Below are 71758 nucleotides of genomic sequence, written 5' to 3'. Positions count from 1 at the left end.
CAGAGGTGGTAGAAGCTGGAAGGACCTGGAAGGGAGCATTAGTGAAAATACACAAGGCATTAAAACTGTCATGGTGACAAAATACTCAACTGAGGAAACTGAAGGGAGGAAGGCTTGACTTGGCTCACAGTTTCAGACAACAATGTTTGTCATGTCATGGAAGAATGGAGGCAGGGTCAGCTCCATCCACAGCGTTGAGCATTTCAACACAGCAAGCTCACATCTCAGGGGTTGATGTGAGCGCTCGAGGGCAGAAGCTAAACAAGGAGATAACTCTCAAAGACCCACCTCCAGGGGTCAACCTCCACCGGACTTGTCCTACAATATCCCCCAATACAACATCACCAGCTGGGAACCAGGTTTTTAACACATGAGCCCATGGGGGCACATTTCACCCCCAACTGGAGCAGACTCGCAGCCACTGTTGGCAGATACCCTACATCTTAAGAAGACTGTCTGTCAGGACTGAAGAAACACGTGAAAAGATGCTTCTGGAAACTGGAAAGAGGAAGATCTGTAATGAAGCAGCAGAAACGTTGGCAGCACACTTTCCTACAGTCACATGGGAAGTAGAAGCCACTTATAATAGACAGGGTGATGTATATATCTCCAGAAAAGGCTACAGGGAATTCTGGTGCTTCTTGCTAGTCAGGGGGCTAGTTCAAACTAGAGACTATAAATACAAAGGAAGCAGGTTTTCAGAGTTTGAAAACCTCCTGTTTTTCCAGATAGAAGCAAGATGGATGAACAAGGCTCAGAGCAAAATTAAACTTGGAGAATGATGAGAACCTGATCCAAAGATGAACTGAAGGCTATGACCATAGCATCCTTTGTTAAGACCTGGGAAGGAGCCAAGGGAAACCCTGGAGAATTGTTCATTAAAAATAAAAAGGAGAACAAGATGACATGATTTTTTCTTTCATTTGTTTGTTTGGTTTGGTTTCTTGAGACAGGGTCTCCCTGTGTCGCCCTGACTGTCCTGAAACTTACTCTGTACTCCAGGCTGGACTTGAACTCAGAGGGCAGCCTGCCTCTTCCTCCCAAGTGCTAGTATTAAAGGAGTATGTCCCCACCACCTAGCAATGACAGGACCTTTAAGAATCCTGAGCAGCAGCTGGAGCTAGAGAGATGGCTCAATGATTAAGACACCAGCTGTTCCTGTGGAGGACCTGGGGTCAATACCTAGTACCCACATAGAGGCTTACAGCAGTTTGTTACTCTAGTTCCAATAAATTTGACACTCTCTTCTGGCCTCCAAGGGTACTAGGCACATAAGTGGCACAGGTGTACAATAAGACGCTCATACACATTATATATATATATATATATATATATATATATATATATATATATATCTCCTGAGCAGGAGGAGCCCAAAGTCCAGAGTGGTTTACCAGGGAGAGAGGCATTGGTGTGACCTTTTTCTCACTGTATGAATCAAAAAATGTACAAGTTTTTGTTTATTTAATGTCTTTTCTATCACGAAGTATATGCTAAAAACATCTTCTAGCTTGTGACTGGCATATGAAAAGAGGAAGAAATGGGGAAAAGTGGGAATGTTCTAGACACTTTCTAGTGATAGTTAAATGAACAGGTTTGCTTTTAGTGAGTGGTTTGTTTACAGAGCAGTGTCACTGGGTGGCTTAGTGGTTTGGTAGCACCAGAATAAGACCGCTATTGGCTATGTCATAGATGCCTGTCCCCAGAAGGCCTCCTGCATCTGGGGTCACTACTCTCTCCCAAGGCTTAGGATCATCCCTGAGAGAGCACAAGACTAGAACCCAGCTTCCCACTGTCAGGTAAACTCCACCCTGAATGCCAGAGAGCAGGTTATGAAAGAGATAACCCAGGAGGGCTGAAAACAAGGTTTTGCCAAAATATTTGCTCATCTATTCTTTTTCTAGTCTCCCCAAGAAAGCCTCAGAATCCAGACCTAAGAATTACCAGAGATGTGCACATCCCAAACTCTTCACGATGTATAAAAAAAATAGTACAAGGTCCTGTTTGCAGATGTGCTTTAAGAGGGAGAGACTGCATCTTCTTTTTCTAGGAGGATGGAACTTGGGGAAGTAGCATAACAATGGCCTTACAGTCGCTTTGGGTGTCATCTCCAAGGTCAGTCCTATTGTTCCGGAGGCCATCATTCCATCAGTTGAATCTCATGTTTTAGAGGAGACAGAAATATTGTCACCCACCACTCTGTGAAGCGCAGGTTCTCCTGGATACTGAGAAGATGCAAGGACACACTCAGCTCTTTAAGCAATCAACACACTATTTACTGCCAAACGACAGTGACCAGAGGCCCAGCAAAGGAGGTACAGACTATTGCAGTTTGAGACTAAAATGATTCCTTCACATTTTGAGCACTGTTTCCCTGGCTGGTGAGGATGTTTTGAGAGTCTGGGGAAATTAGGAGGTGAGAGCTAGCTGCTGGAACTAAGGCGCTGGGAGCTTATCTTTGAGGGTCTGCTCTCTCAGCCAATTTCCCGTGACCCGGGATCACTGTGTTCTGGTTTCGTGGTTCACTGTGCTCTGAGGAGTCTTTACCATGCCTTCCTGTCCCTGTAAACTGAACTGCCCCACACAGTGGACCAATACCCTCTGAAACTGCAAGCCCAAACAAACCTTTTCCTTTTCAAGTTGTTCCTATCGGGTGATGGTGACACCAAAGTAAATGATAGAACAAGAAGCATGCCCAGGGTAGTGGCATCACCCAGTGAGAGGGCAGGCAGGGAGGGTTAGGTGGAAAGCCACAGGACGCCACAGAAAGCAATGGTCAGAGTAGAGGATTAGAATAAACTGTCCTCAGATCCACATGGACATGGGAAGGGAGGCACAGGTATAGAGACAGGCACCAGAAGGAGGCTGTAGTTTGGGGTTTCTGCTTCTTTATTTAATTACTTGTTTGTATTCTTTTCTCTCCCCAGAAGACATACACATTCAAGATGAAATTAAGATGTTTTTAGAACAACAATCCTACTTAGTTGTCTTTGGTCTTCACCGTGACCATGCTACTGAGCTGGAGGAACAGAAGGCTCAGGTCACTCTCTGAGGATGAAAATCCTTGTCTTCCCAGGCCACTGTGGCACCGTTTGCTTCTTTTGTTTTTGAAGAAAAAGTAGCCTGAAGGATTCCAGAAAAGTTGGACAACTGGGAAAACATTGCTGCTTACATAACACACCACTGGGTACCATTTTCCTCAACAGCCGACCTTCTCTTTGTCAAACATAGACTAAAAAGCAGCTCTCCCCTTCCTGAGATCAAAATCTAATCTATGGATAGACACACCTGGGATTTTATTAGAATAAAAGCTACTAAGCGCACTGAAATTTGAAGCAACCGAGTCTTTTTTTCATCATATTTCTAACTTTTAGCAAGAGAAGAGCGCTGGTGCTGACACCCCATCTGCTCGTCTATAGCGCCTGGAGCACCGTGAGACAGAGGAGGGAAATGCGACTGTTGTGGCTCTTGCTCCTTCTCAGTTACAAACACCGCAATTCTACAAAGGGTGTCTTGGGATATCTCACCTGGTGTTGCTGGTAGTTTACTGTCCAGATGGTGAGAGAAGCTTCACGTGGGGAAAACCGTGTCCACGGCAGTATCCTCATTTCTAAGAGCAATGGGTACGTACAGCACATTAGCAAAAAAATAAATAACGATTGTTACCATGGAGACAACAACATGGCAATAAAGTATGTGTTCTTTCTATTTCCCATGTATGTCTGTATATTCATTCATTCATTCATTCACGCAGTACGTGTACACTGAGTACCTAGCTTGCACTAGGTCCCTTACTGACCTCCAGTTATGTGGATAGAGATTGAATGGAAGTTGGCTTTAGGAATCTCTCAGCCCAGTTGGGGAGAAATCAAAAACTGATACTTAAAGCTTGATGACATAAGCAATAGAAAAAATTAACAGAGCAGACTAGGAGAAGTGCTGTATGGCAGTATTTAATAGTACTCTCTTGCCTAGAAGAAGTAAACAAGCTTATATGTAGGAGCTTCCTGGCTGCAATGACTTTTGATGAAGGGCTTAAAGATAAAATATACAGTAGGAGAGCTGTCTGGTGAGGACACAGCACGGGTAAATGGAGTCATCCCTGAAGATCCCTCTATGGGGTCGGTGTTAGGAGCGTCTATAGATACCAAGACCTGTGGGTGCTTAAATTCCTCTGTAAAACAGTGTAGTGTTTTCATAGCCCCCTAAATACATGAAGTCATCCCTAGATTGTGCATGGTACAATATGAATACTGTTGGAAATAATTGTTGTTTGCTTTGTTCTGGGTATCAAGACAAGAAAATATGTGGGGGCTGGAGCTATGGCTCGGAGGTTAAGAGTACTTGTCGCTCTTGCAGGGAATCTTGGTTCAACTCCAAGCACTCACTTGGCAGTTCACAATCATCTCTAACTCTAGTTCCAGGGGGTTCAACACCCTCTTCTGACCTCTGTGGGCACTGGCACACATGTGGTGCACAGACATACATTCAGGCAAAGTACTCATACACATAAAACATTAAATAAAAATTAAAAATAAAAAGTACATGTACATGTTCAGCACAAGCACCGTTCAGAAATATATTCTCAAGCTGCTGGTCGAAGGGGGCCCACGAGAGAGAGAGAGAGAGAGAGAGAGAGAGAGAGAGAGAGAGAGAGAGAGAATATCAAGTGCAAAGCACTGATCAGGCCTCTCTGCTGGAATTGTACCAATGACCACTGGGCAAAGGAAGTCTCGCAGACAAGAGCAGATTAAATGAGGGAGACACTATTTTATTGATGAGAAGCATATGACAGTCACATGTCAAAGGAAGCACATGTAGGGATTGGGATGAGTCTGTGGCAAACCACACAAGGGTCAGGAAGATGGTGTGGGAGAATGGTCTATATTCTGTCAATTATATTTTAAATAAACGCTGACTAGCCAGTAGCAGCAGGAAGTATAGGTGGGACAACCAGACAGGAAGTAGAGGCAGGTCAATGAGAACAGGAGAATTCTGGGAAGGAGGAAGCCCATTGCTCTTCAGTCCCGCACAGACACAGAAGAAGCAAGATGTGACTGCCTTGCTAAAAAAGGTACCAAGCCATGTGGCTAACATATACTAGAATAATGGGCTAATATAAGTTATAAGAGCTAATAAGAAGCCTGAGCTAATGGGTCAATCATTTATAGTTAATGCAGACCTTTGTGTGATTTCTTTGGGACGTAATGACTGCAGGAACCAGGCAGGACAGAAAACCTCAGTCAACATGAAGAGTGCCTGCTAATGATTGAGACAGGGATCATCTAACCCAGTGAGCAAGACCCAACCATGCATCTGACCAGAACTGCCTACTGGGGAAGCATGAAGTCAAAGGCTTAAGATCGAGGGTGAGAAAAAAATTTCAATGTTGGGCAGTAACATTAATATTTGACAAAATGTAATTTAGCTAAAAGGACAGAGAAAAAGTGAAAAGCCAGGTAATAAAAAAGAGATCCTTCAAGTTCACGAAGCAATCATGATATTGCATGTGCCTAACAACATACTTTTAATGATATTAAAAAATTGATAATTTTATACAAAATATACTGACACTTCTCTATCAGATAATCCAAACTAAACAATCTATAATATTTGAAGAAAGTATTCATAACTTTATTCATTAGACTCATAAAAACTCCTGCATGCAACGTATAAAGATTATAGAATTTTTGGCTGGGTGGTAGTGGTGTACACCTTTAATCCCAGCACTTGGGGTTAGTGAAGATCTTTTTCTATTCTGTAGGCTGTTGTTTTGTCTTGTTGACAGTGTCCTTTGCTTTACAGAAGCTTTTCAATTTCAGGAGGGCCCATTTATTAATTGTTTCTCTCAGCGTCTGTGCTGCTGGGGTTATATTTAGGAAGTGGTCTCCTGGGCCAATGCGTTCAAGTGTACTTCCCACTTTTTATTCTATGAGGTTCAGTTTGGTTGGCTTTATGTTGAGGTCTTTGATCCATTTGGACTTGAGTTTTGTGCATGGTGATAGATTTGGGTCTATTTTCATTCTTCTACATGTTGATATCCAGTTATTCCAGCACCATTTGTTAAATATGCTTTTTTTCCCATTTGATATTTTTTGCTTCCTTGTCAAAAATCAGGTGTTCGAAGAAGTGTGGATTAATATCCAGGTCTTTGATTCGGTTCCATTGGTCCTCCTGTCTGTCCCAAAGACTGAGTTCTAGAACAGCCAAGGGATCCCTGCCCAAGAAGAAATGCCTTCAGGAAGCAGTCACTTCACTTATTCTCTTCAGTGATGGCTACCGCTGCCTCATTTCCTCCCAGGATTTGGTAACGGGCACTAATCTCTTGTCCCCAGCTCCCATTCAACTGGGTTAAGAGTCACTGTGGGAGGGATGGAGAAGTCACGAAGAATTTAAAACAGGAGGCTGGCAGGACCAGATCTGCCTTTTATACAGATTGTTGGACCACAAGAGGATAGGATACAAAAGCAAAATAACAGGTAATCCTGCCCTCGAGGGCTTAAGAACCTACCTGAATGGATTCTGAATACACCCAGTAAAAATGACAAAGAAACTGCACATGTTGGCGCATGACCGATAGCCTGGGAACTCAGAGAGGCTGGAGGAGCGGTGGCCATCGTGGAAGGTGCTAGGAAGAAGGACTTGAGGGCTGGGGTTTGCCACTTTGGGACTAAAATTTCTTTATAATTAATTAGTTAATTATAATATATATTATATAGTTATATAATAATTAGTTATAATATATATCTTGGATGTGTGTGTGTGTGTTCACATGCATGCGCACACACGTTACAGCAAGTGTGGAGAACAGAGAACAAGTTTTAGGAATCTATTTTTCTACTTCCTTGAGGCAGAATCTCTCTTGCCGCCTTTGTGCCCTCCAGGCTGGCTGACCTGTGAGGTTCCAGGCGATTCTGTCTCCACTTCCCAGCTCACTGTGGCAGCTCTAGGATTAATGATGCAAACCATTGGACCCACCATTTTATGTGGATTCCTGGGTTCAAACTCAAGTAGTTGGGCTTTCAGAGCAAGAGATTTGACCTGGTGAGTCTTCATGCCCTCCTTGAACCTCAAATTTCGCATCTATAAAAGTGGGATAATGTCCACTCCTATCTCCCAAAACTTTTATAAGAATTAAATTATGTTCAAAACAAACAAACAAAACATTAGCCAGGTATGGTTGGTATACACCTTTAATCCCAGAACTTGGGAGGGAGGCAGAGGCAAGTGGATCTCTGTGAATTAGAAGCCAGCCTGATCTACAAAGTGAGTTCCAGGACAGCTAAGGGTGGGGGGTGGGAATGGGGGGAGGAGAAGGAGTGGGAACTGGGATTGGTAAGTAAAATAGACAAGGATAGTTTGTTTTCTTTTAAAAAAAATAAAAGAAATTTTAAAAAGAAAAGAATCAAAGGATGGGTCTTGTATCTGCGAAACCCAATGTTTATTTATACCAACAGTACAATGAATGACATTGGCCTCTTTGCTATTTGCCAGTGATACATTCCTCATGACCTCTTTTTAACTCAGAAAGACACACCGTGTCTTGTGGTTGGAAGGAATATAGGAATTTCTTCACACATTCTTGACGCAGACAGCTGTCTTTTCTCCAGTTGTTCATTTTCCAGGATTGTGCCATTCCTCCCTCATAATGCTGCTCATTCTTCTGGTGGGCTGCAGGATTTATCATCCGTGGGGCTGAAATCAGACTCCCTCCAACCCCTCCTCTGCTCTTAGTTTGACCTGCTGAAACCACCCAAAATGAATTCACTCTCGTTCCCATTGACGGCATTCTGGGAGTTGGTGGACAGCTGTCAGGGCTCCTCTCTGGAATCAGCCTTCACAGGGTTTGGAACCGCCCCTCTTGTGACATGATTTCTGGGACAATTCACTAATCCAGTGTTCTTCCTGGGATGCCCACTACTTTGTCAGTATCTTGTTAAAATCCGCATGCCATCTTGCCACCGCCACCTCTCAGTGGAGGAAGTTTAAATACTCAAGACAGAGGCATTTGAAACCAAGCCCGTTCGTATCATAGTGTAATACATACCTAACAAAGCCGTGTTTTCAAAGACTATATGCTGACATGGGAAATGTTCATTATCTAATGATTCATAGATTTATTTACTTATTTATTTTACAATGCAAGGGAATCAGCTCCAGGGTCTTGCATGTGCCAAGTGACCTCTCTATTCTGAGCTATACCCACAGCCCCAGTGGAAGCTTCATTAGTGCAGGATATAAATGCACAAACCTCACTTTATTTTTTTTTTATTTTTTTTTCTTTTTCTTTTTTTTGGCATTCTTTTTTTTTAATTTATTTATTTATTAAAGATTTCTGTCTCTTCCCCGCCACCGCCTCCCATTTCCCTCCCCCTCCCCCAATTAAGTCTTCTCCCCAGCCCGAAAAGCAATCAGGGTTCCCTGTCCTGTGGGAAGTCCAGGGAACCCCCACCTCCATCCAGGTCTAGTAAGTTGAGCATCCAACCTGCCTAGGCTCCCACAAAGCCAGTGCGTGCAGTAGGATCAGAAACCCATTGCCATTGTTCTTGAGTTCTCAGTAGTCCTCATTGTCCGCTATGTTCAGAGAGTCCGGTTTTATCCCAGGCTTTTCCAGACCCAGGCCAGCTGGCCTTGGTGAGTTCCCAATAGAACATCCCCATTGTTTCAGTGTGTGGGTGCACCCCTCGCGGTCCTGAGTTCCATGCTCGTGCTCTCTCTCCTTCTGCTCCTGATTTGGACCTTGAGATTTCAGTCCTGTGCTCCAATTTGGGTCTCTGTCTCTGTCTCCTTTCATCGCTTGCTGAAGGTTAATATTCAGGAGGATGCCTATATGTTTTTCTTTGGGTTCTCCTTATTTAGCTTCTCTAGGATCACTAATTATAAGCTCAATGTCCTTGGTTTACGGCTAGAAACCAAATATGAGTGAGTACATCCCATGTTCCTCTTTTTGGGTCTGGCTTACCTCACTCAGGATAGTGTTTTCTATTTCCATCCATTTGTATGCAAAATTCATGAAGTCCTTGTTTTTTATTGCTGAGTAGTACTCTAATATGTATAAATTCCATACTTTCTTCATCCATTCTTCCATTGAAGGGCATCTAGGTTGTTTCCAGGTTCTGGCTATCACAAACAATGCTGCTATGAACATTGTAGAGCATATACTTTTGTTGTATGATAAGGCCTCTCTTGGGTATATTCCCAAGAGTGGTATTGCTGGGTCCAGGGGTAAGTTGATCCCGAATTTCCTGAGAAACTGCCATACTGCCTTCCAAAGTGGTTGCACAAGTTTGCATTCCCACCAGCAATGGATGAGTGTACCCCTTTCTCCACAACCTCTCCAACAAAGGCTATCATTGGTATTTTTGATTTTAGCCATTCTGACAGGTGTAAGATGGTATCTTAAAGTTGTCTTGATTTGCATTTCCCTGATCGCTAAGGAAGTTGAGCATGACCTTAAGTGTCTTTTGGCCATTTGAAGTTCTTCTGTTGAGAATTCTCTGTTCAGCTCAATGCCCCATTTTATAATTGGGTTGATTAGCCTTTTACGGTCTAGTTTCTTGAGTTCTTTATATATTTTGGAGATCAGACCTTTGTCAGTTGCGGACAAACCTCACTTTATATAAGTCTTTCCATGTAGCTCCTTGAAGTATGAAAAAAAAAGACTTCAGAGACATATATCAAGATGAGAACAATTGCCTACGAGGTGAACGCCAAGTAACTTTTTTCTTCTTTCTACCACTCTTTCCTTTGTGATGGCGACTGTCTTTTTCTTTCATGACTAAAAAATTGACAGTGCAGGAGAAACGTGGTACCCATAACAAGCCGTGATGCTCGGGCGCCGACAAGGCCAACAATAGCCTCTGTCTCGCCGCGCTTGCTCTGAACAAATTCCTCTGAAACATGAAGGTTTGCTCATCTTTGTTTGTTTGTTTGTCCATTTGTCTCGTGTCTGTACCAAGAACTGCTCCTTTGGTCACGCCGAGCTTTTCTTAACTAAAACTCCTAAGACGTTTTCATGTTGTCTTGCTTCAGTGCTTCAGAGAACTGAGCTTTTTCAAGGTTTTCCTTTTTAACTGAAATAAAGAACCTTTGTTTCCCTCCCATTCCATCCTGCTGTGTTTCTTGTGGCTTCTTGTCGGTGAAAGCCCATCCCGCCTCTACCGCTGGCAACATCATAGTGAGTCTTCCTTGCTTTCTGTCAGTCCACGTACAAGCTGGCACACTGTGTGTGTCACTGGGCCCAAACAAGGGCTGGTGGCGTCCTGTTTGGGCCCTCTCTGAGTTAGTGCGACTCTGTCTGTTGGCTTCCTGGGCACAGTGGTTTTGTTAATCAAGCCTTCAACCAGTAGGTCCCTTGGTCTCTAGCTACCTGGTTTATAAAGTGTTTTGTCCACAGCCTTGCTGAGAGGCTCGCTAACAACAATCTTGTGAGTTTTGGATATTTTTCAAAAGAGAGAAATACGAGACCATGATAGCATGGTGTGGTTTGTCTACATGGCTTGCTCTGGCTGCTTGAGACACCACTTCCTTTTCTAAGCGATCACAATCTCTTTAATAATGCAGGTTAGAGTTTGCTGTGGATCAAAGCTGAGCTCGGCAGTGCAGTCTTTCCCTAACCTACACATTCCTTGCTTTTGACAACTCGGACAGTTGCCCATCACTAATCTTTGGCATGAATACCAAGACTTCTGCAAAATCCCTGACTGCGGCTCTGTGATTCCTTCCATCTCCAGGAATCCATCCCAGACCCAAGGTGGGTATTCATTTTCCGTGAAACTTCACACCCAGGACTGCCATTTCCTCCTCACCATGTTTATACTACCTGATCCCCTTTGAAGATTCCTTTTGGAGACAGAGATGATGGAAGCAAAGTAGGACTTGGGTAACTCTGCTGTCTGTCTGTCATCTGCTAACATTACACCATCCGCTCCAAGCATTGGCCCTGGCTCTTCCCTCTTCTTCCTGTTCCCAATACATTTGCACAAAGCAGTTTCTGCTGCTTCTGAGCAGTTTCTGTGAGTCTCAGGCTTGGTTTGAGCTTCAGCCTTGTAATGTTACAGGCCTGGAACACTTCACTCCCCCCTTCTCTTTTAGTTATGTTCCCCTCCTTCCCTTCTGAAAACCTAAGAGGGCATGCTGGAGGATTTCTCTGCTGGGTCAGGGTCTTCACTTGGCTTCCTAGTCAGGACCACCAGTGAACATATTGCCTGAATTTAATTTTGAAAATAGTGTTGCTCTAATATGGCTCCCATGTTCTTATCATTTGAAGAACACAGCGGCGAAAAGACAGACAGAAATTCTCCAGGCTTGCTTCATATCCTAGCTGTCAGTGGGACCAGATGAACAGCTGCCCAGCACTGTCCCTTTGAGGCTGAGCAAGCTAAGTTTCCCTACAAACACGTTTGACAAGTGAGTTTTTTTTTTTTTTTTTTAAAAAAACTGTTCCTTCGTTTGCTTTAAACAAGGCTGTGGAAGGAGGGCTTATTGTGCAAGGATAAAGAGGGAGAGATCAGAGATTAGAGAAAGAAGGAAACGGAAGGTGGGTTTCCCGCAGCATCGTCTTCATCTGTCTATCAGTCCTGGGAGCTCCGTCCTGATTTTAGAGAAGGGAGGGAATGAAGCACAGGTCACATGACCTTTGATAACATTGCTCACGGCACAGCAGTCAAGCCCAGGCAGTACTATTGGAGCGTTCACTCCTTCCTACAATGCAGGCCGCTACCAGGCAGCTTATTGGATCACTTGCCCAGAAATGTGAACAACTATGAACATTTAAGAATTCATATTTTGCCAGGTGGTGGTGGTGCACACCTTTAATCCCAGCACTTAAGAGGCAGAGGCAGAGGCAGACGAATCTCTGTGACTTCAAGACCAGCCTGGCCTATAAGAGCTAGTTCCAGAATAGGCAACAAAGCTATACAGAGAAACCCTGTCTTGAAAAACCTAAAACAAAATTCATATTTTACATCAAATTCTAGATTGATAACTTCTTTTGAACATTTCAGGACCCACATGTTTGCCCTGTAGGGACCATTAACATCATGCTCAATCCCTTTAGACATAGAGAGCTCATTTTAGTTGCTAATAGTCCCCAATTTTTGTTTACATTCTCTACTTGGTCTTGAGAGACATTTGAGTTTGGAGTGTTATAAACCCCCTTCCATGGATGATTCACTGCTTTTCTTGGTTTCTAAGAGAAAGTCTTCTGCCTTTTTGGAAAGAAGAAACCAAGGGAGGCAGAAATCAAATATTCAACCTCTACACCCAAGTTACTTTCTCAGGTTAGCCTCTTTATTCTTCTGGGAAAATGGCAGCCAAATAGTTTGTAATCAATATAAGCCTCTGTGTGTTTCTTTGGGACTGAACAGCAGCAGAACAGAAATGTCTGTCGACAGAAGGGGTTTTTATTTGGCTCACAGTTCTGGAGATCTCGGTCCCTGATGGGTTCTCTGTTGCTTTGGACCTGTGATGACACACCATGGAAGAACATGCAACAGAGTACAACCTCACTTCACAGCTGGGGAGCCAAAGTACATTGCTGGGGTTCCACAACCTCCCTCAAGGACTGGTGGCCCCCTGCGATCTAAATCCCTCTTCCTAGGCCACCCTTGAAGGTTCCGTCAACTCTCAGTAGTTCTCCTGCTATGACTAAATATGAAATGTCCTCTACATGTTTGTGTATTTGGACACTGGTCCTCAGCTGCTGGTGTCACAGGGATCACTGGGGACAGGCCTATTAACCTAGTAAGGTTATTAATTAACCTACGAAGGTTACTGCCATCTCTGCGTTCTCTCCGTGCACACTGAGGGGAGTTTCTGGAGTAAAAAGACACATGTTTCTAAGTGCTGAGTAGGAGCAAATCATTTCCTCTTACATCCTAGTGGCAGCCAGCCCTGGTCATAAGGATACAAAAGTCACTCTGGAAACATTTCTCCAGGAAATGCTGTCACCTGTTTACCTTTCCCAACATGGCAAGCTCCACATCCCTGATACGTGCATCCTGAGCACAGCCTGGTCTGCATTTACTGTCTCAGCTTGGTGAGTTTATTTGTTGCTGAAATCTTTAATTTAAAACTCTCTCTCTCTCTCTCTCTCTCTCTCTCTCTCTCTCTCTCTCTCTCTCTCTCTCTGTGTGTGTGTGTGTGTGTGTGTGTGTGTGTGTGTTTTGCCTGAATATCAGGCATTGGATTCCCTGGAAATGGAATTACAGATGGTTGTGAGCCACTAGGAGTGGATGCTGGGAATCAAACTTGGGTCCCCTGGAAGAGCAACAGCTGTCCCTACCACTGAGCCATCTCTTCAGCCCCCTGTAGCTGAAGTTTTTGAAAGATTTTATTATTCTTGTGTCAGAGTGTTTTCTTTTTCCAGGTCTGGGGGCAGGACTTGGGGCTCATACTGAGACAAGCACCCTGTCCCCGAGGCTCACACTGAGACAAGCACCCTGTTCCTGAGGCTCACATTGAGACAAGCACCCTGTCCCCGAGTCTCACACGGAGACAAGCACCCTGTCCCCAAGTCCCACACTGAGACAAGCACCCTGTCCCTGGGTCTCACACTGAGACAAGCACCCTGCGCCCGAGGCTCACACTGAGACCCCTGCCCCTGAGCTCCAGCTGCACCCTTCACCCACTGTGCTGAAATCTTACCATCATTCATTTCCCATGTAATGTTAATATTATAACAATGCCAGGAATCCGAGGACTCTGTTCAGAGTACTTACAGGGACTGGAGAGATGGTTCAGCTTTGAAAAACAATTGTTGTTCTTGCAGAGAACCCATGCTTGGGTCCCAGCACTTATATCCATGGTGATGTACAACCACCTGTAATTCTAGTTCCAGGAGATCAAATGGCTTCTTGACTTCTCAGGCATCATATACATACCTGGTGCATATACATACATACACACATATAAGACACTCATACACAGAAAGTAAAATTTTAAAAATTAGAAAAAAATTTTAAAGCTTACTTATCATAATTTATAACTTTATAAATATTGTGGAGGCCGTGGTACGTCTCCTTTTCTGTGCATTTATGTACTTATGCTCCCCATGATTCCTGAGAGTTATACTTAGTATAATATATGTCTTAGTAAAGGTTTCTATTGCTGTGAAGAGACACCATGACAACTCTTATAAAGGAAAGCATTTGATTGGGGTGGCTTACAGTTCAGAGGTTCAGTCCACTAGCATCATGGTGGGACATGGTGGCGTGTAGGCAGACATGGTGCTGGAGAGGCAGCTGACAGTTCTATATCTTGTAGGCAACAGGAAGTAGATGACAACACTGGGTGGTATCTTGAGCATATATGAAACTTCAAAGCCCGCCTCCACAGTGACATTCTTCCTCCAACAAGACCACACCTACTCCACAAGGCAACATCTCCCAATAGTGCTGCTCCCTTTGGCACTGAGAAGGCATTTTTCCTTATTATTAACTGTAACTAGGGGTTGGAGGTATAGCCTAGGTGCCAGAGTGCTGGCTAACGCAATCCTCAGGTTAGACCCTGGCACTATATCAAACCAGATATGATGACACATGCCTATAATTCCAGCACTAGAGGGGCAGGAGGGGGAGAAGAACACGGCCACCCTTGGCTGCATGATGAGTTTGAGGGCAGACTGATCCCATATGAGACCCTGTCTCAACTAACTAACTACCCAAATGACTAACTAAAATATCACTTACTAAATAATAATAAAAAAGTTTGGCTTTACAATCCACAGAATTCGGCTACTGTGCTGTTAAGTGGGTAAGACAGTGGTAGAGAACTTGCTTATTGTGTTCAAGGCTCAAGTTTGATGCCCAGCTCTGAGAAGCAGGTGGATGGGGGAGAAGATAGGATAGGGGCTGTTCTCTGGCCCTACAGTGAGCCCTAAACTAGGCTAACTACCAGAGAGTCTGATTCCATCCTGAACCTATTAGTACTTCTGCATATTCTGGAACTTTCCTCAGATCACTCTCATAGGGAGGACAGTGACCCAGTCTGAGATTTGTTTCCCTTGTGTACTAAAGTTGTTTTCTTGTCTTCAAATACATAGATATATGACGAGATACTGACTCTTCTTTCTAAGAACCCAAAGATAAAAAGTATAAATACTGCTGTGTGCGTTTTGTTTGTTTGTTTTTGTCTTTCAAAACAGGTTGCCCTGGCTGTCTTGGAATGCACTCTGTAGACCAGGCTGGCCTCAGTCTCAGAGATCTCCCTGCCTCTGCCTCCACATTTCTGTGTATTGATTACTGAAACACTCTGATTAAGAGGAACGTTACTGATAATGCCTTAAAATTTATGCCATGTTCCTCTGAGAATTTATTGAGTGTCATCCAGAACAGTGTTCACTAAATGAGTAGGGCCAGGGCAAGAAGGCATGTGAATCTATGAGGGTAAAATTCAATAGGGCATCAACACCCATATGCCACAAAGCACTATGACAAATTACCAGAGATGTGCATGGAACACATTAGATATGTGGGGGAGGGGATTATTGCAACTCAGGATGTCTACAAAACACTTCCTACGGGAGAATTAGAACTCAGTGTGGTCTGAGAGCTGGGCTGGGATGTGGCTGAGAGAGAGTGTTGGGGAGATAGTCCACCTCAGGGATGTAACCTTAGCAAAAGGCCCTGAGGACCATGCGCAGGACATACACATCCTGGGAGTGACATGGGGTGCAGAGGTTTGTCCACAAAGGAATAGAAGATGACTGTAATGAAACATAGAGTCTAAATTATGTGGTTCCCTAAGTGCCATAGTAAGGTACCCAGATTCTTAATTGAATGATGTTCAGGGCTGGCATGGAAGGAATTTCCCACCAACCCTGACTACCTGAGTTCACGCCCCAGACCCACGTGGTAGAAGGAAAGGGTCAACCTCCTCAAGATGCCATCTGACCTCCACACACTCACTGGGTGGCACGTGTGTACACACACACACACACACACACACACAATAAATAAACAAATGGCTATAAAATAATGGATTCTCAAAATCAAAGAGGATAGAAAAAATATTGAGAGGATGATGAGAACCAAGATAAGTGAGAAAAGTTAGTAGGGAAATGTCTGCTGACTTAGAAGCCATGAGACCTTGATGTGACCTTCAACTTCATCTGGTCCAAAAGCCCTATTTCGCAGATGGGGCCAAATTTGGGCTAAAACAAAAATCAAAAGCTGCCTGTGCGCTCGGGCTAGCGAACAGCAACGCCAGGGCTGGAAACCAGTGTGGCGTTCTTTTCACCCCCTTAATAAATTCAAATCTCCAGACTTAGACAAATCACGTCCCAGGTTGTTCAAAGAACTCTCAGAACCATTGTCAATAACCTCTGAAAAAGCATGGAGAATGGGAGCCTGTTAACAGACAAGGAAAGGACAAAGGTGTCCCCATTTTCAAAAGGGGGGAAGGGGCATATTATAAAAACTATAAGCCAGTCAGCCTGACAATTACCCCTGGCAGAATTCTAGAGCAGAATTTTAAAAAGCTATTTACTCCACAAACATTATTATAATAATAGAAACGAAGGGGAAATAACCCACAATTTTGCCACTTTTAACCCATCAACTGAACAGATTATTAAGTAGACTCTTTGTACGTCTTTAGAAAAGCAGAGATCACTCCGAGCCAACCCCAAATCTCTGAAACAAAACATGTCTTCATTTATTGCTTTTTTGATAGGGATATTAGATTGGTAGAGAGAAGAGGCATCAAAACTATCCTTGCTTTCAGCCTGGCCTTTGACAAGCTCCATCATGATTGCGGCGCGATAAGATGGGAACTGGCTGGGCGCCATGAAAACAGGCGAGGCTGCGCTGGGAATCACACCTGCAGCGCGCTGATTAGCGCGGGGGCAGCCCGAGGGAGATGGGCAGGGGCCTTGAGCTCTCTTCTCCGCTTTCGGGAGAATACTTTTTTGTCTTAGAGGGGACAGTCATCAGATTTTCTTATGACACAAAGGAGAATGGCTGACCTGAGGGCCGAGCTGATAACTAGTAGCAGTACCAAATGCGTATCAGTCACTTGCTAGGTGCTATGGATTGTGGGAAATAGACATTTAAAGTAATTATCACATAAAAGTTGTAACCCATCTACGGAGAAGGTAGCAACAGTATCTCTCTCTCCACTTTGGAGATAAGGAAATGGATGCTTGAAGAAATTAAGTCTTTGGCCCAAGATCACAAACAAGGCAGGCGTGTGAAGGAAGGAACTGACTTTTGGACCCCAGCAAGGTCGCAGACGTGGTTCTAAACAGTTCTCAGTAATGTTTACAACTTGAAACCTTGCGACAACATAAGGCTTAACGCCTGTATTCTGCTTTTCAAAGTGAATCACTGGGGCTGAAAAATAACTTAGTGGGAAAGGGCTTGCCGTGCAAGAGTGAGGCCCAGTGTGGATCCCCAGCACCCGTAGAAGCTGACGGTAGTGGCACAGGTCTGTAACCCCAGCATTTGGAGGGTGAACAGGGCGAATCTCTGGAGCTCACTGGCCAGCCCTCCTAGCACATCTGTGAACTCTGGATTTAATAAGAAACCCTGTCTCAAAAAAAAAATAAACTAGAGTACAAGAGAGGAATACACCCAGTGTTGACCTCTGACCTCCAAACACATGCACACCCATGTGTATCTGCGTGCACCACACACACACACACACTGAGGAGTTTATGTATGATAAACGGGGACAGTTCTTGTCAAGACATAACCGTATGAATGACACAGGAGGAGTTTTGGTTGACCAACAGTTCCAAAGAAAACTCAGTATGGCATAACCATGAAAGTTAACCACATTTTGCCGCCAGTCATAGAAACATGGCAACTGACATGCCGCTGTTGGCAATATGTCCGGAACATATTTTATGGCAGATCAGCCACACTTTGGCTCTATGGAAGACCATTCTAGCTCTTGGAACCATCAAACAACTCAATGGGGTGCTTGTTTCTCTGAGTCGACAGTTTCGGTATTACTGTAAGAATTTAAACAGGGGGTTGTAATGTGGCAATCTATGCAGGCAGACAGAGGGAGACTGAGGCCAGGCAAACTCCTTTCTGATGCCTGTTTTGTCCTCAGGTGTATCAGAACTTGGTTGGTAATTATATATAGTTCAAGCAGTGAACTGACCACCAAACAGCTCATCTAATAACCCCCATATGACTCCGCTGTGCATTGAAATAACTCAGTCCCTGAATCCACCCTGGCACTAAGTGGTTCGACACATTCCATATCAGAATGCAAGATTCATTACCTTTGATCAGAGTCTCTCAGGAATTCCTCCTGACCTCCTACCTGCCTCAGATTTTGACGGGTTGTTTCTGAACTTCTACCTTCATTTTTAAGGGATTTCTAGTTTTAACTAAATATCTTTACTCTTACATACACATTAGAATTATGACCTCCACCATCAAGGATAAAGCAGCATGGCCCACCAGACCTCTTTGGACACCGCCTTTACAAAAGCTGGGCTTGTCCATCCAGAAACCTGACGGGTCTTCTCTGCCTTATTGGAAAGTTTGCCGTTGTGCTTGGCCTTCACCTCCCAGCAGAAAAGCCGTTGCCTGTGTGCCAGCGCCATCTTGTGTTAAAAAGAAGCAAAATTTCCAGCCACAGAGTAAAAAAGGCTACTTCTTTCTGTACCCAGAACATGTAGATTGGAAGAAACCCCCAAATCAAATATCGAATGGGCCGAAGTTGTCTAGAAGAACTAACTATGGTCCTCCCCAAATCTGGATCGTTTTAGTCCTCAGTCTGAGTGTAAGACCAGAAAAGAGGAACTGTGAGAAACATCCTTAGGGTGAATGAAAACGAAAATGTTCCACGCGAGAGATCACAACCAATTTCCCTTCTGATTTCCTTTTAAGTTTCATTTTCTTAGAACCCCTGGCATGTTCAGACCGGCGAAAACATGTGACTAGAGGCCTTCGGGAAAGCTTAGAGGTGGCCCTGAAAGATAGGAGCTGATGCAATGACAAGATCCTAATGCATAGAGAAGGGTCTTTCTTCTCTTTCTTTCTTTCTTTCTTTCTTTCTTTCTTTCTTTCTTTCTTTCTTTCCCTGCTTTTTTCTCTCTCTCCCTCCTTCCTTCCTTTCTTTCTCTCTCCCTCCTTTCTTTCTCTCTCTCCCTTTCTTTCTCTCTCCCTCCTTTCTTTCTTCCTCCCTCCCTTCCTCCCTCCCTCCCTCCCTCCCTCCCTCTCTCTCTCTCTCTCTCTCTCTCTCTCTCTCTCTCTCTCTTTCTCTTTTCAGTACAATACTTTTAAGAACTGGTTGCCAGGTAAATCTTGTTCAATACCATACCAAACCATTCCAAATCATATTTGCTCCACTGGGGTCTGAGAAGTAGATTGTTAAATGTATTCATATTGTAGCTTCAGGCAAGTATCATCTACCAGGGAGAAATAATATACTAGAACAGGGGTTATGGCAAATTTTACATGTAGGGGGAGGTGGAGCAACTGCTAAGAGCCTTTCTTTGTGACTTGGGGTCATTCATGAAGTATGTTAATAGTGGCCGGTCCAAAGAGCCCAACAGTTGGTGGTTAAGAGTCTCTCCACAGCACTTCAGAGATCTGGCCATTTATTCCTGCAGCTTTTTTCCTTTTGTCTTGTTTGGGTGGTGTGTGCCTTTGTAAGTTGTTCGTGTAGGCAAGTTTGAGTTTCCTTCAGTCGGTGGAAAATTCCTCAAAGACAGGGACAGGATCTTTTACGCACCTGTTGGAGCCTTAGTCAGGATGCACCTGAGCCTTGCATCTGATTGTATCGTGTACAGTAAAAGTCTTTAGCCTTCTAGAGATGCCAGCAACCAGGATGACCACCAAGACCAAACCGTTCATCTTAGACAAAGACGCAGGCTCCAGAGTGGAATTCTGCTGGCTCAATATCATGCAGTGGGACAGGCCAGAAGGACGGGAGGCTCCTGACTATTTCTGTTCACTAACAAAGCACCCAATCTCCTTCCCCCACTTCCACTGAAGCGGCTAGTCACATGCAAGAAAGGGCTTCAAAGTAGATGAATGTGGCCTTCTGTGTCACAATGGACAGGTTTATTTCAACATGAAAGGTTATATATTTTTGTCTAACAAAGTGGGAACTGAAAGTGTAAGGAGATGCCCCACCCACCCCACCCCTGGCATAATGCTATGAGCCCTGGAGTTCCTACAGAGCTGTAACTGTGGGCAGAGTACCTGGGATCTGGGAACAGTGGGCAGCTTTCAGAGTGGGGCCCTGTGTGTCTGGAAGCCCTGGAAAGAAAGACAGGAACAGAGGGAGGACAAATGATTGGAGAAAAAACAAGATTCCAGCTTTTAAGAAAGTAATCTTATAGATTTATTGATGTATAATTCACTCACCATACAACATGACCATTCACAAATGCCCAGTCCACTGGTGTTCTCTGGCGTTAGTATGAAGGTGCCCAGCCTGGGGAGAAAAGGTTAAAGAGCACCGAAAGCCTGGAGCTGGGGGCAGGGCACTACAAACACCACCCCTCCATATACACACCTGGGTGGTAGGTGGTATCTTTATTCTATGGGAACAGGAAAAGACAGCTTTAAACTCAGGTCATGCTTTCTTGCCTCTGACCTGTTGGCATTATTAACTGAAGAGGCGCCCCCACCACCCTCACAGGCTGGGCCAAAGCTCCTCCCACGGACGTGTGCTTGACTTGGCAAGCAGAAGCCTTGGCCACCAAGGACTCGCTAGCAGAAAGTGTCTCCAGAGCTGAGAGCTGGGGAGAGGAACAATGGGTGGGGTAAGGGTCACAGGCATGCCACAGCAAGGGAGCAACATGGCTTTCTTTTAAGAAAAGCATATGCTTCTCTTAGGAGGATACCTAGATCCATTTGGGGTTGAGGAGTCAGAAGCGGGTGACTTAAAACCACACTGAGAAATTGAGTAAGGTAGCAATTGGGGGTTTGGGCTCTGGAGTGAAGTACCAAGGTTAAGCTGCTTGCCCTTAACCAACTTCTCTGTGCCTCAGTTTCCTTGCAAGAAGAACACATGTAAATAAGGCAGCCCTTTTATGATGTTGTTGGGCAAGTATATTTGCTTACATGCATATACACCTATAAATGCATGGATATCTCACAGATATGCATACACATGTAAAGAAAGGGCTTTTAACAGCATCAGGCAGATGCTTAGTTCCACAGAAGCATTGGTGAATTATCACAACAGGCTCTGTTCAAGTTGCAATCCTCATGCACATACTCTATTCCCAAAGCATCCCTCCTCTGCCCCCATGCAACCACGCATTGTGGCTGCTTCGAAGTTTTGCATTGACTGTCTCCTCTGCTTGGAACACTGTGTTAGGATCTCTGTTAACCGTACACTCCTATCTTCTCTGAGTTGCTCCCAAATGTTACCTTTCCCTAGACCTCTCCTGGGTACTCACAATGCTCTTTACCCTGACCTCTGTAATATACTTATCACACTGTATTGTACTTGGCTTCTGCTCAGCTGCATCTCAAGGCTTTCTGACCCCTAGTAAGTAGCACAAAGGTAGGGTTTGGTTGTTGCTGTTTTTTTTTTTTTTTGTTGTTGTTTTGTTTTTTTTTTTTTAGTTTATCAAAGGCAGCTTTATTAGGTTAACTAGTATAAATTAAATGGTTTTGGTACAGCATTTACTTCCAGGAAATACCCTGGACATTAAATGTTAAAAGCAAAACTTTAATAATTTCCCTGACAGCAAAATCTTTCCCAAACTTAAAGTTCATTTGATCACTATAGAGACTTTATTGTTCTTTTGTTCTCCGAGTTCTCATGGAATAGTGTGTGTGTGTGTGTGTGTATGTGTGTGTGTGTGCCCCTTCAGGAAAAGAAGCAACTTTATTTACCAAGGTGTTTCCAACTGTAATCTCAGTACCTAATCCACAATAAGCGTTTATTAAACTTTTTTAAAATTTATTTATTTATTAAGGATTTCTGCCTCCTCCCCGCCACCACCTCCCATTTCCCTCCCCCGATCAAGTCCCCCTCCCTCATCTGCTCGAACAGTTTACTGATCTAAGCAAGAGTGAGAAAGAGAACGAGAGAGAGACAGAGTCTGGAAAATGGAAGGCACTCTCCAAATATTTGGAGAATGAAGAATGGAGGAGTAATTCAAATTAGACCATTGGCTGCGATTTCTCAGTGTTCCTGGCTGTGCTCTTAAGGAACAAGCTGAACTCACAGATCTGGAGTGACCTAGCGTGGGCAGGCCACCTTCCACCTGCTCTTTCTGCCACTCCAAAGCTGTCTTCCCCTCACATCCTTCTCACGTGCTTTTCTAGAACTTCTCAGGCCCATATTCGTGCCAGTGAGCTTTCTTATCTCCATATCAAAGCTTCTAGCACCCTTAAAAAAAAAAACTACCTCTGGTGATGGCCAAAACCTGAACGTGGCATTCCTGGAAGGAAAGCCCCAGCTAGGAATGTGGCAGCTCCAGGGTCTTTTCAGAAGGCTGTATCCTCTAATTAGGATGGCCGCACATCTCAGCTGCTGCTTTTGCCTGCTGCTGTGAGCTGCATGCTGATGCCCATCTTTGTGCTTGGATAATTTCCCCCAGCAGCTCAAGCTAATAGTCCCTGGTATTTTCAATAGAGCCCTTCCAGTGAGTGTGGGCGAGTTACTTAGCACTTCATTTTTTTTAAAGGTCGAATTTAATTCCTTGTCATGTTTCCTAATTAAAATTTGTGGGGATTGCATTTTGATGGTTTTAAAAGAGAATTCCTTCCCAGGAATGCTTATCTCAGCTTCTGCAAACGTTTCACCTGCTTCTTTCACCTCTTAATTCCTGTTGGGGTTGTTAACTGTCAGACTTCAACAGCAGGGCAGACTCTGGGGCCCGGCCCCATTGTTGGCTCTTTCTCAGACAGAGCTGGGTCTTTACATTCAATGGGTGCAAATGTGCTTTCTCCAGCACTCCCTCGCTCTCTTTTGGCCCCTCCTCTCTCCTTCTGAGCCTCCTTCCAGGCCCCTCTTCTCCTTTCTGACACAGGAGCTTGTCCCTCATATCCTTTGCTAGTGCCCCTCAAATTCTTGCTGTGAATATGGCCTTTAGAAAAGCAACTAGAGCGAGGGGGGAGACAGGAGTAGACAAGAATGTGATCAAAGTATGTTACAGGCGTATGGTAAATCATTACAAAACCCAGTTAATATGTGGTATTGAAAATATAGTGTTAATATTGGAGAAACTAGACAGTTATATGTTGGTCCCGTGCAGCATTCTCACTAATTTTCTCTTTAATTCTATTAAATCAAAAGTATCCTGAAATTCAACAGTAAGAATGCTCACTCTGGTGGGAGGCAAAAGGCTGGACTCTGTGACTTGGATTATGAGACTACTTAGATCTTGAGACATAGAAAGAAGGGACTGAATGAAGGATGATAATGAAAGGACTGACAATTATGGCAATAACATTAAAATACTAGGTAATATTGCATCTTATATGCAATACTACTACTTGCTTGGTTTTCTTTCTCTCTCTCTCTAAGATATATTTATTTATTATGTATAGTTTTCTGCCTGCATATATGCCTATATGCCAGAAGGCACCAGATCTCATTATAGTTGAGAGCCACCATCATGTGGTTGCTGGGAATTGAATTCAGGTCCTCTGGAAGAGCAACCAGTGCTCTTAACCTCTGAGCCATCTCCCCAGCTCTTGCCTGGTTCTCTTTTCTCCTTATTGGCTTAGGATACATTTATTCCCCACCCCTATAAATTCAGTTAGACCCTGTCTTCATTCATCGCTGCACCTGACTCTTTTCAGGTCCCCCAGTGGGGCCTCTCGTTGCCTCTGATCCCTCCTTCCCCATCCTGCACTTCTTCCTATACTCCCCCTGGTATTCAAAGATCTAAAAGTCTTCCAGTCACCCAGAAACCTCCGGGCTGAGTTTAGCTTGGCTTATGACATCTCCATCAGAATCAAACACAAGAACATGAGAGACAAAATCAAATGTCTAGTCTTACTTAGAACAGAGGTGCCTGTGATCAGCACACATGGTTACCAGGGCTGGCTCTGGGCCCTAGCACAATGAAACAGAGAGGTGTTCCCCTGCGGGGTGCCATTTTACTGCAGAAGTCACACAGAGAAGGGGGTTCCTGGGAAGGCCATGAGGTTGAGCCTCAGTGATTAGCAACCCCCACCCCAGGAACCTGTGGGAGGCAGTAATGAAGCTGCTCTTCACTGAATATTTTAGAAGATCTAAGATTCATTTTATTCTTTAGTAAGAGTTAAATCATCATAACTTATGACTTCAAATACCCCCAACGAGCCTAGGCAAGCCAATTCAGTGAGATAGAAAGCCCCTTCTGAATCCAAAGGGGTCAGCATGGCTGAAGCCAGTGGTTGGCAAGTAAGAATCTCTGGCAAAGGGAAACTAGAAGTACACACAGTTTTATATAAAATTTCCCGTTTCTAAAATCATATTTTTATCACATATAATTAACATCACCTATCCTGTGAAAGCTACTAACTTGTGGCCCAGGGACTAGATATTCATTTCTTCACAATTCTTCCCCATACTCGCTCCTTAACTTCTCAAATCAAGAATAAGAAAAAGTATCTCTGAACTTGGTGTAGCTGGTTTTGGTTTTCTTCCTGTTACTTGGGGATGGGACAGCATATTTTAGAGTGTGTTTATCCCACATACATCAACATCAGTCAAGCTCCCTCCCAGCCCATCCCTCTACCAGTAGCCCTGGGAACACTAAGGTTTCAAGGAAATGAAGTTTACCCCAACCCACAAAATACTAAGAACCTTGTCCTAACTTCCCTGGTTAACTTGTTTTATAAAGACACACTACAGCTTTTTTTCCCCCCGTGTAGCCCTGGCTATCCTGGAACTCGATCTGTAGACCATGCTTGCCTCAAACTCACAGATCCACCTGCATCTGCCTCCCAAGAGCTGGGATGAAAGGCGTGCGCCACCACCATCCTGCTCCCGCTCTGACATTTAAGATGAATTCCAAAGCTGCTTCAGTTGCTACTGCTCACTTCTCAGGGGGAGAATCACCCTGACATCACAACTTGTGAAAGGCAATCAGGCTCTCTTTATGTAGCTCAAGTTGACCTCAAACTCTCCATCCCCATGCCCCCATACCCAAGTGCTGAGATTACAGTCGTGGGCATCACATTCAGTATAAATTATAATCCTAAACTAAGAAAGTCTTACAAGACTGAAACACTAGGAGAAGTAGAATTTGTTTCAGAAATGTGAGGATGGACTAGAGGTGAACAAATCTATTTATCCAAGTCATTCGTTGCACTGATGACCCAGACTGAAACAGATAAAATAATGAAATAAAAAAGTCATGGATAGCATTTAATATCTTTGCATGTAGTAAACTAGGGATAGAAGAAACTGATTTAGAAATGATTGTGTATTTAGAGTACTGAGTATCAGCTAGGGACCTGTTCTTATTTTATAACATTAAAGCTGAATGACTACTATCTATAATCTACATAATGACCATTATTTTATAATCTCTGGAAATTTTCTGAGGTTTTAGAATATTATCTTATTTGGAGATAATGTGTATAAAATATTATTGCCTATAATATTATGCATAATGATACACAATAATGTATACTATTGTGTATAAATAATAATATTACTTAAATAATATTTCACAGATTGATAAGTTACAGAACTAATAGAACATTTTCAGGGCAGTATGACAGATGACAAATCCACAAAAATCAATAGCTTTCCTAATTTTTTTTCCTACAGCAAAAAAATATTCCACTTGAAAAAAGTTATAAAATATACAAAACAAACACATAAGAACTGTGCAAATTTATATAAAAATATCTTAAATGTACTTAAAGATATCATAGAGCTAGGGACTAGAATTATACCTCAGTGGTGGGGTAGGTGTTTGGCATGTATGAGGTTCTAGGTTCAATATTTAGACCTTCCCTCAACACATAACATAAATACTGGAAGAAGTGTGTTCTGGATGAGAACTCATTATTTTAAAAAAAATTGAGAAAGAAAATTCAAAGATGTTCTTTATGAAATAGCAAGTCCACGAGGAATCTCTGTATTATAATATCATGGCACTGCATAGGAATAAGCAGATGGCTAGCAGACGGATAAGAATGCTCAGAAATATATGTATATGCATATACATGCAAATTTATCCTCCTAGCAGCAAGAAGAGAACAGATGACGCCATGCAATAAATATTCGGACAACTGGTTAACCATTTGGCAACATTTTTTGTTAATTTCCTACTAAGCACTTTCATTTCTAAGAATCAGTTCCAAAGTGGTTAAGGGATAAATGCCTGAATGACACTAAAGAGCACAGTAACTTTTGGGAGCACGGAAATCTTGTGCCTATCACAGTAGATTATTTCAGATATGTGTATAACATGTAAATTATGGAACACCATCAGTCTACTTTAATAAGATAGATTCACACATATGGGAATGGAACAATACCATATTAAAATGTAAAGAACCACGTTCTAAATCTGTGAGTATTCTTTTACCTATTTTTGAAAATGTGTGAAGAAAAATCTTTTCTTTCACTACTTCTTTGCCTTTAAGAATATTTGGCTGTGTACAATAAAAGAACTTCTGGAGGCATCACAATCCCTGACTTCAAACTCTACTACAGAGATACAGTACTGAAAACAGCCTGTATTGGCATAAGAACAGACAGGAGGACCAATGGAACCGAATAGAAGACCTGGATATCAATCCACACATCTTCGAACACCTGATCTTTGACAAGGAAGCAAAAAATATCAAATGGAAAAAAGAAAGCATATTTCACAAGTGGTACTGGCATAACTGGATATCAACATGTAGAAGAATGAAAATAGATCCATGTCAATTGCCATGCACAAAATTCAAGTCCAAATGGATCAAAGACCTCAACATAAACCGAACCACATTGAACCACACAGAAGAGAAAGTGGGAAGTTCACTTGAACACATTGGCACAGGGAACTACTTCCTAAATATAACTTCAGCAGCACAGACACTGAGAGAAACAATTAATAAATGAGACCTCCTGAAACTGAGAAGCTTCTGTAAAGGAAAGGACATGGTCAACAAGATAAAACGACAGCCTACAGAATGGGAAAAAATCTTCACTAACCCCACATCAGACAAAGGTCTGATCTCTAAAATATACAAAGAACTCAAGAAATTGGACACCAAAAGATCACATAATCCAATAAAAAAAAATGGAGTACAGACTTAAACAAAGAACTCTCAACAGAGGAAACTAAAATGGCTGAAAGACACTTTAAGAAAATGTTCAAGATCCTTAGTCATCAGAGAAATGCAAATCAAAACAACTCTGAGATCCATCTTACACCTGAAAGAATGACCAAGATAAAAAACACTGATGACAACTTATGCTGGAGAAGTTGTGGGGTAAAGGGAACACTCCTGCATTGGTTTGAATGCAAGCTGGTACAGCCCCTTTGGATATCAGTGTGGCAATTTCTCAGAAAATTAGGAAACAACCTTCCTCAAGACCCAGTAATACCACTTTTGGGTATATATTCAAAGGATGCTCAATCATGCCACAAGGACATGTGCTCAACTATGTTCATAGCAGCTTTGTTTGTCATAGCCAGAACCTGAAAACCTAAATGCCCCTCGACCAAAGAATAGATAAAGAAAATGTGGTACATTTACACAATAAAGTACTACACAGCAGAAAAAAATAACATCTTGAATTTTGCGGGAAAATTGATGGTGCTAGAAAACATTATTTTGAGTGAGGTAACCTAGACACAGAAAGACAATTATCACACGTACTCACTCATAGGTGGTTTTTAAACATAAAGCAAAGAAAGCCATCCTACAAATGACAATCCCAGAGAACTTAGACAACAACGAGGACACTAAGAAAGACTTATATAGATCTAATCTACATGGAAAGTAGAAAGCAGAAAAAGACAAGATCTCTTGAGTAAATTGGGAGCATGGGAACCTTGGGGGAGGGTTGAAGAGGGGAGGGGAGAGGCAGGGAGGAGAGTAGTGAAAAATGTAGAGCTCAATAAATATCAATTAAAAAATGGAAAAAAAATATTTGGCTGTCCTTGAACCCATTGGCACAGGAGACAACTTCCTGAATAAAACTCCAGTAGCACAGACACTGAGATAGACAATTAATAATGGGGACCTCCTGAAACTGAGAAGCTGCTGTAAGGCAAAGGACACGGTCAACAAGACAAAATGGCAGCCTACAGAATAGGAAAAGATCTTCACCAATCCCACATCTGACAGAGGTCTGATCTCCAAAATATATAAAGAACTCAAGAAACTAGTCATTCGGGGCTGGAGACATGGCTTAGAGGTTAAGAGCATTGGCTGCTTCTCCGGGGTCTTGAGTTCAATTTCCAGCAACCACATGGTAGCTCAGAACCATCTATAATGGGATATGATGCCCTCTTTGGGCATGCAGGTGTACATATAGATAGAGCACTCATCTATATAAAATACATAAATAAGTCTAAGAAACTAATCAAAAAACTAAATAATTGAATTAAAAAATGGGGTACAGATCTAAACAGAGAATTCTCAACGGAAGAATCTTAAGTGACCGAAGTAAACTTAAGGAATCCTTAGCCATCAGGGAAATGCAAATCAAAACGACTCTGATATATCATCTTATACATTTCAGAATGGCCAAGACCAAAAACACTAATGACAGCCTATGCTGGAGAGGATGTGGAGTAGGAGGAACACTCTCCACTGCTGGCAAACTTGTACAGTCAATTTAGAAATCAATATGACTGTTCCTGAGAAAATTGGGAATCAATTTACCTCAAGAACCAGCTATACCACTCTTGGGCATATACCCAAGGATGCTCAATCCTACAAAAAGGAAACTTGCTCGACTATCTTCATAGCAGCATTATTCATAATAGCCAGAACCTGGAAACAACCTAGGTGCCACTAAACTGAAGAATGGACAAAGACAATGAGGTATATTTACATAATGGAGTATTATTCAGCTGTTCAAAGCAATGATATCAGAAAATTTGCAGGCAAATGGATGGAACTAGATAAGATCATCCTGAGTGAAGTAACCAAGACCCAGAAAGACAAACACTACTCACTCATAAGTGGTTATTAGCTGTTAAAGTAAAGGATCACCATGCTACAAATCCACAGTCCTAGAGGCCAGGCAACAAGGAGGACACAAGGAGAAACATGGATCTTCCTGGGAAGGAGAAATAGAAGAGATCTCCTGGGTAGACTGGGGACACATGAGGATGGAGGATCAGGCTGAGGGGTGAATGGAGGGGGAGAGTCATTAAAGAAATGACTTGATGGGGGGCATTTTGGGATCAGGTAGAAACCCGATGCAAGAGGAAATGCACATGAATCTACAAGGATAACCCCAGCTAAGACTCCTAGCAATAGTGAGATAGTCTGAACTGGCCATCTCCTGTAATCAGATTGGTAACTACCCCAAATGGCATTGGAGAGCCTGTGTCCAGTAACTGATGAAAACAGAGGCAGAGATCCATAGCCATGAGCTCGGCTGAGCCAGGGGAGTCCTGTTGAGGAGGAAGGAGGAAGAAGTTAGAAGCCAGAAGTCAGGGTCATCACAAGGGAAAACACAAGCAATTGGCCTGCTCATGGGAGCTCATGGTCTATGGACTATGGTCCAAAGGCAAGAGAGCCTGCATGGGACCAGCCTAGGCCTCTACGTATGTCAGACTTGTAGAACTCTGGTAGTGGGAGCAAGGCCTGTTCCTCTTTGGCTGGCTTTTGGGACCCTGTTTCTAATGTTAGATTGCCTTGTCCAGCCTTAATACAAGCAGAAGAACTTAGTCCTACCTCAACTCGATATGCCATGCTTTGTTGGCATCCGTGGGAGGCCTGTTCCTTTCTGAACACAGGTGGAGAAGGGGTGGATTGGGGAGAGGGGGCAGAGGGGAAATGGAATGAGAGGAGGGGGAGGGGAAGCTTCAGTCTGGATGTAAAATAAATGAAAAAAATTAATCTGTATAAATGTAAGAAATTAGCCCCCCCCCCCCCAAATTGGCTTAGTTCTTTTCATCCATGCGATTTCAGTGTGAGTACCTATTTATGGCCCTAGCTTTCAAGACACTAGAGGTAAATGTGCTTGGAGACCTCCCTTCTTGCCAGGCTGTCTATAATTTCATGTTATACCTTCCTATATTTCCAAATTACTTTTTACTTTCTTCTCTCATTTCTAAAATCAATGAGGACAGGGACGATATATAGGTCAGTGTGTGTAGTGGCATTTCAATTGTATTTTAATAAAGAAAAACTGCCTGAAAAACTGAGAGTCAAACAGTCCCACTGGTCAGCCTTACAGACCAGGTTATGGTGGTAACACACACCTTGAATCCCAGTAACCACAACGCCACACTAGTTGCCATAGAAAGCTGATGGTGCACGCCTTTAATCCCAGCCCTAGAGAGGATTATAAAACGGGAGGAAAGAACTCTCAAAACAATCTCATTCTGAGATTCCGTGAGGCAGGACTGCCATTTCAGTCTGAGGTCAGGTAAGAGCCGGTGGCTGGCTGTTTTGCTTTTCAGATCTTCAGGATGAACCGCAATTTCTCTCTCTCAGTTTTTATTAATCATGCTTCAAGTGCTCACTTCCAAGTCCAGCGACACCTAGCCAATAACTCACATTCCCCCCACCCCCCACATCGCAAACACAAAAGTACTTGATATAAGTAAGCTTGCTACATCCTTTGGTAGAATTATCATGATGTACACTTCGTAAGAGAAGGAAACAAAGAGGCCTGAAGCTTGACACAAATGCCATTGGTTGAACGAAGCTCCTCAGGCCTAGCATTGGGTCACTAGACTCATTAGAAGGTGATCTTAGTAAACGTCGACTCTACAGGGAGGAAATACAACCTGCCAAGCCTGAGGACATGATGGCGGAAGATGGCTGGATTTAAACTCCTTTACAACCCAGGTAAAGGCCCCCGCCCGCAACGACAGGCGCGGAAATTCCGAAGGGGCGGGGCGATCTCGTGTGGTGGGCGGGGCCACCTCTGATTGGCTAGATCCAGGCGGAAGTCGGGAGGTTCGAGGGTCCGAAGACGCCAGCTTGTGACGGGGAGGGGGAGGAGGAAGGCTTTCGTAAAAGGTGCCTTTCGGTCCCTTCGCTCTCGGAGACCCTCGGAAAACGCCCACCATACCGACCCCGCGGCTAACCCCTCCCTCAGGCTCTCTCCGCTTGATTTCGCACCGTTATGTGGGAAGCGAATCCGGTGAGTAGCCGGCGGGACGGGGCGGGCCCAGTGGGCGGGGTTGCCTGAGAGGTGCGGGAGGCGTTCCTGGGAACTCGCCCCCGCGCTGCCTCGGGCTCGGGGTTTGCGTTCCGGGTCGCGGACGTCCTGGGTCTCGGGCCTCCTGAAGGCCGCGGTACCGTGGCTTTGAACGGTGGGAACGTTCCATGGCCGCTTCCACGTTTTTGCTTTTCATTTTCCGATTGTTGATTTTACTTCCGGGGGCTTCTCCGTCTTCGCTTTTTCTTTTATTACTATTATTTTTTTTTTTTTTTTTGTATTTTGATTCCTATTTGGAATTACTGGCTTTCGAACCTGCTAATTTGTTTCGGCCCCGCACCCTCATTGCTGCTTCTCTTTTTTTTGGAGCTACAGAGGTTTCAGATCCTCTTTATGCATGGAGTCTCAGTGGATGGCGTTCTAGGATGTTTTCTTTCCGTGGTTAGAACAATGATCTGGAATCCTTTGTTTGCCTTCAGTAGTTCCTATGTCTGCAGGCATTTTTATTTTTGCTACTTTGCCTTCATTCATTCATTCAAACTCCAACGCCACGCATAAGGATATGTCAAGAATATTCAGCTCTTGTTATGGGAATATAGTAGTGAGAAAACTGTACACTGACGTCAGAACTTCGCAGTTGACTGGCAGAATCGCATTTCAAGAAATCTGTGGACTTCCCATGTGAAACTACCCCAGAGGCTGGGCTAACCAACCATTAAGTTGACTTTTAATAACTCCCACTGTCTATACTTGAAATAACCCTCTTCCTGATTCTGGAATGTATCTCCAGTTATGTCTATCAGAAAATTCCCCGATGTTTTAAAGTTCGTACCTAGTAGTAATGAGCCCATTGATCGGGATTCGGGTGCATATGTGATTCCATCCCATCATGGCAGCCATCAGATGTTTTTGATTCGTACATTAGAATACTGTCATCAGTTTGGGTCAGAGGAAGGTACTTGTTTGAATATGATTTTAGCCAAACCTTGAGCATTGGGATAAAACTAGCTTATAGATGTTCATATACTCTTTTACCGTTAACTATTAACGTTTCTTCAGTTTTATATCTGTATCCATTTCTATACGTGCATATATGGATAAGGAGTCGGTTTTTATTAGTAGCCCCTTTCTATTGATTTCCCACAAATACCTGTCACTGGTATGGTTTAAGGTCACCTGCTATAAACCCTTTTAATTATCTCTTTGTGAACGTGAAATGTATATTCAACTAGAGGACAGATCCTGTTGCGTGACAAATACTTTTTGAGTTCTTGACAGTGACTGGCTCAGTAATGCAGTCTGAGGCCTCTGCCTACCCTGTTCATCTTTCCTTCTGGGTCACACTTACGTTTCCACTATTGGGCCAGTTATACTTTGGGGAGAATTACAAAGTATCATCTAGTGAATGACTCCTGTGTTTGGTTTGTTATGTCACTATTTCTTTGTAATAAAAAAGGCCTAGTTTTCTGTGGAATCATATGTAAGTCTTAAGTTTTGCCCAGCAAGTTGACTTTTGTCAATCATAATGAACATACAGCCTTGGGTTCTTTTTTTGGTCCCTCTGCCACTTACATGGCTGAGTGCTGTTGTGTTTTATTACCTGCTGGTACTGTTTTTGTTTGTTTCTTTTTGTTTTTTCCTTTTCTTGTGAACACCTGAATGTTGTCAACAGGCACAGTGTTTTATTATATGTATATGGGTGTTTTGACTTCATGTATGTTTGTGCAACACATTCATGTAATGCCCCCAGAAGAGGGTATTGGATCCCCTGGAACATGGAGTGCCCTGTGGGTGCTGGGAAGCAAACCCGGGTCCTCTGGAAGAGCATCCAGTGTCTTAACCATAGAGCCATCTTTCCAGCCCCCACCACTTAGCTTTTATTTTATTTCATTTTTATTTTAAGTAAATTTTACATTTATGGGTTCCACTGATACCCGTGAGTTTCTTGAGACAGAAGCAGTATCTGCATAGCTTGTCTAGCTTTGCCAGGGAATAAAATTATCACCCTAAGCCATGCACATCTGGGAAGATTTAAAATCCAAGTAGAAGAGGAAAACAAACCCCCAACCACAGTGTACTTAAATATCAGTGCGGATAGCATTTGCATTTCTGACCAAATTCTTTCTGAATGAGGGAAGGTTTTGTTAAATGATGGTGAACTGATTTTGTCTAGTTTCCCCTTGTTTTGATGGTCTCCATGGCCTTAAAGGTGAAGCCTGTGACCTGAAAATGATACTCCTCTTCCTCCTATGGGAAAATGGCTGCTTTGTGAAAACTGCTTCCCAAATGTTCTAGGCATCATGGAATAGTACTGCAGATTTTGCAGTATTTCCTGGACCCTAGGGGGGACAACCCAGAATGAATACCTAAGGAGAGATAAACAAGTGTTACCCCCTTTTACTCGTCTACTTTGAATACAACATAATGTCTGCATTGCTTTGTTTTGCCCTTCTGCCCAGGCAGGTCATGTTGACAGGGGCAGCAGGCAATTCTGTGAGCTCTTGGTATCATAGGAAGAAGAAGGAGTCACTTACAAAAATGGCAGCCTGAAGGAAAAGTTAGAGGGTTGCTGTCGCTGCTTTGACTCTGAACCCTGACCCTGTCCTTCCTTTCTCAGCTGTTTATCTGCGTCTTCTCTCTTTGCTGGGAACGGAGTAAATATTTCCCTGGAATTGTTAGTCAAGAGCAGGGTTCTGTCACATTGATGAAGAGGATTGAAAAGTAACACATTTGTTTGAGAGTTGTCTTAGTGAGAGTTCTGTTTCTGTCAAGAGACACCCTGACCACGGCAACTCTTGGGAAGGAAAGCATTTAATTGGGGCTGACTTTACAGAGGTTTAGTCCATCTAGTCCATAGCGGGAAGTGTGGAGGTGCACAGACAGACATATTACTGGAGAAGGAGAGTTCTAAATCCGGATGAGCAGGCAGCAGGAAGAGACAGACACACTGGGTCTGTCTTGAACATCTGAAACCTCAGAGTTCACCCCCATGACACACTTCCTCCAGCAAGGCCACACCTACTCCAACAAGACCACCGCCTAGTAGTGCTCCTCAGAATGAGCATGTTTTCATTCAGATTACTGCAAGAGTACACTGTTTATTACACTGGCAATGTCTTTATAGAAGTTGTTAAATTCTTCCAAAAGTCATTTCTGTTTATTGATTCATGTTGTCAGAATAATCTGAGTTGGCTCAGGGAGAGCAAACGGTTTTCCCAGAATGATGCCACAGTTGTCTTCAGAGCTAAGCCCTCTTTCTGTTCCATCTTGATCCCAGAACAGTGCTGGCGTTCAGATGTCAGTCCCTACTTTGTCTGCAGAGCCACCTTTTCTCTGGCACTTTTTGTTCACAACTGCTGCTCACTTCCTTGGAACTGGGATTTTTGTCTCTCTCCTGTCAGTCTGCTTGAGAGAATGACTACTTACTTGTCATTCTTAGCCATAGTCCATTCCTGCAGTCTGGCTTCGGTCAACACTGCTTTCCAGGAAGTCTCCAAGAATCTCTGAATTACCACATACAGTGGTACCCTAGGTACCTTAGGTTGATTCAGCAACTTGGATGCCAATTACAGATTTCCCTTCAAACCTTCCTTTTCATTGTTCCCGGTACTGTATCCTCACTGATTTTCTTCTATTTTCCCTTTTTATTTTCATTTCATTTATTTTTTATTTATTGTGTGAATGCATGCACACACATACCATGGTACAATAAAATATCAGAGGAGTCATTTCTCTCCCCTGACCATGTATGTGACTTCTGGGGATTGAACTCAGATTGTCAGGCATGGTGGCCTTTACTGACAGAGCCATCCTGTCCTTTTCTGAGATTTGTTTTCAGTTATAGTTCTGGGCTAAGCTGCATGCCCTCCTGAAACATCCCATCTTTGATTTTTTTTCCCTTTAGCACATCCTTTTTGGCAAGCTCTGAGGCTATTCTGTGAACATGCCTGCTTAGGGTCATCTTTAGTCTTGACCCCTCTCACTGCTTGTCCCTTTGATGGAACTAAATCCTTGGTCACTGGTTCATTTCACCCAGCAAGTCCTCAGGAAGTGTTTCCTACTTACTAAGCATGGTTCTGACACTTGAAGAGAGGAGTGCAGACATGAACTGAGTCAGAGCCTGTCTGCCCCATGAGGTCACTCACTGGATGCAGTGTGACTTGTAAGAAGAAGGTGGGATCTGAGGGTGACTGGCATGCTGGGAAGACCTGTTGAAGTAACTGACATGGGAAGACCAAAGCAGACAAAGTGACCCAAGCCCATGGAATGGAGCGTGGATGTCAGACATGGAGGAAGTACTTCCAAGACTAACGATGGAGGGGTTGTTCTAGTCACCTTTCTACTGCTGGGAAGAGACACCATGAACAAGGCAACTCTACAAAAGAAAGCAGTCGTTTGGGGCTTGCTTACAGTTTCAGAGGTTTAGTTCATTTTTACATGGTCGGGAATTTGGTGGCATAGAAGCAGGTGATGGAGCAGTAGCTCAGATTTTACATCCTGAAATGTAGGTGGGTGGAGAGAGACCTGGAACAGGCTTTAGAAACCTCAAAACCCATCCCCCCCCCCACCCCAGTGACACAGTTCTCACAACTCCAACAAGGCCAAACTTCCTAATCTGTCTTAACCTTTTCAAACATTCCACTCCTTGCTGACAAAGCATTCAAGTCTTAACACTGTGTCAAACCCTGAGATACTAATACTCATGTTTCTAGAACATTTTTTTTTAGTGATCTGTCTCATGATCATGAATAGTGTGTCTCATGATCATGGTGTGTCTGCCCTATGATTGATGTGGCAGATTCAGCACAGCACCAGAGAAATGAGTCTGACAGTTCTCAGTGTAGGGATGATGTGAGGAGTCCTTCTGTATATGTGTTGCTTTTATTGGTTAATGAATAAAGAAGCTTATTGGGCCTACAGCAGGGCAGAATAGAGCTAGGCGGGAAAACTAAACTGAACGCTAGGAGAAAGTAGGCAGAGTCAGAGAGACACCATGTACCTGCCAAAGGAGAAAGACACCCATGGGAGCCTAATGGAACCTTGACAGTAGGCCACGATTGTGTGGTAATGCACAGAGTAATAGAGATGGGTTAATTTAAAATATAAGAGCTAGCTAGAAATATGCTTAAGCTATTGGCCAAACAGTATTGTAATTAATACGATTTCTGTGTGATTATTTTGGGTCAGGGTGGCTGGGAAATAAACAAGCAGCCTCCACTTACATAGGAGGGATGGCAGATTTGGGCTGCAGGCAGAAGACTCGGGTTTGTGGTAGAGATTTGGAGCTATAACACTGGGCCTAAAATGCTAACACTGAAATCTTTGGTTTATTTAACTCACAGTTCACAAACTAAATCTGTTGTTAAAATAACCCTTGTTGGCACTTATTATTTGTTTATTTTTTGACCCAGCAACCAGTTGGTGAGTGTGAGGGTTTTGTATTTGCTCCTTATAGGTTTGCAGTGTGATGTAAATAGGCAGACCTAGCATTAATAACCACACAGATGAACCCTAACTCCAATAATGTAAAAACTATGAAGGAGAAAGAATGACAGTGTAAGAAGAACTTGGGGGTAGGCTGAGAAGTCAGGGAGGTCACTGTGTGAATGTGGTGACTTTTAGAGATACTGAAGACTGATTAAGAGCTAGCCTGATGAAGGTTGTTCAGGAGGTGGTACAGTGGGAGTAACACCAGGCAAGTCTGTGAGGCAGGAACACAGGGAAACAGGAAGTAGGGTCAGTAAGAGGAAGCCAGGCCATGCCTGGCTCTATGGAACATGACTGGAGTTTTCAGCTGCATGCTGAAAGAAAATTCCGTCAGTTTCCTGCAGTAGTGTGATAGCTATTCTTGGTTGTCAGTTTGACACACTTGGAAAGAGGGAGCCTCCATTGAAGCATCTCCTCCATCAGATAGATCTGTGGGGCATTTTCTTGATTCCTAAATGATGAAGAGGACCCAGCCCACTGTGGGCAGTGCTGTCCCTAGCCAGGCAGGCCTGGGCTGTATAAAAAAGGTAATTGGATGTGAGCCTGGGAACAAGCCAATAAAACAGTGTTCCTCCATAGTTTCTGCTTCAAATTCTTATCTTGCCCTCTCTCAGTGATGGACTGTCAGCTGTAAGATAAAATAAACCCTTTCCTCCCCAGGCTTTTGATCATGGTGTTTATTGAAACAAGAGAAACAAAACTAGGATAAATAGGGAGATTTAGCTTGTATGGTTCAGGGCAGCCTGATGTAATCAATCACAAGGGGCCTTCCAAGTTAAAGTCGGGAACAAGGAAGCACCATTGTAATGGTAAAAGTAAAATGCTGTGGATCCCCAAGTGGCTGCAGTGGGCAGCGGGCCATGAAACCATGCTGCAAGTCCCCGAAGTGGTGGCGGGCAGCAGGTCCCGAGACCAGCTAGTCCCAGGCAGGGATGGCTCAGTTCCCCGAGTGGCTGCAGCAGACCACAAGTACCAGGCAGAGAGACCTCAATTGGACAGCCAGTCCCATGAGGAGAGACAGACAGATGGGCACGCCATGAGACCACGCCACAAGTCTTCTGGGCAGGAAACTACATGGTGGGCAAGAGAAATGAGACATGGATAGGCATGCCATGCAGAGTGAGGTTAGATATTTATTTAGTGGGTTATAGAGAAGAATGGGGAGAAGGGGGAAAAAAGGGGGGCGGAAGAGGTGGGGAGAAGTGGGGAGAAGGGAGAGACAGAAGCTGCCTCTTTGAGAGGGAGACAGAAAGGGAAGGGACTCAGACTGAAAGCCGAAGATCAGCTTGCCTCAGCAGAGGAGGGGAGTGGGCGTGGCTTGTCTCTTAAAGGGACAGGACAGATCATTACAACCATGACATGGAGCAAAGCAACATCAAGGAGGTCCAGTGTCCTGGCTTTGGAGGTAAAGGGCAGGACTTCAAGCCAAGGTTGTTGACTTAGCTTCTAAAATTGGAGAAGTTTTATTTTAAGCTACTAACCTTGTAGTAAGCTTTCCCAGGAGCAGCAGAACATGAACAGAGAGGAGCCGTGAGGTTGTGAAGAGGCAGGTTCAGAGCCTGGACCACAGAGCAGAGCAGAGGAGAAAATGTTTTTGTATTGTATGATGGATACCAGATGGCTAGAAATTGAACCCAAGGCTCCTCATACTAGACCAGTGCTCTACCACTAAGCTGTGTCCTCAGCCCTGGAGTTTTCTTTTGGATCCAACAAGTTTAATGTGTTGATATTGTAATAGATTAAGTAAATGCTGCAGGTTCCTGAATGGCTGCAGCGGGCAGCGGGCCATGAGACCATGCTGCAGGTCCCCAAACAGGGGTAGGCAGTATGTCCCTAGAGCAGCCAGTCCCAGGCAGGGAGCTGCACTGCTGGTGAGAGACAGAGACATGGATAGGCACCCCATGCAGAGTGAGGTTGGATATTTATTTAGTGGTTAATGGAAGGGAGAGGGAGAAGGGGGGAGGGGAGAAGTAGGGAGAGACAGAAGCTGCCTCTTCAAGAGCAAGATGGAAAAAGGGAGGACTCAATCTAGAAGCTGAAGATCAGCTTGCCTGGAAGATGGGGGAGTGGGTGTGGCTTGTCTCTTAAAGGGACAAGACAGATCATTACAAATATGGTTTGGATGAGGTCATACTGTGTCCATCCCCCCCCCCCCACACACAAAGTTTCATGTGTTAAAAACTTGGTCCCTAAGGTGATGCTATTACCTTCTAGGAATTGATTGGGTTCGTTTTCTATGCCAGTTAAAGAATTTAAAGGCAAGAAAATCTCAAACTCAACAGGTAGCAGAGGGAGAATCTGACAGAGTAGAGAGAAGCAGATGCAATCAGTGTTAAAGAAAGACTGTATTTGTGGCTAGGAAACATATTCAGCAAGCACACAAAGAGAAAGGTTCTCCACAAAGTAGAAGGGTCCTTGGGTAGCCAAAGTGCTTTAGGGCTGTGGTGTTTTAAAGTCCTTGAAGGGTCTTCTCTAATTTAGGGTCTGAGGAAAGACACGATGACTGATTGGCCCACCGCTCTTGTGTGACATGTCTGTTGATCTTGAAGTTGTTAAGCCAGTCTGTCATCATGGGCCTCTGGATGGGAGAAAAAGCCCACAAAACCTTTGTTAAACAGCCTGGCTTTTGTCTCAGGCCAGGAGAATAGGGAGGAAGGCACCATCTTGGAAGTTCTCCAACTTTATTATTAACTTAGTGGCACTTCATCTGTATTTTAATAAATAAAGCTTGCCTGAGGAAAAGTAAAATAGCCACACTGGCCAGCCTTACAGACCAGGCAGCAATGACACACACCTTTAATTCTGGTTGCCACAATGACACACACCTTTAATCCCTGTAGCCACACTAGTTTGCCATAGAAACCGGGTGGCAGTGGTACACACCCTTAATCCCAGTACTAGAGAGGATTATAAAACGGAAGGAGACAGCTCTCAGTCTCATTCTGAGATTCCTGGAGGCAGTATCATCATTTTGGACTGAGGTAGAGTGTCAGGGACCAGCCTCTACAAAAATCTCTCTTGCTAGGGTAGGGTGTCATGATTTAGAGATATAAAGAATACAAAGACACACTTAAAAATAAAACAAATATATATAATAGTACCAGGAGGGAGTTTTAGTGAATACTGAAATCACCCGTGTTTAAGTGTTAATTGCTTAAAATATCCATGACCCCAAAAGGTAGGAGTAAGACAAAAAACTGCATTAACATGATAAAAGGAAATGAATGGACCAGTTGAATGGCCTACACAGTTAAACATTCTGTTGTTAGAACAAAACAACTCATGCTCATACCCTAGACCAAAGCATTCTGTAAGCAAACCACTCCCTGAGTGAAATCCCAAGTTATCTCCACATACCCTTAGTGACCCTTAGTCAGAGCCTTAGACTTTTCTTTGGAATAGAAACACATCTACTTCTCTATCCCTGAAATACAAGGGCTCTCTATTCCTGAAATACAAGGGCTGGATGTTAGCCACACCTATTGACAATAACCTTGAGAGAGCAGAAGTCTGTTCTAAATCTAGGTGGGACCTTTGTTTGAGGTAGAAACACAATAACCTTGAAGGAATAAAGGTAAATTCCAACTCTCTGACCTTTGGTCAACATGAAAACAGGCTCGCATTTTCAGGCCTCCACAGTAGAGGTAAGAGCCAGTGGCTAGCTGTTTTGCTTTTTTGACCTTCAGGTTGAACCCCAATTTCTGTCTCTGGGCTTTTATTAATTGTGCTACATTTATGACATAATCATGGCCCCTATATGTCTGCCATCAGGAAATATATCTCCTAATCCCTGAGTGCTATTTGGATATAGCGAATCCTTTTTAAGAGGTAGAGCTTAATAGAAGGTTCTTAGGTCTTTGGGAGGCATGAGGAAGTTCCCATGAGACCCCTTGAGGTCTTGCAAGAAAGGACCAAGCTTAGTTCCAATTATCCTTTCTGCTTCTCATTTGGGATGCTTGCTTGCTCTCGTAGCTGCTCCTTCTAACTGTTTGCTACAGTTACAAGACTGTGTCCTTGAACCTTCTAACCAGAGTCAGGTTGGGGTTCTTTAAAACTATGGACAACATGGGATAGAAGGGAACTCACTCTATGCAGCAAGGCAAATTACAAGCTTGTCTCCATCATAGTCTGGAACTTCAGGGAGCGAGCTTTGGAAATGTCTGCCTCGAGAGAAGCCAGTGCAAGCCTGAGGCCCTGGGCCTTGCCCCAGCAATTTGTCCAGATATTTATGCTGGAGTGGTTCAGGGGAATGTCTTTTCCCTCGGGATATGGAACTTCACGCAGTTCAGTCCTGTGGGTACCATGTGTCAGAGCCTGTGATTCTCAGTAGAAATCCCGCCCTTCAGCTCAGGTGACCTCTCACGGCTGCAGTGTTTACTGAGAAGCAGCTGTGTGCTGTGTCCTGGGAAGGGACACTGTAGTCCTTGCCCAGGATTTCCTCTGGACTTTATTCCCTGTGCTTTTTGCTTCCCCCCACCCTTTGCTGATTGTATTCTTTATCCTTGTTCTGTAATAAACATCTACAATTTCAACAACTTCTGAGTACCAGAAAGTCATTCACCCTAAAGCAGGAATGCCCAGAGGCATAGGTACCATCTGAACACAAGATCTGGCTGTGTAGCCCAGGCTGCCTCCAAACTAATCCTTCTACCTCTGGTATCCCTAATGCTAAAATTGCACGTAGATGCTACCATGCAAAGGGCAGTCTCATATATTCCTTTTTGTGTATGTTTGTGGAAACCTGGGTATTCAATTAAAGTAATTAATTTGTTTGAGACAGAACCTCCTTGTACATTGAACTCAGTGATCCTCCTGCCTCTGCTACTTAAGTAATGGGTTTAACGGTCTGCTCTGTCCCTTTAAGAGAGAAGCTATGCCCACTCCCTCCCGTCTGCCAAGGCAAACTGATCTGCTTCCAGCCTGAGTCCCCTTTTCCGTCTCCCTCTGAGAGGCAGCTTCTGTCTCTCCTTTCTTCTCACTTTTCCCCTTCCTCGTTTCTCTCTCTCTCTCTCTCTCTCTCTCTCTCTCTCTCTCTCTCTCTCTTTCTCTCTCTCTCTCTCTGTCTCTCTCCTATTCTCTCCTTCTCCCCTTTCCCCTCCATAACCCACTAAATAAATATCCAATCTCACTCTGCATGGCGTTCCTATCCATGTCTCTGTCTCTCGCCCACTGTGTGGCTCCCTGCCGGGGACCAGTCACCTTCGGAGACCTGCAGCGTGGTCTCGTGGTGTGCCCATCTGTCTGTCTCTCCTCATGGAACTAGCTGCCCCATTGATGTCTCTCACCCACCATGTGGCTCCCTGCCTGGGACTCGTGGCCTGCTGCAGCCACTTGGAGACCTGCCGCATGGTCTCATGGCCTGCTGCAGCCACTTGGGGATCCACAACGTTTTACGTTTACCATAACAATGGGATCATGGGCAAATAATACCATGTCCTTCTCTAAAAATAGTTATTTTATTCTATTGATTTGACCTCTTTTGGTGGCTGCCATAGCTCGGGCTCCATCACTTTGTGTTTTGGTTACTTGGCTGAACTTACGTATGAATGTAGCCTTCTTCACACTGTTCTCCTCTTGTCCTTACTGCTCGGGCAGCACTTCCAGGTTGACAAGTTACGGGTTGAAAGCTGTGCTGAGTCCCCTAGGTAGTCAAGCTTTAACTCTTCAGAGGCTGCTGTTGTGGTTGAGTGAGGTTTGGGGTTTTCTGGGGGGGGATGCTATATTAATATTTATCCAGAAGTAGGTTTTCCTTTTCTCCTCCTTGGTTTTTCAAGACAGGGTTTTTCTGTGTAACAGTTCTGTAGACCAGCCTGACCTCAAACTCACAGAGATCTACCTGCCTCTGCCTCCCGAGTGCTGGTTACTGGTGTGCGCCACCACTGCCTGGCAGAGGTCTCTCTTTTGGATCACTCCGGAGAGGACATGATGGTGGGCTTATCGTCTTCCATACTGCTGAGGGTGCTGAGCTATGAGAATGCCATAATGAAACCTGTTATGTGTAAGCTAACTCATAGAATGAGTTCTTGGGATCGGTGAGATGGCTGCGTGGATAAAGATCCTTGCTGCCAGGCTTGACGTTTACCCTTGGGAGGCACTTGGTGGAAGGAGAGAAGTGACTCTTGAAAGTTGCTCTCTGAGCCATGAGCATTTGAGCCATGGCACACATGTGCAGGTATATGCACACACTAAGTAAATAAACAAAATTTTAAAAATTAAAAAAATCAACTCCTGCTTCGCAGCCCTTGCTAATGAACCAGAGTAGCTTCCTGTGTAGTCAGTGTTTATCAGCAGTGATGTTGAAGCCCTTTGCCCCCCTCATGTTTCTTCCTGTGTTGATGGGCACATCTGTCATGTGGGAGCATTTTCAGGTCTGTCCAGTGTCTTGCTCTGTTTGTTCCTAGATGGGTACAAGCTCAGAGCTGTTAACAGCCCTTTCATGTCCAGCAGTGAGTGATCAAGAGGGCTCTTCACTACTGTCTCCTCTTCTCTGTCACTTATGCCATTCCACTTCTGTCCACGCCTCACTTTCCTTGGTTTTCATGAAGCTGACCACTGTTTCTCTGAATTCCCTTAGTCTCGGGTCCTCTGTTGTCTCTTCCAAATAGAGCTGCTCTCTCAGGCTGCGATGTGGCCTTCATTCCTTGTGTCCATTTGCCCTTGGGCAGAGTTCCTGTGTCAGGGTATCTGCAGTTCAGGTGGAAGCTCTCTTTTCCCAAGGTGACATTCTACTCCTTGAGAGGACACTAGGTGAGGGAGTTAGCAGCCCTGGAAGTGGACTCTGGGTGGGAGAGGGAGTTTGTTTTCTGTTGTTTGTCTGGAATAGAACTTCTGCCTCATGGACTGAGGGGGATGAGGAATACCAGAAGCCTGCCCTTCCTCAGCCTGGGGTACAGGGGCCTCATCTTTGCCCGCACATAGAAGAGCCAGCAGGACATTTCTTGTGTGTATTCCGTCATTTGCAGACCCCCTAAGCACACGCTCCAGAGTTAAACGATTTTGGAGAGTTTTACTAGTTATAAGGCTGATCTTCTGGGAAGAAGATCCACTTCCAGAATTTCTTATCCTGTTAGTCTGGAAGGTCCACCCCTTACCAGCTTTGTAGCAGATTTTGGAAACACATGCATGTGCATGTACACACACACACACACACACACACACACACACACACACACACACACCCCTACACCCCTGATGACCTGAGTTCCATCCCTGGAATGAAAACAAGAGAACTGACTTCCGAAAGTTGTCTAATGACCCGCTCCCCCTATATGTGCCATGACATATGTGTGCTGTGGCAATGCATGCTCACAAAAATGCAATAAACAAAATGTTACTTTGTGTATGCGCATATACATGTGTATGTTTTGAGACAGTGTCTCTTAAAATATCCATGCTTGCCTTGAACTTGCCTTATCCTGCCTCAGCCCATGAGACTCAGTGCTGATTCTTTTATAGAGAGGCAAAGATGCCTTCATCTCCAAGTATGACTTCCTCAAGTATGCTTATGCTAATAAAATAACTATGTAGTAATACTCTCACTAGAAATGATAAGTCTAGAATGCAGCATTGTGTTCCAGGATATGCACCAGGATTTGACTTTGAACTCATCTTTCCTATTACTTTTCAGTTGCATGATTCAGATGGAATGTGCCCAGGTGCTGTGATTACAGATCTTCGTTAGTACGGATGACCTTGGAGATGGACTCCACCTGTGTGCACATTTGAAAACGAGAGGGATGCTTTGCCGCTTGGTGCTGGCTGTTTCTCCTTGGCGGCCTTCTGTACAGGAAGCATTGTTTCTTCCCAGTTAGAAAGAGGAAAGTCAGGCCGAATGTGGCATTGTAACCAAACTGGCCCTTTCTAACGTGCATTAAGTGCCTTCTCCATGTTGGATAACCTGCACGTGTTCTTTTGATTTCCTGTCGATGTGTCCTAACTAGAGTGAGCCATCATCACTATAGCGACAGCATTCTAAATTATTTTATTTAAGCCAGTTTTCTCTTTGAGCCAAATTATACAAAATAGCCATTCCTTTGGAGAGGAAGCACACTATAGAAGATGCTGTGGCTGTTATGGTATGAAATGAATTGTTTGAAAGAAAGCCAGCGCATCTGTGAAGCTTGGCAGCAAAGGTGGAAATGAGGCCGAGAGGTGGACACCTGGAGGGAGATGGGACCCCAGCAGGCCTCAGGGCTTCTTTAATCTTCTCTGCACTGTACATGCACACCCTGATTGTAGACAAAGTAATTATATTATTTTCTGCTTTTTATTTTCCCTGTCTTCAACTGGAAAGTAATGACTTCTCTCTCCTGTACATGAGACTATAGAGGAAAAAAAAAACAGTGTAAGGTGTGACCAAGAACTGGCCTCGCTAGTTAAAACTCGGTCGGTCAAAGCTATTTTTTTTGGTTTTTCGAGACAGAGTTTCCCTGTGGCTTTGGAGCCTGTCCTGGAACTAGCTCTGTAGACGAGGCTGGTCTCGAACTCACAGAGATCCGCCTGCCTCTGCCTCCCGAGTGCTGGGATTAAAGGCGTGCGCCACCATTGCCCGGCTCGGTCAAAGTTATTGATCACAGTTCCTCTCTCCCTCCTTTCCTCTCTCTCTCCCTTTCTCTTTTCCCTCCCCCTTTTTCTGTTCTCTTTTCCTTTCTCCCTTCCTCCCTTTCTCCCTCAGGTTTCACTGTGTTTCTCGGATTGGCCTTGAACTGGACTCCAGTGATGGTCCTGTCTCAGCCTCAGTAGCTGGGACTTGGGCTCCAATGCCTGTGTGTAGACTGGCCTGCAATGACAGCTCAGGGACAGAGCCAAAGGACAGAGCACACTGTGCTGTAGCCATAGAGGGAACTTTTCTGTTGCCTGTCCCTTTTCTGATAGAGAAAATCCAGAACCCACAGCCCAGTTCTGTCTTACCTATTTGCTTCAAGCTTGTTTTTCCAATTTTTCAGGGTATTTCCCAAACAAAAACTAAGCCTGTGTCCCCTGGTTTGCTTTCTTATTCCTTCACAGTGAAATGGCCAACCAGTGTGAGGAGTGCTGGGAGAGGAGAGCGAATATCCGGACTAGTTAACGGCACAGCTGAGTTTACATTTTAAGTCTTCATATTTATTATCTACTTAAGGCACAGAAGGTAAATAGTGTGTTCTAACCTGGAGCCCGGTCCAGGCTGTTCTGGTGTTGTTGTTGTTGTTCTCAACAGCTAGTCAACTTGTAAAACATGAAGGAGTGAAAACAAGGACATAATCAGAAAAGTATTCCTTGGAAAGCTGCTGGACATGAATGAAAAAAATCAAAATTAACTAACCCCTTCACGGAGCTCAGGTATTCATCCCAACCCCAAGTGAGGAAGGAACTTTAGTTTCTGCTGTGTGGGAGAATGTGGTCTAGACAAAATAATGGGAATGTATCCTGGGTTACACAGCTCCTACATTTTATACAGTGGCATACAAATATTTTTCAGTTTTCAGGAAATACAGATTCTTTGTTAAAAAACAATCAAAGGTATAAGGGATTGTGTTCTATCCATATTGCCAGTGTAGATGTGTATATACAAGATTCTACAACACACACACACACACACACACACACACACACACACATGCACGCACGCACCACACCCCGAGAGATGCATTGTAAAGTGATAGCATTGGTTAACTCTGTAAAAGGAAGGTAAAGAATGGCGAGGATAAAAGTGTGATGGGCCAACAAGTCTTCAACATAAGTACTCTGACTTTTTAGCAAGTCGTATGCTGGTTGTACAAATTTAATTAATTAATTAATTAATTTTGAGGCTGGGTCTCTCTCTATAGCCCTGACTGACCTGGAACTCACTGTGTAGACCACGCTGGCCTTGAGCCGCAGAGATCCACCTGCCTCTGCCTCCCAAGTGCTGGAATTAAAGGCATGAGATATTGTGCCCAGAAAGTGCTTTGTTTTTTCCACATTCCCTTTGTAAGACGCTCCAGTGCTTGTCTGTTGTAGTCTAGACTGGATATCACCCATCCAAGTACTAACTAGGTCTGACCCTTCTCAGCTTTGGAGATCAGGCATGTTCAGGGTGGTATGGCAATAGACTAGACTAGTTGTACAAATTTAAATGAACTATTTAAGAACCTTTAGATGATAGGAAGTCAAATTGCAAGTGAAATTAAATTAACCACTTGGTCCCTTTTCTGGTGACTTTATCACAATTTCCACCCAAGAACATGTTTTTTTTTTTTCTTTCAAAGATTAGGTATATATGAGTTAATGCTCTAGTCAACATTATAAAACCTATTGGTCATGAAGCATAAAACAGTATAATGTGTGACCTACATGTACAGATCCTGAGGCCATTCTGCCTGAGCTTCACTTCCCCCTTGCATGACCGCTCTGCCTCAGTTTCCTAATTTATGTCAGGAGTACCTGTATCATATAGGTTGTTGTTAAGCCTAAATAAGTTATCCCTATAGTTCTTAGACCAACACTTGACACCTAGTAAGAGCCAGATTGTTGTCATTGCTGTCATTATACGCTCAGCATCTTAGTGCTTAGAAGACACTATGACAGCTTCTTATCTACTCAAACTTCTGTCTTGTGTACATGTGTGCATGTACATACTCATGTGTATATCCATGTGTTTATGAAAGCAAAATATAGATATATTTGAACTAAAACTTTATTTTATATTATTCTTTGCTGTTATAGCTTTTTTTAAAGGCCTCACATATCGTAGAAATGTCTCTTTGTGCTATTAAATGACTATTTGAAATAGAAAAACAGATACATCTGATCTTAAGTAATTGTGATGCAGGGGTGCCTGACAAATTCACAAATGAATGTTGAATTACTTCTTGGGGCTTCATGTGCACTGACTTATCCCACCCGAGGAAGATCATCAGCCTAACATTTTAGTTGTTTATCTTCAGGGCCACTGTGCAGATAGCTGTCAGGTGTCACTGTGGGGAAGACATTGGAATCTGGTTCCTGGTAATGAAGTAGAATGGTCCATAGAAAGCACATTGGTCGTTAATGGGTATTCCTCCTCCACCTCTCCCTGGCTTTCCAGAAGATGTTTCACAAGTCAGAGGAACTCTTTCCCAAGAAGATGGAGAGTGACGTGGATGACATGGACACCTCGGACACACAGTGGGGCTGGTTCTACCTGGCGGAATGTGGGAAGTGGCACATGTTTCAGGTACCCCACCCCAAACTTCACAGGCAAGGGCTTGCCACTGTGTAGACTCTTGCTCATGGAGCTCTGGAAGGTTCCGGCCCTGATGGAAACCAGTGTAGCTAGAAGTCTGTTTCTTCCCCCGACAATAACCTCTTAGAAGCAGTGGTGAGCTTAGACAGGGAGCATGCCTGGGTGGTGGACTCGGCACATACAAGCACATTCGGGTTTGATCTGGTGGAAATAGGGAGGGAGGAGCTCGGGTGTGACGATAGGTGCTGTGTGCACCCTGTGTGTCCTCACAGCAGTTCTGAAGCGGATGACACTGCTCCATCTTCTGTCAGAGGACGGAGAGCTCAGAAAAGTTCATTCGCTTGGTCCAAGTTGCAAAGAGAGTTTAACTGAGGTTTGAACCCCCACACAAGAACTTGTAGTTTGGGTTTTTTTTTTCTTCTCCCATTGTATGGTTACCAGGCTGGTGAAAGGTTTACTTTGAGCCACTTAGTGCAATCATTAGATAATTTGTGAAGCTCGTGATAATATGTGAGACGGCTGAGGCCGAGCCTAGCATAACAGTCGCTGTTTTCCCCTGGACGCCGTTAATCATTTTCCACATGCAGGCTTGGTTGTGCTCCCTGTGTATGGGGGAGGTAGAGCAGGAGGCATTAGGCACCCTTCATTCATCCTTTCTCTGTCACGTGACCTCAGCTCCACTTCTGTGGCCAACCCATTACTGTGAACAGCTGGTAAATGCAACTTTCTGGTTTGTCTTAAAGCCGGATACCAACATTCAATGTTCAGTTAGCAGTGAAGATATCGAAAAAAGCTTCAAAACAAACCCTTGTGGCTCCATTTCCTTTACTACTTCCAAATTCAGCTACAAGATAGACTTTTCAGGTATGTTTCCCCTCCTAGTTGTGTGTTTCTAGAATATTCCTAGATGTTGGCACAGTGCAGTCTGCAGCTCAGGATTAGCCAAGATGTCTTGAAGCATGAAGTAAATCCTCCTGCTCTATGCAAAAGGAGCTCTGTAAATCTGCACTGTTAGACCCTTGAGCAGCACTGCCTTTTATAAAAGCATGTTCTGTGTTCATGTGTGTTAACATACGTGGTGTTGCCGTGTGTTTTAAGTTTATGTAATGCTCTTTATAGCTCTTTTATGTTTTGATTTTTGAGATGAGGTCTCGCTGTATTGCTGGACTGGTCTTGAACTCACTATCCTTCTGCCTCGGCCTCTGGAGCAGCTGGGATTGCAGGCCTGGACTGCTGTGCCTAACTTACAGCGCTTATTTTACTCGGCACTACATCCCTGGATATTGGTTGGAGTTGGGAACTGTTTTACCTTAAACATCAAACTGATATTAAATGATGAGGAAGTCACTGGTTGTTTCAAGACCAAAGTGAAGCCAGGCGACCTTCCTTTCCTGTTGATGGTTTGCTTAGATGGCTGCCTCTTCAAAGGATGCTGCTTCCTAGATGAGCCCAGCTAATGTGCAGATCAGCTTCAGTTAGACCCATGCCTCTTTGGGTTCCTCCCACCATGTGGGGTCATGTTATCAGGTGTCTCATGGAAACACTGTTGGATTCACTCCGTAAGTTCCAGGCTGCTGTCACCCACTGTTGATGGCTTTGAGGCAAAGGAGATTTGAATGGGGCAGCTTCTTAATAACCGCTCACTCTTAGTCACTCTACACTTTGGTCTTCTAGCTATTCTTGTCCAGTTGCTGAGTTGTGTCTTTCTGACCGTGGTGGTGCTGATGTGCTGAGGATGGAGTGTAAGTCTGAAATGCTTTCCCAGAAGTGGTAAAGGGTTCTCAGGGACGGTGTAAACAGAGCTAAAAAATACCATCTACCAAACTTGATTTTCTTGTAATTGCTGATTATCAAGAATGATTCAAAGAATAGATGAGTACATTAAATTTAAGAAGAGTGAACAATTCTCTTTTTACTGTCAATTAATCCTGACTTTCAGAACCAGCATTAGGCAAGCCGGCTTCCCATAGGGCATGCTGTCATTGGTGCTCTGTTCCAGCAGAAGGTGTTTGGTAGATGTTGCTGTGTTCTGTGCTAGTGCTGTACACAAGCACAGTTTTGGTGGCAGAACAGAGTATGATTTACACAAACTTCAGACCTTGTAAAGGGGATGCCATTTGTTGAAGTGTGTGGTAGGTAATTCAGCAGCCCACTTCTGACTAAGAATATTCACTAGTGAACTATACTCTCTGGGAGATTCCTGTCAGGAAAAAAGATTAATTCAAAATATTTTCGTAGATGCTCAGAATGTAGTTCACTTGGTAGAGTACCTGCCCAGTACGCATGAAACCCCAGCACAGCATAAACCAGGTATGGTAGTGCATGCCTGTAATCCCAAAACCCAGGATGTGAATAGGAGGATCACAGCTTCATGGCCCGCCTCAGCGACATAATGTGTTTAGGCCATTTTTGCCTACATGAGATATAGATATATATCTTTACTAAATTATGACAGTGGTATGCGGCATAAACGAATAAATGGTGATGTTTTAAGGTGCAGCTACTAGCGTTTTCCATACACTGTTGGAGGACCTTTAACCCAGTCATCCTGCCACTATCCAGCTTCTCTCTGAATGACATGGAAAGTAAACGCAAAAGAGACAGCTGTGAAGATGATTCCACAGATTTTTGTGCCAGGTCCTGAGGTGATCTTGCTTTTCCATGAATGGTGGCAGTTCCCTGGTGTGTCATATCGAGGAGAATACAGGAGTGGCAGAGCATACTATTGACAAATGCAGTGACATTTGTTAAAATTTACTGCTTGAATGGGTGGATAAACGGGAATACTGCCAAGGCCGCGGTGCAGCAGAAGATGTTAACTAGATAGTGGCCGCTTCACTGGGAGTCTGTGTGTAAATACGTGTTGTCTCTGGCTGGGTTTTCTTTTCCTTTTCCTTTGGTTTAGGTGTGCAGTTAAAAGATGACTAAAGAAACACAGTTTTGAAATTATGTGAGTTGTGCAAATGTTACATGGAAATGTGTCCCTTTCTAATTTCCAGATTCTTAGGGATCCCAGAGTGCATTTCCCCATGTAACATCCAATGGGAGATTAGTATGATGTCATTCTATGCTCTTAACTTGGCCGCTTTTGGTCTTGTATTTTAGTGCCAGTTTAGCTGAGGTGTGATGCGTGTGGAGCAGGGTGTGAGGTGAGCATCGTGGTGTGGCCTTAGATCAAGAAGCAGGGCCCCTGTACCTTTACAACATGACAAATAGGTCGATGGTGAAAGATCATAACTACCTGGCTGTCGTCTCCTCCCAGAGCCACATGACCACCCTGTACTGTGGCTCCTAACGTGCATGAGACCTGGGAGCACTGTGTGTTTCTGCGGCTCATCTGATCTGTCTCTTTGTGTTCAGAAATGAAGCAGATGAACCTCGTCACTGGAAAACAACGCCTAGTAAAAAGGGCTCCTTTCTCCATCAGTGCCTTCAGGTATGGTAAATGGGGTACACGAGGGGTGGGCTTTCCTCTCCCTGCTTTCTTACTCTTTGGCAGAAAACCAGGTAGACTAACATTCATCTCATGAACTAATAACAATTTTTGCAATATAAACCTCTTATTTGCTGATTAAATAATCACTGTCTTCTGCCATTGTTTCCTTTCATTCTCTCTTGTCATATGTATATATTTTTTCAATTCTTAGACCAGTGTGCATGATAATTACAAGATGCCATGTGGTTTTTGTTTCAAACCCTTAAAATGACCTATTGAACTTGTTTGAATTTGAACTGGACATACTGTCACAGAACAGTCCATGTATTTACCATGAATCCTAGAGAACTGCCCACGTGGTCTGCCTCTGCACTGATGTAGTAGCTCCCCGTTGGGCATCTCTGAGGTACAGCGCCAGTCCACATCGACGAGAGGGACAGCAGTGCATCTTCCCTGGACCCATTTTCCTTTTGCTTACTTTTGCCATATAGAGACTTAAAAAAGGATTGTTATGTGCCAAAGGTTAATACACACCTGTTGCTCATGGGAATGGAAAACAAGTAGAGCACTTTAAAAGTGTGTCTCCCATTTTCTAGAATGATTCCTCAGGCGAATGTTGAGTTCTTTCTCTTCAGAGAATTTAAGATCCAGCCGGGAAACAAAATGACAGTGTGTGAATTGTAAGGAATGCCCTCATGCGCCTTCCAAAGAGCTGTAGAGAAAGAAACTGAAGGAGATAGCAAGGAGAGAAATGCTTTCAGTTTCCTTTCTCAAGGTATTTGACTGATATTTTAATATCACGACTTAAAGATAATAAAGGCTTTCCTGCATCTGTGGGACACAGACTATGTTCTTACTTCCTACATCATGTTTGTGTTCTACAGTGCCAGGAATAGAATGCATTTCTTATCTCCTAAGAGTGTAATCTGGGGCAATAAGACACAGTAGCGGGAAGAGTTTCACATCTGTGTGTTGGTTTAGCTGGTCTCCCTTTGAAGCTGGTGAGAAGTCCATGCTGGGGTCAAGCATTTTCTTCTTTCTCAGGCTATACAAACTATACAACAAAAACAGAAGGAGCAGGGGGAGTAAGAGCGGAGGACAGCAATTGAGGCTGTAATGAAAGGGGAGGAGTTAAGTGTGAAAGCTAAGGGAATGAAGGTCAGGAGGTGCTCATGCAGAAAGGCTAAATGTAGGGCAGCACTGGGCGCTCATCACAAGCCTGGCCAGTGTGCGTTCTGTCAGTGCTGTGGGTCCATACAAGTTATTTGAACCTTTCCTCCATAGTGAAAGATACATTGGACTAAGTGTGTGGGGGGGGTGCAACTCAGGGTTGAAGTTAACTTAAATAATAATTATAGTATTTGAAGTTCTTCTAGAACTCTCCTAAAACAATTTGATATTCCTATAATCACACACATGATTAAGAAAAATATCAATTTATGCCAGACTCCTTTTTTTAGCAAACTGACTGAAATTCAAAAATGGAAGAGCATGACTCTGAAGAGGTTGCTAGAAGCAAGCTAAGTATCACCAGATGCAAGCATTTAAATAAATTATGGTTCTGTCTCTGTTTGGGGCCCAGAATCCTAGGGAACTGCCCACTTTGCTCTTACACCAATGCAGAGCCCCACTGGGCAGTCCCTAGGTGACATGTCAAGTCCATAGTGACTAAAAGAGGCCTAAGGAAGATGCTCCACTTCAGCTCCCGCTCCCCTGTCCACGCACAGACGATGGAATTGTGTGTGTGTAGCAGAGGAGGCATTTATTTGTTGCATGTTAGCTGAGTGTCTGCCATGTGCTGGGATTCCCCTTGACCCTGGGAATGAGGAGATTGCATACATTTTTATAAAGATCATAGTGAGAATTGATCAAATGACCAAAACAACATAGGGGCAAAAATGTGTGCTTTGTGCTGCCATTTGTGTTGATCAAAACTTGGCTTTCTGAACCTAAGGGAGCTCTAACGGACACCTGGGTGTAGAGATGGCTGTGAGGAGTGAAGAGCCAGAGCTGACCAGAGCCCAGACTGCAGCAGAAGGAAAGGTTCCCACTCTGTACTTGTCGGTGCACTGAAGACCTTCCTGAGTGGTTTCCAGCACCCATGTAGGCCTCTCACAATTGACTGTGACTCCAGCTCCAGGGCATTGGGTGCCCTCTTCTCCTTCTGCAGCCACCTGCACATATATAGCACACTTGTACACAGATGCATACACATACAAATAAAAATCTTTTAAGAATTATATATTATATTGTTTTTTTCCCCAAAAGAATTACAAAGTTTGACAAAAATGAGCTAAGGATAGGTTTGAAGGTTGTTAATTTACAAGGAAGGTTATTGTGCCTGTTTTAGCATTTTGCTGTTTATGTCCTGTGGCTTGACCATATTGCATGGCTTTTAAAGATTTGCTGCCAAGTGTGACTGCACTGAGCAAGTCAGAGTGCAATGTCTAAGGAAACAGAAGGCAGAGAAGAGGGCTGAGTTAGGTCATAGAGGACAGAGGGTGGGGATGATTGAGCCATCTTGGAAAACAGCAATGACTGGTAGAGTTTCCAGTTTCATTCAGTACTAATATCAATAAACGCTTTGGATTTTTTTCTTAAATCAGCCTACTTTTTCTTAGAAATTCCTTTCTTTGGCTAAAATTTTCTTCACATTTTATAGAAATCTCAACAAAAGAAATTGAATTAATGGTTTCTGAAGTGTTGAAGCTATGTAGATTTGTATATTCCTATCAAAATTTATAATTCAGCATTTAAAAGTTAGGAAAGTAGACTTTCAGTAAATATTTCTAAGTGAAGCCAAAGGTTAAACTTTATCCTGTTTGTCATAAATACTTTGCAAACAAAAAACTCAGCCGCGGAGAAAAGGCTAAACCACCGACACTAATTATAATCCGCTTCTGATACTCTGCTCTGTCTTTTGCTGTTTGAAGTTACATCTGTGAAAATGAGGCCATCCCCATGCCAACACACTGGGAGAACGTGAATACAGAAGTTCCCTACCAGGTGAGAGCAGATGACTGTAGGGCAGGCCAGTAGGCCGTCCTGGGGCAGATGGGAAGGTCACTGCTAAACTCTGCAAACTTCTTCTCCCAGCTGGTCTCCCTGCAGAACCAAACGCATGAATATAACGAAGTTGCCAATCTCTTTGGTAAAACAATGGATCGGAATCGAATTAAAAGGATTCAAAGGATTCAAAACTTAGACTTATGGGAGTTCTTTTGCAGGTGAGTGGGTTCCTTGTCCCTCTTTCCTCCTTGTCTCTCTCTTCCAGACTGAAGGCATGGCTCCACACAGAGCTTAGCTGGATTCATTTTCAGCCACAGACAAGCTGTTCTTCTCTTGCCATGCCTTAATTTTTTTTTACATTGATTTATTTCATGAGTATGACTGTTTTTCCTGTGTGTTTGTCTGTGCACCATGTGCATACGTGGTGCCTGAGGAGTTCAGAGAGGCATTCTGTCCTTGGGTACTACAGTTTACAGAAGTTGTGAGTCACTATGTGGGTCCTGCAAGGGCACTGAGTGCTCTCAACTACTGAGCCACCTCTCCAGCCCCTTGCTGGCCTCTGCCCTCGTCTCTGTCCTCTGGGATACATTCAGTCAGCACAGTGGGAGAAGCTCTATCTTTGCTAGGTCCAAAACTGCATCTTGGTTGAGATGGAGGTCTTTAGCATTGCAAGGCAGCTTGCCTCAGCCCTTTAGATTGCATTAGAAATCTCTGGAAATACTGACTTAAAAAACAGTTGACACTATCCTTCCAGTAGCTCGTTGCTTATTTTGTTTGAAAGAACACTTTAAAATTTACCTTCAAATTTCTGTTTCTTAAAAAAAAAAAATTCTGTTTCTTTCTTCACTTGGAGTTTATGCTGTGGGTTTAACAATCTCTATTCATTACTAAATCTAAGTTAGAAATGACTGTTAGTTTTCTCTGTGTGCCTTTAACCTAAAAATAAAGCTTGTTACCTAAAACTTGTTACCCAAATTAACCTGTTATGTTGTATTTTTGTAATAAATAATACTTAAATAAGTGGTTCTCTAAAATATATTAAATAAAAAAATTGTAGACAAGATTTGATTTCTGGTATTTTTATTATAATTTTTTGGGTTTTTTGTTTGTTTGGTTTGGTTTTTTTGAGACAGGGTTTCTCTGTAGCTTTGGAACATGTTCTGGAACTCACTCTGTAGACCAGGCTGGCCTTGAATTCACAGAGATCCACCTGCCTCTGCCTCCTCAGTGCTGGGATTAAAGGCGTATGCCACCCAGTTTATTACAAACTTTTAATGACTTATTCAGAAAAATATCATATTAACACAGAAGTAGAATTCTGCCGTAATAAGCCCTGTGTGCTTGTGATCCTAACATCTGTCAGTGTGTGCTGCACAGTCCAGATGAGGAGGCACACAGCTGCTAGCTCAGCAAGCTAGAGCAGGAGGATTGTGAGTTTAAGGGCTACAGAGCAAGTTCGAGGCCAGCTTGCCCTACTTTATGGTAAGGCCCTGTTTCAAAAAAACATCAAACAAATAAACATGTGCCCAAAACAGACTAACCATGCATGATCGTTGCTCTATTATCGGAAAGTATTTAAGGCCATTCATTCCCAGCCTGTCCCCCATTTCATTTGCATATACTTGAGAATTAGACTGACTTTCCTTTGGTGATTTTTACAGTTTTGTTTCCTGTTGTTATGGTAAAATATCCTGACCAAAACAACTTAAGGGAGAAAGAGTTTATTTGGCTCACAATTCCAGGTTACAGTCCATCATTTCAGGGAAGTCAAGGTGGTGAGGAAGGTAAGAATATTGAAGCAACTAGTCACGTTACGTCCACACTCAAGTCCTGCGTTAATGAATGCTTGCTAATGCTCAGGTCGCTTTCTCTACTCTTAACCGAATTCTCCTGCCTAGGCAATGGTGCCACCCACAATGGGCCATTCCAGCTAATCAAGAAAATTCCTCAAAGGCATGCCCACAGACCAACCTAACCTAAACTGTTCCTCACTGACACTCCATCCCCAGGTGACTCTGCATTGTGCAAAGTCCTCATCAAAGCTAACCATCACAGTAATGGTATATGGAATTCTCCCATGGGGTCCCAGCTCTCTGGGCCTCAGTTTGTTCCAGTTATCCTTGTAAGAAGTTATAATAACAGTGCCTGTGCTCTTCAGCTTGTGTTTTTATAGTCTTGAGTATTCAACCAAAAACCTTATGTTTCTGACAGTCACTGAATTTACCTAAATTTAGAAGGTTTTATTCAGTTTATTTGGGGGAAAATAGACGCCTCTGCTCCCTATGATTTTGTTCTTTCAATGACTAAACTAATTTTTCTAAGGTGAGCTGGTAAAGCTTATTTATTAGATGTATTTATTTTGTGCGTATGAGTTTTTGCCTGCTTGTACATATGTGCACTGCATGTACACCGAGTGCCCATGAATGTCAGAGGGGGTCAGATCCCCTGGAACTGCAGCTATAGGTGGTTGTGAGCTGCCATGTGGGTTCTGGGACCTGAAGCAGGTCCTCTGTAAGAGCAACAACTACTCTTAACTGCTGAGCCATCTCTCCAGCCCCCGTTATTATTACTCTTAATTCAGGCCTCTGAACTGGAGTTCATATTGGTCTCCTTCATACTCAGAGCTCTCAGTAAAAGCATAAAAATATAGTGCTGAGTCCTATACCATTTAATACAAGAATCTAGTAGATATTTTCTTTGGTTTATACCCTTTGTGATCTTCCTTAATGTCAACCCACAGACACCTGCCATGACAGTGCAAAATACTGAGGCTTGTGGTATAGGCAGCCTGTCACTCTGACATCTTCTTGCAGAGCTAAAATAGCCTCACTGGTCTCATTGGCATGCAAGCTGTGACTCATTATCTGGATAGCCAGGCCCAGAGTGAGTCCACCCTGCTGCGTATTATAATTCCTTTCTTACTTCCCTCCTTCCTCTTCTCACCAAGTAGTCGTAGCCCTCACTTTGTGATAGGCAGTATTCTAGGTACTTGGGATTTGATGGTGTATATAGGTCTGTAGGTCAAAGAACCAGGCCACTGCTGATCCAAGGTGTATGGGTGAGCATAGGTTATCATGGGAACACAAAGTGAGGGTGTCGATTCACCCTTGCCCTAAAGGAGGGTATGTGTAATGAATGTGGGTACTAAGGAGAACTTCCTAAAGCTGGTGTTATTTATGCTAGACATGGGCTAGGGGGAAGAGGGCATCTTAGACATGGGTGTATCATGGGTCAAAATTTATCTAAAAATTGGAACACAGCAAATTCAGAGAATTTTCAGATAGAAGAACATTGGGTGAGTAGCATTAGAAACCTAGCCAAGAAGCCAGTATATAGGAGCTAATAGTGCCACTGACTGTGCAACTTCCCTCCATAGCTGAGTCAGATTGTCCAGCCATAAATTAAAATTAGCAGGTGTCTTTCATGCAGCCCTTTGTAAGCTATACTGGTCATGTTTATTGTTGTTTTGTTTCTTTTCTGAAATGGTGGAACGTCTAAAACTTGGGATGGGGTGGAGAGGCAGAGTGTTTACTGTAGGAAAAGTTTTAAAGTAGTGACTCTCCTCCGGGGTTTTCCTACCAGGAACATCTGAGGAGATACTTTTGATTGCATCAGGAAATTGACTTAGACTAGTGACGAAGGCTAGAAGATACAGGGTATTAGCAACCAGGAATGATAAGATGACCAGAGTCCGGGTATATATATTAAGAGAAGACCAGGGGCTGGAAAGATAGCTCAGTGGTTAAGAGCCTATATTGTTCTTGCAGAGGACTCGAGTTCAGTCTCAGCACCCACACCATGCAGCTTACAACTGCTTGTAACTCCAGCTCCAGGGGATGACCCTAACCTCAGGTATATCCATTACAGACATACACACATGTACACTTAAATAAATAATAATATTTTTTAAAAAGAGGCAGTGGTGGTGCACGCCTTTAATCTCAGCACATGGGAGGCAGAGGCAGGTGGATCTTTGTGAGTTTGAAGCCAGCCTGGTCTATAAAGTTAGTTCCATGACAGCCTGGGCTACACATAAAATTACTGTCTTGAAAAAAACCAAAGGAAAATAAAAAGAAAAAAAGAAAGAGACCAAACTCTGGCGAGGATGAGCTGAGGAAAGAAAACCCAAGGAAAGCAGTAGAGTGTGGAGTTGCAGAAGCTAATGGAACCAGAGGGATGAGCTGCAGGGTCGCATCCTGAAGAAGTGCCAGGGAAGATGCACACTGGGCATGTCCTTGGGGTGTGCACCAAACCGTGACGAAAGGGAAGATAGTATAGGCTGTCGTGTTGTGTAGATGAGGGAAGGTTGGCAACTCCTTTAGGGAGCTTGGCATTGGGAGGTAGAGGGAATGAGGAATGGGTAGGGAGAAGAGTAGTGTTTCATTGGGGTTTATTATTATTATTATTAGTTCTTTAATGGTTAACGTTATAATTGGAAGAGACTTATAGAAAAGGAGAGGTGAGAAAACAGGACAAGGGGGATGGGCAGTTGATGGATTAAGCATAATGGGATGAGATTCAGTGGCCATGTGTCAGAGAAGAGGTAGACAACGTGTCCAGTTAGACTTACGTAGAGATGAAAGCCTGGCTAGCCCACAGACTCTTTAATCCTTTCGGTTTCCATGGCAAATAAGTGAAGTCACCTAATAGAGTGAAGCACTGTGGAGATGGAGATAAAAGGGATAGAAACTGTGGGAAGTAGAACAGAAGAGCCGGGACCACAGGAGGAGTCAAGAGGAGTGCATGGTACTTACTGAAGAGGAACAATGGAAGAACAGCAGCAAGATAGAGATGGCTGGAGCAGTCAGAGTAGCCAGGGTGTTAGAACAGTGAGAGCCCTGTCTTGATGAGGAAGTGGGCTTTGACCTGGCTATCTATCAGAGCCCTCTCCTAATCCACATCCACTGACTCAGAACCCGTGGTTCTACGGTGTTTCTGATGTTCTTCAGAATGGAAGACCACTGGTCTAAACCCAGGTGAATGACCTTAGTCCAGAGCATGAAGGCACTGCTGCTCTGAGACAGTGTATAAGAGCCAGAGACTGGGATTTTTGGAACCTTGATCCTTAGAGGATGGGGCTATTGAGACATCTTTGAGAGCTGGGTGCCACAGCACTTTGTGTAGATTGAGAAGAGAATGTGGTCTAATTCGGTGGACAAAGTTGGGAAGCATTTACTGCAATCTTAGGTCTTTCTTTGAAAGTTTAACTTCTCTGACTCCACCCTTCTTCTTCCCAGCAGTCTCTGTTTCGCTTTCCCCCTAACTGTCCAGCTATTGACCAGTCAGCTTCTTTATTCAGCCAATCACAGTGACATATTTACACGGTGTAGAGAAATATTCTACACCGGACTCTTTACCCCATGGTTTCTAATAGCTGTGAGATACACATTCCAAACCATGATTCCCTTTAACCTGTGTCTGGGGTGGAATGACGTGTGTAAGAAGCCTTCCGAGGCCACAGGGCATCAGAGCACATGGATCTGGAATTGTGATTATGAATCACCCGGTGGGGTGCTAGGACCAGAAACTGAGTCCTCTGTGAGAGAAGTTAGTACTTTTAGCCTCTGAGCCCATCTCTAGCCCCAAATAGCTTAGTTTTTAGAATGGAATCTAGTCATTACAGCTCAATAACTTGATCTGAGAAGTAAATGTATTAATCAGGTATTTGCTTTAACAAAACAACCATGATATGGATTAATGAATACCAAACTCAGTAAGTTTAGCATTGTGGTGTATGGGAAAGCCTTTTGGATAATTTAACTTGACCTCTCTAAAGTGGTTGAGAAAGTTTCTTACGATGGAAACAATATATTCCAGGTGATGGTACAAAGAAAATGAGTCATAGGTGGCTGGAGGTCTTTGCAGAAACTTTAATGTCACGCTTGCTTGCTGCTTCATCCCCTCAGTGTTATCAGGCACTTCAATGAGTGTGGGTTTGCTTGTCACAGGAAAGATTCAAAACCAAAAAGGAAAGGACAATTTGAAGGTGGTGGTGGCGCACCCCTTTAATCCCAGCACTCGGGAGGCAGAGGCAGGTGGATCTCTTGTGAGTTCGAGGCCAGCCTGGTCTAGAAGAGCTAGTTCCAGAACAGGCTCCAAAGCTACAGAGAAACCCTGTCTCAGAAAAAAAAAGGCAGCTTGAATTCTGAGTGGGAATTACATGTGCATTGTTAAAAATCAGTGAGACAGTTAATACACACAATCCTAGAAGAAGAAACTAGGAAGAAATTCTTAGTGGAAAAATAACGAGAGAGCCGCTTGATGCATGCCCTTCTAATATGAGCAGTGGTCTAGACAGTCGCCCTAGATCAAAGCCCATGCACTGAAATTTGGTAAATATTGCTCAATGACTCCAGAGGAATATGCATTTCATTGCTGTCACCACTTGAATGCATGTGCTTTAGCTGCCTGTTTTGATAAAATTTGTCAATTTATAATATGGGTGTTTCGGTTTGTTAATTAATTTTTACATTTGAAGCTGAAATATGTCAGAGCATTAGGTTTACCTATCAGTTGTTCGATTAGCTGGGAACGGTCTGATTTGAAAAACCCTGAGAATTTTATTTGGCTGCACATAGTATGGAAGCCATTTGATGGCACCGTTCACAGTGCGGTGTCTCTGGTCACACAAGGATCTGCTCCCTACCTGCGTTTGTAAACTAAGAGGTATCCAGCAAATTCTGGTTAAGTAAAGATGTTTGCTGTATAGAAGGGGCTGGAAGCTTTACTAAACAGTGAGGAATAGCTGGGGAGATAATGTGTATTTCCTAGGGAACAAAGCTCATAGCTTTTGGAGGGTGGTTATCTATGGAATTATAAAAGAGAGGAACCGTTGTGTGTTGAGGAATGGCATTGGCCAGTCAGTGGACGTGGAGGTGGGTTCTAGCTCGCTGTTGGGATGGATGCACGTTGTAACAGTTTGGTTTGGTTTGTTCCTTTTATTGTATGTTTTTGGAAACAGTTTCATGCAACCTGAGCTAACCTCATTTTTTTTTTTAGCCTAGCATAGCCTTGAATTCTTGATCATTTTTGTCTCTGACTCTTGTTCTTTTTTGTTTGTTTGTTTTGTTTGGTTTTTTCGTGGCAAGGTTTCCCAGAGCCTGTCCTGGTACTCGCTCTGTAGCACAGGCTGACCTTGAACTCACTGAGCTCCACCTGCCTCTGCTTCCCTTCCCAAGCACTAGAATTAAAGGCTGCACCACCACGGCCCACCCAGCTGTGTCTCTGTCTCCTGTACATCGGATTACAGGCATTAAGTACCAGACCTAGCTGATCGCTGTCATATGATTTTTATGTATCCAAGAGCATTTGAAACAATTTCTTTGCTAGAATTGTTCTATCTACTCATTTACATTATATGATTTATATTGTTGTTTCACCTTTTCTTTTGAACTTTGCCCTTTAACCTTTTAAATTAATAAATAGCACTCAGTAGTGTATTTTTCTGTGTTTTTGTATCCGGATGTTTTGTGATTTTAGGAAGAAGGCTCAGCTCAAGAAGAAGAGAGGGGTCCCCCAGATCAATGAGCAAATGCTGTTCCACGGCACCAGCAGTGAGTTTGTGGAAGCGATTTGCATTCACAACTTTGACTGGAGAATCAATGGTGTACACGGTGCTGTCTTTGGAAAAGGTAACATCCGAATCTCAGGTCCAGCTTCAGTCACAGGAAAGCATGCCCACTCTTTAGGGAAGATTGGTTGCTTTCTGATTCAGAGTTGGGCGTGATGAAACTAAAAATTACCAGACTATCGGCTTTACAAAGGGTGGAAGCGAGACTTGCACATCTGCCATATTCAGCAGATCCCTGGGTTCCCATCATCCTGATAGGATGCTCTATGTTAGAGAAGCCCTGCAGTGTCTGTGGTGTCCAAGTCAGCCCTTCCCATGGATGAGCCTTCACAGGGAACTGCTCCATAGCGAAAGCACAGAGCAATAGAAACATGTTAATTACATACAGGGAACTGCTCCATAGCAAACGCACAGTTATTACACTCCACTATACTGACTAGTGGCTGGTGTTTGGTTGTTTTGCTTTAGAAAATGATAGGTAAGAATATCATCATGCACTGAAGGGGGAAAGTGGGCAAAACTCCACCTTATTTCTAGTGTTGTACATGTCCTGGTTCTCTGTGGCATGCCTCAAGCGGACAGGGAGAGAGCCGAGGAGGGCAAGGGGCAGGCATTTGTTCTCATCGTTCATCCTTTGTGCCTCACTCCCAGCAAGAGAGATGACTCCCATTTAGGATTAGGAGGAGCTAATTTTGAAGCAGTGAATTAATTTAAGGATAATTACCGTAAATGCTGCTCACTTCAGCTGTGAGAGCTCAGAAAAGTCCTACACCAGTTCTATCGATATTAGGTGGTTATGCGACTTTGCTATTTATGTCCCAATTTCTTAGAAGCAGGTACTTGATTGATTGTGTCAATCATTTCCCGAGAGTTGGCTGTCTTATTGAGTGTTCACGACAACAACTGGCAGTGTTCTGGAATGCTCAGGCAGGAACAATGTGCTCGCTAGTTTCCTCTTTCTATATAGCAAAAACCTGAGACAGCTTCAGAAGAGGAAGGATTCACTCAGACTCCACAACTTCAGATGTTTCAGCCTACGCTACATTGGCACTGCGGAACTACTTGGAGTCTGACCATCATGGCAGAGCATGTCGTATAAAGTGAACTGGCCCCTCCTGGTAGCTAGACCACGAAAAGTATGAGGAAGGCCTGCTGTTCCTAATTTCCTCTAAGGCGTCTCACCTCTAAGTCCCACACCTCTCCTTAGCACCAAGCTCCTGGAAGACTAAGCCTGTGACACTCAGGCCCAGGGAGACTGAAGAGCCAAGGCACAGCTTTGTACAGTCTCAGAATTTCATTCCCGCTTCTAGAGTTCCTTCTGGATTGCCCCCATGTCATTGCTGTGGCTTCTTGGGTGTGAGCTCCTCCGGCAGAGCAGACTTTGGCTGGATGCTGGGTGAGGTGTACAGGGCACAGGCTGAGGAAGGGTACAGCCGGGAAGACGACCTCCGGTGAAATCCAGACCTGCCGCACTTCTCACCATGGGATGGTTTTGTATTTTGTTTATTGGATTTCCTTGCAAACTCTCTTGGAAACACAAGTGTGGCACTTAGTTTATCCAAGGCACAGGAGGGCACTAGTAAGGCCTGGTAACCCATAGTTGCCTCATGTGGTGAGCGTGGGAATTGTGTCCTGTTTTTTAGGTGTGCAGAGGAGGAGGTCCCACATCTGTCCCTGTGTATGACTCGTGTCTGTTCTCCTGTCAGTCAGAATGTTGTCCCTGCATTTCGTCTTTTCTCCCAAGTAACTTTGGCCCTTTCCGTTGCAGGAACCTATTTTGCTAGAGATGCTGCGTACTCCAGTCGCTTCTGCAAAGATGACATCAAGCATGGTAACACGTTCCAGATTCACGGGGTCAGCGTGCAGCAGCGACATCTGTTCAGAACCTATAAATCCATGTTCCTTGCTCGAGTACTAATTGGGGATTACATAAACGGAGACTCCAAATACATGCGACCTCCTTCCAAAGATGGGAGCTACGTGAATCTGTATGACAGCTGTGTGGATGACACCTGGAACCCAAAGATCTTTGTGGTGTTTGATGCCAACCAGATCTACCCCGAGTACTTGATAGACTTTCACTGACCCCGCTTTCCAGGCTCTGGTCAAAGCTTTGCTCTCTCATTGCAGGCGGATTTGGCCCCCTGCCTTCTAGCCGCTAAATATAAATATTGGATACTTTTGAAACAGATGCGGGAAAGATGCAGCTGCATATGTAAAGAAGTACCAGCTGTCAGGTTGGTTATGTGTTGTTCTGCTTCTGTCAGTTACAGTTTTGTTAAGACCAATACTGTTGCCATTTTAATATACAGCAATGAGAGATGCCACTTAAAACCAAATGGGTTGAGTCTCATTACCGAAGCCAGGCGGTCTTTAAAGTTCACATGTTTGTGATCAGGTCAGATGATTATAGTTTGTGCTCCCCATTTGGAGAACTGGCCCTTGAGTTTTGACATTATTGTCTGTCAATGAGCATGTCCCCTTGTTGGTCTTCTGAAGGGGGGGAGGCATTTAAAACCCTGAAGCAGCGCCTGGTGCTCCAAGAAGAAGGAAACAAAGACATTGTCTGCCATGCTGGCAGCCAAGCTAGCAGAAGAGAGACCAAGACAGAGGGTTGCAGTTCCCACCCTTCTCACCTACCTCCCACAGGTGAGCTGACCACGGCTGCCCGTGGTCACCAGCTCACAGTTCAGCCCCCATTGCTCTGTGGTTCCTGCCCCCAAAATGTTTATCTTCTCTTTGTTTTCCAGGGCCTGCAGTGATCATTCCTAAGAGGCTTTATCTGTGTCTGTCCATGCTCCCCCTCCCCCCAACACACACCTATAGCTGTTCCATGGTGATTCCCTAAAATCCACATGTCTTAGTAGTTGGGTATCTCTGTTTTGAATGATTGTGGAGAGTATGGGATGCTGGGAAGAAGTCTGGTCTCTTTAGAGTAGTGACTGACAGTTTCCAACGCCTGAGCAGCCGTCCAACTTAGAGTTGTGCTCATGGCTTTGTGTGTCTCTCCGCTTACCTGCTTTGCTGTCTTGAAGATGAAGTGGACAGCACCAGCTTCTTGCTCGTCGGTGTTCTAGCAGAGGTAAGACAACACCCAGGCGTGGTGCTGTCTAGGTGTTTAAGTATTAGACAAGGAGCTGCCTGTCTGATCGTCTTCCCATTGCTTTTTCCATGGTTCCTCATGGGGAAAGATCACTCCCCAAGCTGTTCACCCAGAACCTTTTCCTAACTCTCAACACTGCGCTTTGTCTCTGTTGTCTTACCCAGCTTTGGCTGAGAGAAAGTGAGCACAATTTAGCATCTAGAGCCCATGCCCGTATTGTTCTCTTCTACCATTTGAATTGGGAAGCACCTCAAAAGAATGAAGACATGTGTAGAATATGATTGGGGATGGCGATTCTTTCAGCTTGGTATATTGCCAGATTTTCCTTATAGCCCCAAATATGTGTAACAGCACAGTGCTACATAAACAGCACACGGGGAAGCTGTGTGCACAGTCCTTTGGGAGCTCTCTGGCAGTAATGACTTCCTGGCTCCAATGTGTAGGTCCACTATTGGTTTAAGAAAGGACAGAAAGGACACATTTTAAAGCCATCAGTGGTCACTGCAGCAGTGCCTGGAGGCGAATTGGCTAGACTACCTACCTTCTCACCAGAACCATTGTTAGAGGCATTCGGCATTTAGGATCCAACAGTGTCTGCTAGCTAAGTTCATGCGAAGTATTGGAGCCCCTCTTCTTTCTAAGCATCTCCCCCGTTGTCCATGCACACTTCTCTCAATACTTGAATGACTGTTGTAGTTGGGGTTGTTTCCTTTTAGACTTGTGTATCCGTGTTAAGGTGACTGAGAAAGTAGGCAGTCTGTACAATCGGTCTCCTTCGTTGGTTTGCATGAGGAAGGCAGGGCACATCCCAGGGCGGCCATCAGGCAGCCCTGCATTGCTGCTGGACTGCCAGCCCCTTTTACAGAAAAGATGTGATTTTGATACATGTTTTAAATATAATAACATAGAATTCACTCATGTTAAACTTTAACTTGTTTTGTCTGATAAATGTATAGTAGAGCATTGTTTCCTCTGCTCATTGAGTCCAGTGGGAGGGGAGAGTAAGGGAAGCTATTACATAGAGATGAGCTGTGTTACAACGGTGGCTGAATAAATCCCATTGAGTGCAAACTTGTCTTTTCCCTGTGTGGAGTCTAGACTTGGGGTAAAAAGAATTGTGTTTATGGAAAACATTTTCCTAAATCTTTTATCTCCCACCAGGAACATTGAGATTAGTGGATCATTTTATTTCTAGACTGGTGGCGGTGGCAGTGACAATGGAGAATTTCTATATTTAATGTCTTGAGTGTATTGTTTAATTGTTGATTAAAGTTTTCTGTATCTAGACTTGGCTTCTTGTGTGTGCTGTGTGTATTTCTGATTCCTGGGTCTCAGATCTGACTGGGATTTTCCTCTCAAACTTCATAGACTTTCTTGGATTTTGCTGCTTGTATCTGCCATGGACCCTGTTGGTCTTAATTTAGGTTGTTTTGAACAATGGCTGATGAAATAACCTGAGGATGAAGTCACGTCCTCTGGCCCGTTAGGAATTATGAACAGATCAAGGCCTGGTCACCGCATCACCCTTCCCTTAAGGGTACAGACCCAGAGGGTAAGTTCTGGGGGGTGTTCCAGGTATTGCCACTCACTAGTGCGCCCAGCTGTCTATGGTGCCTTGCTAACAAACAAAGGGCAGCAGGATGGACCCCGCCTACAACTGTGTCTCTTCCTGTCTAAATGCAGCTGGTCGAGAGCAGTTCAGTTGACCTTTAGTTGGCAGAAGGCAAGCCATCTTCATGTGGCCTTTTCCTAGCTCAGCTAGGCTGTTGAGTCTCCTTGAATGTTTGGAGGGTCATCTAAGAGTCACCTGAGAACTGATCATCCACTGTCCCTGCGGCGTGCTTACCCAATTTCCTTCCCTGCTTGGCGGAAGGGGATCTTGTTTAGTCATCTTTATTTCATTATTTATTTTGAGATAATGTCTTACTACGTAGTCCATGTGGCCTCAAACTTTGTACACAGTCCAGACGAGTTAGCTAACTCACAGTCATCAGATTATAGGATCTGTCACCATGCCCAGCCTGCTTTTTATTAATACTAAAAAAAAAAAAAAAAAGCTTTTGGGAGCCTGGAGAGATGTCTCAGTGGTTAAGAGTGCCTACTGCTCTTCTAGAGGATCTGAGTTTGGTTCATGGCACCTGCATGGCTGCTCACAGCCATCGTAACTCCAGCTCCAGAGCAGTCCAGTGCCTCTGGAATCCACGGGCATCTTTACTTTTGTGTTCACCCCCCACACACACATATACAGGCACACTCGTGCACACACACCTACTATAACAATAAAAACAAATGTTTAAAAAGTCTTTTGGGGACCTGGTGAGATGAATCAATTGGGAATGCACTTGTCATTCACGCGGGGAGACCTGAGTCCAGACTCCTAGAACCCAAGTGAAAAGCCAGGCATGGTGCACATGCCTGCATCCCAGTGCCGAGGAAGTGGAGACAGCATCCCTGGGATTTGCTGGTCCTGTAAACTGATGTAGCCGCTCCATGGTATGGTTAAGGGGAAGGTTTTTATTGTAGATCTGAGAGAGAGAACAGCCAGAGATATCTGGAAGGGTCCAGAGCAGAGAAATAGTGGACTGTACTTGGCCAGCAGACTGGACCTGGCCATAGGAGAGGCAAGAGCAGAGCAGCGACAGAGAGGGGACTGAGGGGGAGGGAGATGTAATGGCGTAAATGAATGCAGATAGATTGTAAAAATATGTAAAGCTTTAATGGGGAAATAGACTTACAGAACCACCGTTCTTTTGGAGACCAGGAAAGCAGAAGCAACGGCTTGGAGCGCGCTCGCCAGATTTATAGATAAATATTAGCCCGAGGCAAACACACCCCCTAAGGGGCGGGACTTATCCCTACATCTCCCCTTTTTGTCTAAATAAGACAGAACTAAACCAAATACAACTATAGACAATAATAACAAATAATAAATATAACAAACAATATTGAGAACAAAAGTTTTGCTAAACATTCTATCTCAAGGAGTCTAAATAATGTAGAGAGTAACTGTAATTATATAATCTTCAACTCCGTCAAAGATCTGAGAAGGGAATAAATATTACTTAACAAACGAGATATATCCAAAATGTGCAACAATTGACAGAGACAACTGACTACCTGGGCAATCACCCAGTCTCGTTTGCAATGTTGAGTTAACCAACTTGGGCTAAGGCCTAACATAACTGACATACCATTATTAAAGGCAAGGAACTTTCTTAGAACTATCCTACCCTGTCTTGGCAGGATAAGACAACCCAGTTTCATTGTCAGAAGTTGAGGTATGGGCTTTTCTTAACCCAAAGGGAGAGGTGAAGACAGTGAGGGCAGACAAGGAAGCAGAGCGGGAACAGCAGGCTACAGGGAGAATGAGTAGCTGGCCTGGGGAAGGAAGCTCCTCAGCTGGGGAAGTTTAGGGTAGGAGGGGAGGTGAGAAGAACCAGGATGCCAGTGTGTAACAGGTACTTGTGATGCTGAGGAAACCTGGAGGTCAGCATGTGCTTTGGTGTGCTAATAGGCACCACGGTAGCCATTTGTCCCTTTGCCAGTGATAAGGGATATGATTCCAGCTTCACAAGTTCCCTGAGGAATGCTGGCTTTTGTCTAACTGCCAGAATTTGGGGAAATGGAGTTTCCATTGGTCCTGACATTGGTCAGCTGTTCTGCTGAGTCAGTGAGCTTTAGGTTCAATGAGAGACTCTGCCTTAAAGAATAAGGGGGAAACTGATAAAGACGCCTTAAAGAGCTTTAGGTTCAATGAGAGACCCTGCCTTAAAGAATAAGGGGGAAACTGATAAAGACACCTTAAGTCTACCTCTGGCAGGCTTCCACATGCATGCATATGCACACGTACTCACATGCACACCTTCAGATGCACACACATACACACAAAATGCATACACACCCAAATGCTTTTGCTTAAGATGAGAGATAATTAATATCTCAGTGAAATTGTATCTTCAGAAAGAGAGGAAACATAAAAGGTCATGAAAGACGGCAAAGAGAGTTTGCTAAATTTCAAGTTCCATGGCTGCACACGGAGAGTTAACTGGAAGCCAAGTCCCTGTAGCCTTTAGCACTGAAGAGTGGGAGCCAGGCAATTAAAGAGGAGAAGAAGGGCAGGAAACTTAGATCAGTCACAGGCAGAACCTGCTGTCAGGTGTTGGGAACCCCATAGGCACTTCCTTCCTGGGATGGAGCAAACCCAGGTCAGTAAGGAAAGGATGGAGTAGAGAGAGCAAACGAATGTTCTTGGAGTCTCATTGTCTTGTCCAGACTGGCCTCAAGAAATCCTCCTGCCACAGCCTCTGGAGTAACTAGACTAGAGGTATCAGCCACTATGTCTGAAAATGGTTTTGGTGGGGAATGTCAGCAAAGTGATGTGTGTTAAACTTTTAATGTTTACTTTTATTTATATCTGTGTTGAAATATATGTCTTATGTATTCAGGCGTCCCCAGAGGAGGGCATTAGGGTCCCCTACAGGGGTGATGAACCACCTGATGCGGGTGCTGGGAACTGAACTCGGGTCCTCTAGAAAAGTGACGAGAGCTCTTGACCACTGAGCCACAGTCCAGCTCTGCTGTCACTTGTTTGTGACCCTTCTTTTAAAAAGATCTCTTCACACGATACCTCCTAAGAATCTTGGTGATACATAGCCCACGCCACTTCCCCCACCCAGACACTTTTCTGATGTCACTTGGGACAACAGGTAAAGACCTGGACATACCAAAAAAATGAAGTAGACCATGATCCAAGAGCTTCAGGTTTCCTGTGGGTGAGAATCACAGGGAGGGAGGGCCAAGCCCTGAATCCTAAGGAAGGATCCACTGGATAGCTTGTGTCTTTACTTTTTCCCGGGTAGTTTCCCTTCTCACCCCATCTGATGGAAGGATGGAGAACTCCTGGGAGTCTAGGCAGTCTCTCTACTCTGCCCTTTCCCTTACAGACCTGGGCTTGTTCCATCCCAGGAAGGAAGTGCCTATGGGGTTCCCAACACCAGACAGCAGGTTCTGCCTGTGACTGATCTAAGTTTCCTGTCCCTTTTTCTCCTCTTTAATTGCCTGGCTCCTGCTCTTCAGCACTGCAGGCTACAGGGACTTGGCTTCCAGTTAACTCTCGCCGTGCAGCCCTGTAACTTGGAATTTAGCATTGGTCTTGCTCATTTCCAAGGGGCTTCTCATGAGAGCAGAACATGGGTTTTATGCCAAAGACATCGGTATTTCCTGCAGCCTCCTCGCTTTGCTGTGCCCTCTACCGAGCCGTCAGACAGCAGGCTGCTTGCTTCTTCCTTGGCGGATGCTGACTCCACTGTGATGTAGCTTAACTGAGTCCCAGTCCAGAATTGAATTCAGCTCGCTTTGCTGTGTTAATTAGAAATCCAGATGGCTCGCCTTGTATTTTCCCATCCTTTTTTAAAAATACCTTTTCCTGTGGGTCTTATTATGCTGCATTGTCTCCTAAATACCAGGGAAGCAGCAGGCTTTATAAGCTACACTTGATTAAGACTCTCAGAGAATCTGCGGCAAACCTGCTCCCTCCACTTAGATCAGGTACCAATTTGGGAGCCAGCTGATCTGAATTTTATTTCTGGCTGCACTGTTTGGCTCGGTGTGACCTTGGATAACTCGCCAGAAGGCAAAGGTGAAAATGATGAAAAAAACAAGCAGAAAAAGGCCAAGGCTCTGGGCCCTCAGCTGGATGTTCCTCGGTGCTGTCTGTTCGGCAGGAGCATTCACCAGTTTGGGCAAAGAAAATACAGCTGGGGGCACCATGGGCTGTGCAGAGAAGGAGAGCTTGGTTTTAAATATTGCTGTTTGAGTTACTGACTTGAGTTCATTAAAAAATCATTAAATGCATTTTGATTTGGATTGGGGCGGAATTCCAGCAAGGACTTAGAAGAAAGACTGCCCTGGGTCTCATTCAGAGCCTGCCACTCAGCAGCCTCCCATGCCTGCAGAGTCCCAACTCTGGGCTCCTCTCTGTAGGGTGCCAGGTGGGGAACCCATTGAACCAGGTCTATACTCTCATATTAGCAGGGAGCGCATGCAGCCAAAGGTGAGAGTCACTGGCCACCTGGAGAACCTGGGACAAAGGTGGTGTGCAACTTACTCCACCGAGATCTTTAAAAAACTGTGTGTGTGTGTGTGTGTGTGTGTGTGTGTGTGTACGTGTGTACGTGTACATGTTCTCACATGAGTGCAGGTTGTGCAAGGAGACCAGAAGAGGGCGCCAATATCAGATCCCATGGAGCTGGAATTACAGGCAGTTTCAGTCAGACCTGGGTGCTGGAAACTGAACTCCAGTCCTCTGCACATGCTTCTAATGCCAAGTCAGCTCTCTGTGCTCCCAATGCCGAGCCAGCTTTCCAGCCCCCGAGAGGACTTTTAAAACTTTGCCTACTGTAATGTAAAAATTAAAAATGCTGCAGGATCCCCAGCGGAGACAGGCTGATCTTCAGCTTCCTGCCTGAGTTCTTCTCTTTTCAGTCTCCCTCTCAAAGAGGCAGCTTCTGCCTGTCCCTTCTCTCTCTCTCTCTCTCTCTCTCTCTCTCTCTCTCTCTCTCTCTCTCTGTCTCTCTCTCTCTCTCTCTCTCTCTCTCTCTCTGCTCTTTCCCTTCTCCCTTCCCCCTCCATAACCCACTGAATAAATATCCAACCTCACTCTGCATGGTGTGCCTATCCATGTCTCTGTCTCTTGCCTGCCACCCTACCCTGGACCAGCCACTGCTCGGGGACCTGCAGCTGTCCCTGCCT

At 44.1% G+C, this 71758-nt stretch overlaps 1 protein-coding gene across 6 annotated transcripts; it reads left to right on the top strand.

The window, feature by feature from the left end:
- Positions 1–30994: 30994 nt before the first annotated feature.
- Parp11 (poly(ADP-ribose) polymerase family member 11) lies at positions 30995–66295 on the top strand. 6 transcript variants are annotated; one of them, XM_075982688.1, is made up of 10 exons: positions 31038–31203; positions 45715–45835; positions 47756–47881; positions 48634–48754; positions 49565–49632; positions 51251–51326; positions 54260–54332; positions 54423–54553; positions 61815–61966; positions 63674–66295. In XM_075982688.1, the coding sequence occupies exons 6-10, from the start codon at positions 51253–51255 to the stop codon at positions 63988–63990; spliced, it is 747 nt and encodes a 248-aa protein (XP_075838803.1). In that variant the 5' UTR covers positions 31038–31203; positions 45715–45835; positions 47756–47881; positions 48634–48754; positions 49565–49632; positions 51251–51252; the 3' UTR covers positions 63991–66295. The 6 variants fall into 6 exon arrangements, with proteins under 6 accessions (XP_075838798.1, XP_075838804.1, XP_075838803.1 ...); XM_075982683.1 differs by lacking the exon at positions 49565–49632 and having other exon boundaries at positions 30995–31203; positions 47753–47881; XM_075982684.1 differs by lacking the exon at positions 49565–49632 and having other exon boundaries at positions 45715–46026; positions 47753–47881.
- Positions 66296–71758: the final 5463 nt, after the last annotated feature.

The sequence above is a fragment of the Microtus pennsylvanicus genome, chromosome 8, assembly GCF_037038515.1.
Source record: "Microtus pennsylvanicus isolate mMicPen1 chromosome 8, mMicPen1.hap1, whole genome shotgun sequence".
Lineage (NCBI taxonomy): Eukaryota > Metazoa > Chordata > Mammalia > Rodentia > Cricetidae > Microtus > Microtus pennsylvanicus.
The sequence above is the reverse complement of the archived record's forward strand: the minus strand, read 5'-3'. Positions and strand labels throughout refer to the sequence as shown.

Coding starts and splice junctions, on each gene's coding strand:
- Parp11 (XM_075982683.1), top strand. CDS start 47,756: ATGTTTCACAAGTCAGAGGAACTCTTTCCCAAGAAGATGGAGAGTGAC. Junction 48,755..51,250: donor CTACAAGATAGACTTTTCAG/GTATGTTTCCCC, acceptor CTTTGTGTTCAG/AAATGAAGCAGATGAACCTC. Junction 51,327..54,259: donor TTCTCCATCAGTGCCTTCAG/GTATGGTAAATG, acceptor TGCTGTTTGAAG/TTACATCTGTGAAAATGAGG.